This window comes from Grampus griseus (assembly GCF_964374135.1).
Source record: "Grampus griseus genome assembly, chromosome: 2".
Classification (NCBI taxonomy): Eukaryota; Metazoa; Chordata; class Mammalia; order Artiodactyla; family Delphinidae; genus Grampus; species Grampus griseus.
The window spans coordinates 83799595-83871683 of NC_139018.1; the positions used below are offsets into that span (position 1 = coordinate 83799595).

General features: G+C 40.0%; 1 protein-coding gene across 1 annotated transcript; it reads left to right on the forward strand.

Annotated features, from left to right (window-relative positions):
- Positions 1–444: 444 nt before the first annotated feature.
- Positions 445–57707, forward strand: BUB1B (BUB1 mitotic checkpoint serine/threonine kinase B; the record flags this gene model as incomplete). The annotated part of the gene is made up of 23 exons (XM_082649506.1): positions 445–479; positions 3016–3162; positions 10066–10125; positions 10486–10630; positions 14578–14774; positions 22003–22172; positions 23602–23816; positions 23989–24080; positions 25623–25852; positions 32252–32364; positions 32897–33012; positions 33585–33634; positions 34762–34822; positions 34957–35062; positions 38143–38417; positions 46635–46768; positions 47066–47206; positions 47562–47662; positions 49955–50104; positions 51728–51870; positions 54768–54939; positions 55948–56054; positions 57476–57707. 23 exons carry the CDS (start codon positions 445–447, stop codon positions 57705–57707), a joined length of 3192 nt encoding a protein of 1063 aa, XP_082505632.1.
- Between the last annotated feature and the right edge of the window lie 14382 nt (positions 57708–72089).

The following is a 72089-nucleotide window of genomic DNA, read 5'->3' on the forward strand; positions in this document are numbered from 1 at the left end:
AAAATGTCCCTCGCTAGGCTCAAAGATTAGCTCTAGAGCCTGGACGCAGAGAGCACCTAGAGAGAATTTACACCGCCTAACTCTGCAGCACCTGGACAGCCACAGTCCCCCGGAAACTACCACTCCCACTATGCACGGCGACAGCGTGGACTAAACCTGGGATAAACTACAACTCCCAGAATTCCTTGGGTGGGAGGCGCGAGCGCGGAGGAGCGGAGGGGCGTAGCACGTTGTCGGCGCGGGACCGTTAAATTTGAAACTTGGCGGCTGGACCTGAGGGCTTGAGGTGGCTGGTTCGCGAGGGAGTCAGGTGCGTCGTTTTTTCGGGAGCGCCCTCCGGTCGCTTCAGTACGTCGAAGGGCAGGTTGCAGAAGGACGCCCAGGTGGTCTGCGGCCCTGAAGAAAGGCCCTCGGCAGGACGAGGCCCTGAGCCGGGAATGCAGGATGGCGGCGATGCAGAAGGAAAGGGGTGCGCCGAGGTAGGTACCGGAGAAGGGCGGCCGGGAGCTGGGCCTGCGAGCTCCGAGGGTGCCTGGCAGGTGACAGAGGCTTCGCTCAGAGCAGCCCAGGAGAGCACCGGCACGGTCAGGAGAAGAGCAGGCTCGGCCGGATCCTCCTCCCTGCTGGAGTCGGACGCAAGCGGTGGAGGTGAAAGCGCAGAGCAGGGTTAGCACCGACCTCAGTGCGGTGAGGGCGCGTGAGAATCATGCTGCATCCAGCTTCAAAGCCAAGGAGGCTGTGGGACGCCAGGGGTCCAAAGAGCTTGGAATTTGTCGTGTGTTCTGTGTTGGTATCTCAGCCCAGACATTTGCTAGCTCTTTGACCTTGGACACGTCTTAATATGGAAAACGCTGCTGTTAACGCTACCACGCCGGGTTCTGGGAGAATTCAGAGTAGCTGTAAAGTAACTGCCTCCAAGTAAGTGCTCAGCACATGGTAGGTGCTAGCATTAAGCTAGTAGCACAGTTAGAAATCTAAAAAGCCCTTGTCTGCATGCTGGCTGCTCTTCCTTATTTATACATATATAAGCTCTTACTCCTATCCTCCTGAAGCTTAAGTTCTGGGGTGGGATGAGGGTAGGGGCAACAGACAATAAACAAGATAAATAAGCTAAAAGTTAGATGGTAGTCGGTACTAAAAAAATAAATAAATAAAACATTTGGGGGTGCAATTTTCGATAGTTTTGAACAGAGGGCCTCACTGAGAAGGTGTCATTTGGGTCAAGACTTGAAGGAAACTCAAGAGCTAGTCCTGCATAGATCTGGGGGCGGGGGCGGGGAAGTACAAAGGCTGGTGGGTGAGAGTTGCGGGAGGGAGGCGCACTGGGCCAGTATCTGGAGCAGAATGAACCAGAGTAAAAGGAAGCGAAGTAAAAAAGGTGAGGATGCAGGCATTGTAAGGACTTGGCTTTTACTCTGTAGTTGAAAGTTATTGGAAGGTTTTGAGCAGAGGAGAGACATGATCTGACATGTGTTTAAATGGGATCACTTTGGCTGCAGTATTGGAAAGACTAAAGGTAGAAAAGGGTGGAAGCAGGGAGACCGGTTTAGAGGTTATTGAAATATTCCAGGCAAGAGAAGATGGTGGCCTGAGCCAGGCTGGAGACAGTGGAGATGGTGAGAAGAGATTAATTTCTGGATATGTTTTGAAGGTAGAACCTACAGGACTCGCTGAGTGACTGGCGGGGTGGGTGATGGGTGAGTGGAGTGTCAAGGTTAGCATTAAGAATTTTGACTTGAGCAACTGGAAAAATGAAATTGCCGTTTATTTGAGATGAGGGAAGGACCAGGTCTTTGAGGAGGCAAGAGGAGGAGGAGGAGGGATGGAGGAAGCAATCCAGCTCAGTTTTGGATACTATTTAATAGAGATAATGGGCTTCCCTGGTGGTGCAGTGGTTGAGAGTCTGCCTGCCGATGCAGGGGACACGGGTTTGTGCCCCGGTCCGGGAAGATCCCACATGCTGTGGAGTGGCTGGGCCCGTGAGCCGTGGCCGCTGAGCCTGCACATCCGGAGCCTGTGCTCCGCAACGGGAGAAGCCACAGCAGTGAGAGGCCCGCATACCACAAAAAAAAAAAAAAAAAAAAAAAGAAATAGTTTAATTGCTATTTTAAAAGCAGGAGAAGAAATTTAGATGAACTTAGGAAATATTTATTCAGTGCTAACTAGTGTTAGATCCTATATTAGAGCATGAGAAAATAAAAATAAATGACATGGCCCTTACATTTACAGGATTCACACAAAATAGTTAAAAAGATATGAGTAGTTACAACCTAAATTATTATTAATCACTTACAGTTTACTTTCTTGAAGGAAGTTTTCAGCTCTCATCTAGACTGAGGTCTCACATAACTTTCACTTTGTTTTGAAGAATAGTGCCTATCTGTTTTAAACCCAGAAATAGTGTCTCTCAGCCAGAAGTAAGCTTCTCTTTGACCATTGCAGAGCTCTGAAGTTCAGAGTACATACCCTTTGTAGTGATTACCTCCAAAAACCTTTTGGGGATTCCCCCCATAGAATTGGTAGAATTGGGGTAGCCATTTGTGACCAGTAAACTGTATTTTTGTCTGCTTCTGCTCTTGGCTACCCGTATACATAAACTTCAGTTTTAAGTCATCAGTTGAAACATGGGGTGTTAGTCTGATAAACACGTTGCTAATTTTAAATTAAACTAGATGATGCATTCAGTTGTAGGCATCGAACTGCTTTTTGTCTACTTTGCCAAATTTATAATACTTTTTTCCCTTTTTTTTTCCTGCCATAAACTTTCTTCTTATAATATTGTTCACAATACCCTAGCCATGTTCTCTCTTCCATTAGGCAATAGTACAGCCGTAAACTTGGAAACCAGGTCACAGAAAGGCTCAGAAGCTTAGGAGTATAATAACACTACTAATGTGCCAACCCACTATATTCAACCCACAGATCATGATCACTTTTCTGAAAACATTTACAATAATCTAGTGTTATAATAACTCAGTGTTGGTATGAGATTTACTTTTGTTTCCCTCTTCGCAGTGAAGTCATGTCCTTGGAGGGAGATGAATGGGAGCTGAGTAAAGAAAATGTCCAACCTTTAAGGCAGGGGCGGATCATGTCCACACTTCAGGGAGCACTGGCACAGCAAGAATCTGCCTGTAACACTACTCTTCAGCAACAGAAACGGTATGTAGAATGGTTGGGGCTCAACCTGTCATCATTTATCCCCAGTTTGGTAGGTAATGTGGGTGTGGACCCGTGCAGTATGGCATGAGGAGTACTAAACTACTCTTCAAAAGCTGGTAGGATGAGACTCTGTTCCTCTCCTGCTTTCTCATCACACAACAGCTATCTAAAGATCTCCTCAAGTGCACTTAAGAACAAGAGCTATGGGATTTCATTTCATTGTGGAGCAGCCAAACTCTTGTATCAATAGAAATATTTCTCAAACAGGGGGAACTGATAAGTAAAGCAAGTATCATTTTACAGTATTTCACAAAAGTATTATGTCATTCTGGATCCCTAAACAGAATGAACTCTGAGAGTAATCAGTTAATGAAATTGCTTCTTTGGATTCTGAATACTGAGGGAGAGTGAATCTGCTATCTTTTATGTGTACTCAATTATTAACTTTCTAGGAAAGTATTTTCGAGAATGTGCCAGAAAGAAATAGTGGTCTCCAAAGAAAATGTAAACCTCAGAGAAACTGAATTTAACAAACTCAGGATAATGAAAAGCTGAAAAATACCACTACATTATTCAAATGGACCTATGGAACTTGCTCTCCTCTGACAAATGTTTTGATAAATATACTTTTTTCAAAAAAGTAAAGTATCAGTTTCTACCTTCAGTCTCGTGACAAAATTCTGATATTATAGGCAAATTATCATTTTTTATACATACTTTATTTATTTTATTAATTTTTTGGACGTGCCACATGGCATGCAGTATGTTAGTTCCCCGACCAGGGATCCACCCCACAACCCCTGCAGTATAAGCGCGGAGTCTTAACCACAGGATGGCCAGGGAAGTCCCCAAATTATCATAACTTTGATAGAATGTGATGAATATCCTTGTTCATCTCTTTGGATCTTTAAAAGCATTGAATTTTATGGCTTTGTTTCGCAGATGGTGTTCTATTCTTAAAGCTTCTTGGTTCTGTGACGTTGTGCTAGTTTTTCCACGTCACTAACTCTTCCTTTTTTCTTGTTGGCTTCCTACTGCATTTTATCTAAGTCTCTGTTCTTTGTCCTCCGTTCTCATTCCATATTCAAATTTTCCAGGATTGTTTAACTACTATTTACATCTCTTACTTGCCTTCTATCGATAAATGTCTTTTTATCTACCTATAACATATAATTAGATAAATGTTTCACTAATATATTAAATACTGAATCTTTTCTCTCATAAATGACCTATCTTTTTCTACTCCATTTTGATTAATGGTACCAAAACTCATCTGAATGATCTTACCTCACTGCCCTCTCACTCTAATTTTATTTAGTCAATTACTAAGGATTTGTGGTTTTAAATTTTTATTTATTTATTTATTTTTTGCGGTACGTGGGCCTCTCACTGTTGTGGCCTCTCCCGTTGTGGAGCACAGGCTCCGGACGCACAGGCTCAGCGGCTATGGCTCACGCGCGCAGCTGCTCCGCGGCATGTGAGATCTTCCTGGACCAGGGCACGAACCCGTGTCCCCTGCATCGGCAGGCGGACTCCCAACCACTGCGCCACCAGGGAAGCCCATGTGATTTTTATTTTTAAAGTATAATTTACATGCAGTGAAATGCTCAGATTTTTAGTTAGTTTTAAGACATTTCAAGACACAGAACATTTTTATTACCTCAGAAAGTTCTCTCATGCCCCTTCCCAATCAATCTTCCTCTCCCTCATGAAGCAACCAGTGATTAGATTTCTATCACCATAGGTTATTTTGTTTATTCTAGAATTTTATATAAATGGAATCCTACAGTTCTTTCAGTATGTTTTTTAGCCTTTTTCATGTTGCATGTATCAGTAGATTTTTCCTTTTTATTACTGAGTAGTATTCCATTTGTTTATCCATTCAGTTGATGGACAAGTAGATTCTTTCCAATTATGTGCTTTATGAATAAAGCTGCTATGGGCATTCTTGCATAAGGCTTTCTGTGGACATAGATTTTCATTTCTCTCAGAATAGAATTGCTAGGTCATAGAATAAATGTATGTTTAATTTTTTAAGACACTGCTGGTTTTCCAAGAAGGTTGTAACATTTTACACTCCTATCAGCCATGTATGAGAATTTATTTGCTCCAAATCCACTCCCATATTTGATGGGGTGATTTATTTTCATTTTAACCATTCTGGTGGGTGTATAATAGTATCTCATTATGGTTTTGCTTCCTATCTCCCAGGTGACTAATGATGGTGAGCACTTTTTCACTTGCTTGTTGGCCTTTTATATATCTTCTTTTGTGGTGCATTTGTTTAGATATTTGGCCTAGTTTTAAAATTGGATTGCAGGAGTTCTTTATATAGTCTGTATACAAATCCCTTATCTAATATATGTGTTACAAATATTTTCTCCCAGTCCATGGCTATCTTATTTTCTTGGTGGTATTTTTTGACAAGCAAAAGTTTTTTGTTTTTGTTTTATTTTTGAATTTTATTTATACAGCAGGTTCTTATTAGTTATCCATTTCATACATATTAGTGTATATATGTCCATCCCAATCTCATCCCACCATCCCCACCACCACTTTCCCCTTTGGTGTCCATACGTTTGTTCTCTACACCTGTGTCTCTATTTCTGCCTTGCAAACCGATTCATCTGTACCATTTTACTAGGTTCCACATATATGTGTTAATATACGATATTTGTTTTTCTCTTTCTGACTTACTTCACTCTGTATGACAGTGTCTAGATCCATCCACGCCTCTACAAATGACCCAATTTTGTTCCTTTTTCTGGCTGAGTAATATTCCATTGTATATATGTACCACATCTTCTTTATCCATTCGTCTGTTGATGGGCATTTAGGTTGCTATCATGACCTGACTATTGTAAATAGTGCTGCAATGAACATTGTGGTGCATGTGTCTTTTTGAATTATGGTTTTCTCTGGGTATATGCCCAGTAGTGGGATTGCTGGGTCATATGGTAGTTCTATTTTTAGTTTTTTAAGGAACCTTCATACTGTTCTCCATAGTGGCTGGATCAATTTACATTCCTACCAACAGTGCAGGAGGGTTCCCTTTTCTCCACACCCTCTCTAGCATTTACTGTTTGTAGATTTTCTGATGATGCCCATTCTGACTGGTGTGAGGTGATACCTCATTGTAGTTTTGATCTGCATTTCTCTAATAATTAGTGATGTTGAGCAGCTTTTCATGTGCTTCTTGGCCATCTGTATATCTTCTTTGGAGAAATGTCTATTTAGGTCTTCTGCCCAGTTTTGGATTGGGTTGTTTGTTTTTTTAATATTGAGCGGCATGAGCTGTTTATATATTTTGGGGATTAATCCTTTGTCCGTTGATTCGTTTGCAAATATTTTTTCCCATTCTGAGGGTTGTCTTTTCATCTTGTTTGTAGTTTCCTTTGCTTTGCAAAAGCTTTTAAGTTTCATTAGGTCCCATTTGTTTATTTTTGTTTTTATTTCCATTACTCTAGGAGGTGGATCAAAAAAGATCTTGCTGTGATTTATGTCAAAAGAGTGTTCTTCCTATGTTTTCCTCTAAGAGTTTTATAGTGTCCAGTCTTACATTTAGGTCTCTAATCCATTTTGAGTTTATTTTTGTGTATGGTGTTAGGGAGTATTGTAATTTCATTCTTTTACCTGTAGCTGTCCACTTTTCCCAGCACCACTTATTGAAGAGACTGTCTTTTCCCCATTGTATATTCTTTTCCCCATTGTGCTTCCTTTGTCATAGATTAGTTGAACATAGGTGCGTGGGTTTATCTCTGGGCTTTCTATCCTGTTCCATTGATCTATATTTCTGTTTTTGTGTCAGTAACATATGACAAGCAGAAGTTTTTAATTTTTTTTTTTTTTGGGCTGCATTTGGTCTTTGTTGCTGCACGCAGACTTTCTCTAGTTGCGGAGAGCGGGGACTACTCTTCGTTGAGATGCGTGGGCTTCTCATTGCAGTGGCCTCTCTTGTTGCGGAGCACGGGCTCTAGGCGCGCGGGCTCAGTAGTTGTGGCTCGCGAGCTCTAGAGCACAGGCTCAGTAGTTGTGGCGCAGGGGCTTTGTTGCTCCGCAGCAAGTGGAATCTTCCCAGAGCAGAGCTCGTACTCGTGTCCCCTGCATTGGCAGGTGGATTCTTAACCACTGTGCCACCAGGGAAGTCCAGAAGTTTTTAATTTTGATGAAGTTTAATTAATTAGTTCTTTCTTTTAGTGCGTTTTGTATCTTCTCTAGGAAATCTTTTCCTGCCCCAAAGGTGCAAAGATATTCTCCTGTGATTTCTTCTAACTTTATTGTTTTAGCTTTTATGTTTAAATTTATCCTTGAGTATGGTGTGAGGTTGGAATAAAAGGTCTTCTGCATCCACCCCCACCCACACCCCCACGTGAATATCTAGTTGTTCTGCCTCCATTTGTTGAAGAGATTATTTTTTTCTTTCCCCAATGAATTGCTTTGGGGCTCTTGTCAAAAATCATTTGACTGTATATGTGTGGATCATTTCTGAGCTCTCTATTCTGTTCCGTTGATCTAATTGTCTTTCTTTTCACCAATTATATATTGTCTTGATTAGCTTTATATAGTAAAGACTAGAATCAGGTAGCGTGAGTTCTCCAACTCTTGTTGTTCTTTTTCAAAATTGTTTTGGCTATTCTTGGTCCTTTGCCTTCCCAAATTTTAAAATCATCTTGTCAGTTTTTAGAAAAGAGACTGCTGGGATTTGGATTAGACTGCATTGAATCCATAGATAAATTTGGAAGATTGCTGATTTTTTTTTTTTTTTTTTTTGGTGGTACGCGGGCCTCTCACTGCTGTGGCGTCTCCTGCTGTGGAGCACAGGCTCCGGACCCGCAGGCTCAGCGGCCATGGCTCACGGGCCCAGCCGCTCCGCGGCATGTGGGATCTTCCCGGACTGGTGCACGAACCCGCGTCCCCTGCATTGGCAGGCGGACTCTCAACCTCTGCGCCACCAGGGAAGCCCAAGATTGCTGATTTTTATCAGTAGTGTACATAATTGTGTCACCTTAGCTACATAATTGTGTACACTTTTCTAATTTTTCCTTTTCTTATAGTGTTGTTACCACCCAGGGTTCTTGGACTCTTTAATCAATAGAAATTGATAAGGGGCCAGACCAGAAATTCAGGCAAGGCTTTATTGGGACTCGTGCTGCAGGGAGCAAATAACAGGTTCCCCTGAGCTGGGGCGAGCTGGTTTCTTAAATGGGGTGAGGATAGGAGTGGGTCCAAGGGTTGGGCCAGAGGGGTGACTTGGGTGATCTGCCCACCCCCTTGGTGGTGCTGTGTGCAGGGATCATTAGCAGTACTCTGCTTTTGTTCCTGAAACCTCAGAAGTGGTGGGTTTTGGGTCTTTTTGGATCTTATTGTTCATAATTTGCCCCAACTGCAAATGTACACAGTTATTTTTAGTCCCTTATAGTTTCTTTGTATTCTGTTGCACAAGGAGACTTTTGTCCAGGTGCCAGCACTGCGGCAAAGGGTCCCAGGTCCCAGCCTGTCTCAGTGTTACCTGATTAGTCTTTTTGAAATCTTTACTTACCATATTCAAGATACTCTCCAATTGAAGAACCACTAGTGGCTTGAACAGGTAGAATCCAAACTCTTTAAATTTACATTTAAAGCATTCCCTTCTTACCTCTCCAGATACCTCCATTTATTCCCAATACTGACTTTATGTTATAGCTTAATTCCCTCTGGGTTAACTGTCCCCTTTTGACAATTTTATTCAATACTGATTTCCCTCTCTCTTGGAAAATTCCCTTTTTCTTTCAAATCTTGTGGTTCCTTCAGAGTCCCACCTTCTAAGATTGCTTCTATGATACCTCCTTTTGACTTCATAAAGCCTTTACTATCCATTCTTGGCAATTGTAATATACTGCTCTGTATTATTAATTTTTCATTTATGTATTGTCTTTCTTATTAGGGCATAAATTCCTTTGTGTCAGGGACTATTCTTTATGTCAAACATAACCCGTTATACAGTTTTTTTTTTTCTTTTTTTTTTTTTTTTTGCCCCGGACGCGCAGGCTCAGCGGCCATCGCTTGCGGGCCCAACCGCTCCGCAGCATGTGGGATCCTCCCGGACCGGGGCACGAACCCGAGTCCCCTGCATCGGCAGGCAGACCCTCAACCACTGTGCCACCAGGGAAGCCCCTTATACAGTTTTTATTGATTAAGCATTTATCTAAATTGTGGTTTATTACCCAATACTTCCCCTCTATTCTAACTGGTCAGTCTTAACTTAGTCTTAGCCCTCTGCTTTCCCAGCTCTTTACAAAGTCATATTTCACACTTTCTCTGAAGCATTCCTCCAATTTATATGTGGTTTAATTCTTCTCTGACTAATGTTACCCATGGAATTTTTCTTTAAGATTCTTATTTCTATATATATCTGTATGTGTGTGTGTTTAGTTTTTTTTCAGTGCTATCAGATACATATAAAATAATAGCTGTCATTTATTGAGTACTTACTATGTCTAAACACTACACTTAAGACTAGTCAACCTAATAAGATAGATAGTATTATTATCCCCATTTTATAGATGAGGAAACTGAAAACAGTTTAAATAGCTTTTCTAATGTTACTCAGCTAGTGATTACTGGAGCTGCATTGGAACCTAGGGAGTCTTGTTCCAGAGATTTAAACTGCTGTGTAATACTTCTTTTCTATATGTTGTCTTGGAATTTCTCTAATTTCTGTATATTTTATTTCTTCTGTTATATTATCAGGCAGAATCCTGATTGTTTCTATTCTTTTTCTTTCTGTTTAATAAGCCCTCAAACTCCAGTGCAGTTATATAGGTTGATATTAAACACTTAATAATGAATAAAAATGAAGGTGATACTTGTTCATTTGGCTTTTATCACTATTGCTTATGCTCACATTTTCTGTTTAAATTTCAGGGAATTTGAATCTGAAATTCGATTTTATGCTGGAAATGACCCTCTGGATGTTTGGGATAGGTGAGTCTTTTTATTTAACAAGGACCATAGAAACTTAACAGGTGAGTCCTTATGGCCATGCATCTCAAACTGGATGTTTTGCAGACACAGATAAGCAAAATAATCATAGTGTATCTTCCTGAGGTGTGACTGTGAGCTATACCTGTCTATCACCATCCCCATTATTTCCCACAGGTATATGTTAGCAATATTTGGAAAAGTTTGAGGTATACAGGCTTAGGGCATGTCATTGAGGACCTCTAAATATACTGGTAAATATATCAGTATATTAGATATTTCTGCTTTAAAAAGTCCAGAATGGGTCTTGGAGCAAGATAATGTTAAACTTGAAAAATATTCTTTTCCTCTCTTCTCATTCAGGTATATTAACTGGACAGAGCAGAACTATCCTCAGGGCGGGAAGGAGAGTAATATGTCAACATTATTAGAAAGAGCTGTAGAAGCACTACAAGGAGAAAAACGATATTATAATGATCCTCGATTTCTTAGTCTCTGGCTTAAGCTGGTAAGTCTTTCTCAAGTGCCATCTGAGTTTAAAATATTAAACCAAGAGATTTTCTCTAGAGGTATCTTGTACACCAAAAAACTGAGCTGTTCAGTAGATACTAAACATTTAATAAATATTCAATATTTGTTAAATTGTTTCTACTTTAGAAGTGGATTTTACTATAAGGTTTTTTTATCCCTTTAAAAGTGATCATAAGGCCTGTCTTATTTCTCTGTAGGAGTGGGTTATTTATTGATTTTAAACATCATTGGGCCATGCAACTGTACTGGGGGAGGATGTGTAGGAGCCAACACATGGCAGTAGTACAATTGTTTGGGGAAAAGCTTTTGTAGGTGATTCTGGTATCCCTTTCTCCCAGCTTTTGAATCTTCACCATAAAAAAAAAGTGATGTTTATTTTTCATGTCTTTGGGTTTCTTTCACCTAGTATGTTGCTACAATTAAAAATATTGACCTGACCACTTTGTACTATCTTACTTGACATGTAGTTCTTTTAAGAACACTCTTGAGGATTTTTTTATGAAAATGTCTTTGTAAAAATTATGGCCAGGGTTTCTTAGACATTAATTTCATTGCTTTTATCCTAAAAGAGATTAGAAAAAAAGCAAGTGATAAATATTTAGAATAGAATTTTAGATGATAGAATTAGATATTGGATATCTAATAATTTTTACTAAAAATTTTAAGTAAAATATATTTAAAAATTAAAAATACATTTTTAAAAATTTATTAAAAATAAGTAATTAGATAATTCTAAATAACAGAATATTTACAACCATTGTAATATGATAAAATACTAACACTGGAAATTAATAAGATTTCTGGCTAAAATATATCTCTTGGGGAGGACTTAACTTAAACTTCAAATAGTTACTAATACAGGAAGTTAGGTGAATCCTGAAGATATCATTATCTTGATTTCTGCAGGACATTTGACATATCTTGGCATCCTTATACAAGTTGGTGAAATTACCTTAGGGATAGTAGTTGGAATTTATAACAAAGGATGGCACACAAAGAATTCTAAACAGATTTGTTAGTATGGAGACTGTGGTTTCTGGTGGTATACTAATGGATTTTGTTCTTCATTCTATTCTATATAATATTCTTATGTGTGATTTATTAGAAGGTTGAACTAAATAAACCTCTAAAGTGACTTTTAATCCCAGGTTTCTGTGACTATATTTAGTTGGAGCTATTAAAAGTAACAATTGGAATAATTTCTCTGTTCACTTGTGTTAACCTGGTGCTTGGACTGAAAAGCAGTGATTATCGTAGAGTAAAAGACATAGTCTAAACCAGTACTCCTGAAAGAATGGTCTGTAGACTGTTCAAGATAAGTACAAAAATTGAGAGTAAGCATTTAGAAATTTTGTTAACAGTTTAGCATTGGCACAACATCTAAGCACATCCTCATTTTTCTGGTAACTTCTCTTTTTATTGTATTTTTAAAAAATATCAGTCAGTACCTTGATTTCAATGTGGTGAAACCTTGAACGGGGAACCCAACTGATCCTGACTCAAAAAACTGTAAGACAGTAAACTTGAATTGTTTTATGCTACTAAATTTGTGGTAATTTATGATACACCAATAGATGAATGCAATGGAAAAAAAAATCAGCAATGGAATGGAAACTTTTAAACACACACACACACACACACACACACACCTGTCTCCTTCACCACAGGTAATCTGAGAAGGACTGGTCTAGATAACTGTCAAATTCAAATTATCAGCTCTAGAGTGATCAGCAGTAATTTAAACTTTGCACCTGGAAAATAAGGTCCATATGAAACTATTTTGCTGTCTTTCTTAGTCAAGAGGAGTAAAGGTGGGTTTCTCACACTACTCTTTTGATTTGCAGAAAGATTTCTGCAGTCAGAGGTTTTTTTTGTTTTTTTTTAAATTTATTTTATTTTATTTATTTTTATTTTTGGCTGTGTTGGGTCTTCGTTGCTGCACGCCGGCTTTCTCTACTTGCGGCCAGCGAGGGCTACTCTTCGTTGCAGCGCTCTGGCTTCTCATTGTGATGGCTTCTCTTGCTGTGGAGCACGGGCTCTAGGTGCGTGGGCTTCAGTAGTTGTGGCACGCAGGCTCAGTAGTTGTGGCACACGGGCTTAGTTGCTCTGCGGCATGTGGGATCTTCCCGGACCAGGACTCGAACCCGTGTCTCCTTCATTGGCCACCAGGAAAGCCCCAGTTATTTTTATAAAGGATAACTACAATCTAGCTAAGGAAATATTTGTTCTTAGAAAATATCCAGTATTTTTAGTTAAAAGTGTAAAATTGTTTTAATTTGGCTTTTTAAGGTTACCAAAAAGGTATGTTTAACTTTTGAATCTATTAATCTCACCATCTTATCCTTTTATTGATATTTATGTTATTTCTTAAGTGATCTCATTCAGCAGTCTGGAATAACCTGATATGTATTGGCTATCCCATGCTGTACCACAGCTATTCAGAAAGCCGTTAACGAAGTGCAGTCGATTTTAAGCTTTATTTATGTAGTAATAGATATCGAGGACTGGATCTTATACTGATAACGCATTGAGAATTATAACTTTGCTTGAAACACCATCACATATGGGAAAACATCTCTAATTCGGATAAGCAGAAAAACTGCATTTACTAAATTACTGCAAAATTAAAGTATAAAATACTAATTGTTTTTGTCAAAGATATAAATGGAGCATTTCATTTTTTCAGGCTTTTTCTACCAGACCCTGGGTAGGGACCTGAATATAGTAGATAGCAATGTTTTCTGCCTTCGTGGAGTTTACTTTTTTGAGGAAGACAGATGGTAAATGAACAGGAGAAAATGTTATCCTCCGCAGTAGTAAAAGAACTCCTAACTAGAACACTAAAATGCTACTTTCTATATGAAAGGAGAAACTTTTAAAAATAAGTATTATCTGTGAAATTACATTTGGGAATAACTGCTAACATTTTAAATTTGTAAAACCGTCTTAGAAAGCAATTTACTTTTTAACATAGTTCTACTTATAGGAATTTAAGGGAATAATGTAAATTGTGAAAGGCAGTATGCTTAAGGATATTTATTATACAATTATTTATATTAGGCAAAATTAGAAGTGGTTTATCAAAAAAATAGGAGAATAATTAAATGATGGGAGATCTACTACATGGAACATTTTTCACCCATTTAAAAATAATAATGAAGAGTAAATAGCCGCATGGAAAAATGAATGATGCACTATCAAATGGAATAAAAACATTTAATTATGATTAAAACTGTAAAATGACAAAAATCCTTTTATCCTGGGTAAAGTGATACATGTTCCTTTTTTTCCCTAAGGGAAAAACAAAGACTGAAGAAAATACATAAAACTGTTAGTGGTGTGGGATTTTTAGTGATGCCTCTCTCCTCCCCTTCTTGCTACTAGAATTATCTACATTGTAACTGGTCTTATAAGGTCCCTTCTAAAATACAGATTTGACCATGTCATTTCTTTGCTTATAGGTCTCCTACCCCAACACATATAACATTGACTATCAAGTATATTTAAAATTGATTAGCTTGACTTTCAAGACTGTTCAGACCTTTTTTTCCCAAACTCCTGTCTTGCCTACACCCCTACAAATTTCTAGTCTTCAGTGTCTTTGCTTATGCTATTTTCTCTGCCTAGAATGCCCTTCGTTTTCCATTGTCTACCTTATGTAAGTCTATTCTTCCTTAAGTGCCACACTCAAATGTCATACCTTCTTAAAGTCTTTCCTCCCTATCTCTTTTTCTTACAAATTAATCTCTTTTGTCTATGTTTTAGGTCCTCCCAATATATTCCTTATAACATTGTATTATAATAGATATATTTTTTTCAGTGCAGAAACTACATATAGTATCTCCAGTGATTGTTTGGCACATAATAGACACTCAGTAAGTGAAGAGAAATTGGTTAACTGCTAATGCTTTTCATTTGTTACAGGGGCATTTATGCAATGAACCTTTGGATATGTACAGTTATTTACATAACCAAGGAATTGGCATTTCACTTGCTCAATTCTATATCTCATGGGCTGAAGAATATGAAGCTAGAGAAAACTTTAAGAGAGCAGATGTGATATTTCAGGAAGGGATTCAACAGAAGGCTGAACCACTGGAAAGACTGCAGTCCCAGCACCGGTAAACTGCTTCTCTGGAGCTTGTCTTAACTGGTTAAAACTAATAACAGTCGTTTTGCATCTGAATAAAGTGCTCTCTATGGATTGGCAAGTTAACTTCATTACTATTCAGTTTTTTAAAAGACATATTTAAATATTTTCCATTTAACATTCTGTAAAATGTACTCTGGTGTACAGTTCTATACATTTTCACAAGTGAGTAGAGACATGTAACCATTACCATAATCAAGATATAGAATAATTTCATCACTCCATAGAATTCCCTCACGTTATCCCTTTGTTGTCAACACCTACTCACAATCCCAATCTCTAGCAACCACTGATGTGTTCTCCAGCCCCATAGTTTTGCCTTTTCCATAATGTCATATAAATGGAATCATACAGTATATAGTCTTGATTCTGGCTGCTTTCATTTAGCACAATGCATTTGAGTTGTAAGAGTTCTTTATATATGCTGAATACAAGCCTTTTGTCAGATGAGTGATTTGTAAGTCTTTTCTCCTAGCTTAAGTCTGGGAGTGTTTTTTATAGACCAAAGTTTTTAATTTTGAAGAAGTTTAACTTACAATTATTTCTTGTATGGATCGTGCTTTTGGTATATCTAAGAATTCCATCTAGCTGAAGGTCACAGAGGTCACGCCTATGTTTTTATCCTAAAGTTTTATAGTTTACTTTTTACATTTAAATCTGTGATCCATTTTGAGTTAATTTTTGTAGAAGGTATCAAGGCTGTTTTTTTTTTATTTTGCATATGAGCCTCCATTTATTCCTGTGCCACTTGTTGAAAAGACTTTCTCCATTGAATTACTTGCATCTTTGTCAAAAAGCAAGTGATCATATTTGTATAGGTTTATCTCTGTTACTCTGTTTTGTTCTGTTGATCTCTGTGTCTATCATTGGTATATATCACACTATCTAGATTGCTGAAGTTTTATAGTAAGTCTGGAAATCAGGTAATATGAGTCTTCTAACTGTTCTTTTTAAGTCTTCTAGTTCCTTTGACTCTGTGTATAAATTCTAGAATCAGCTTCCTGGGATTTTGATGAATATTGTGCATGAACAAGGTATATTTCTCCATTTATTTAGATCTTTGATTTCTCTTAGTGGGCTTTGGTAGTTTTTGTCTTTCAAGGAATTGGTCCATTTCATCCAAGTGATGAGTTTATGGACATAGAATTGTTCATAGTATTCCTTTATTATCCTTTTAATGTCTGTAGGTTATGTAGTAACCCTTCTTTTGTTTTTCATATTGATAGTCCTGATATTGGTCTTCTCTTTTTCCTGTCAGTCTGGGTAGAAGTTTATTGATTTCTCTTGATCTTTTTAGGGAATCAGCTTTTGGTTCCATTGATTTTTCTCTTAATTGATATTCTGCTCTTAATTTTATTAAATTCTGCTCTTTATTATTTCCTTCTCTGTGCTTGCTTTGGGTTTAACTTGCCCTTCTTTTTCTAATTTAAGGTGACACTTAGAGCACTGATTTCTAGAATTTTCTTTTCTAATATAAAAAATGTCTGTCTAAGCACTGCTTTAGCCGTATCCCACAAATTTTGATATAATATTATATTTTCATTTTCATTCAGTTCAAAATATTTTTTAATTTTCTTTATGTCTTCCTTTTGATCCATGGGTTATATAGAAGTGTATTGTTTAATTAGGACATGTTCGGAGATTTTTCAGATATCTCCCTGTTAACTGATTTCTAGTTTAATTCCATTATGATCAGAGAACATAATTTGTATGATTTCAATTCTTTTGAATTTATTAAGGTTCATTTTATGGCCCAGAATATGGTCTATCATGGTGAATGTTTTGTGTATACCTGAAAAATATGTCTTTTCTGCTGTTTTGGAGTAAAATGTTCTGTAAATGTCATTTAGGTTAAGTTGATTGGTAATCTGTTCTAGTCTTCTGTATCCTTGCTGATTTTCTGTCTACTTGCTCTATCAGTTACTGAGAGAGGAATTTCGAAGTTTCTTTTATTGTGTTTTGTTTGTTTGGTTGTTTGTTCGTTTTTCTTGCCGCGTGGCTTGTGAGATCTTAGTTCTCCGACCAGGGATTGAACCTGGGCCCTCACCAATGAGAGTGCAGAATCCTAACCACTGGACTACCAGGGAATTCCCTCTTTTATTGTGAATTTATGTTTCTTCTTTGAGCTCATATCAGTCTTGCTACATATATTTTGAAGTTCTGTTGTTAGGTTTATACACATTTAGAATTGATCCCTTTATCATTATATAATGTTCATCTTTATCCCTGATCATACTCGTTCTGAAGTCAGCTTAATCTGATATTGATATAGGCAGTCCAACTTTCTTTAGTTTGCACGGTACATGTTTTTCCTTTCTTTACTTTTTTTTTTTTTTAACAGTTTTAGAGTTGTGCAGCCATTGCCACAATCTAATTTTACAACATTTTTAACACCCCAAAATGAATTCCATACTTATTAGCAGTCACTCCCCATTCCCACTCACCCCAGTTCCAGGCAACCACTAATCTGCTTTCTCTCTCTGCATTTGCCTCTTCTGGACATTGCATGTAAATGGAATCCTACATTATGTGGTCTTTTGTGACTGGCTTCTTTCACTTAGCATGTTTTCAGGGTTCATCATAGATGAACATAGTGTGGCATATATCAGTATTTCATTCCTTTTTATTGTTGAATAATATGTCATTCTATGGACATACCACATTTTGTTGATCCATTCTTCAGTTATTGGGCATTTAGGTTTTTATTTTTTGGCAATTATGAAATAATGCTGCTGTAAACATTCACATTACAGGTTTTTGTGTGGATTCCCTTTTACTTTTTTCTTTTTAACAAAGGGAGTTCTTTTTTTTGTTGAAGTATAGTTGATGTACAGTATTGTAAAAGTTACAGGCGTACAATATAGTGATCCACAATTTTTAAAGGTTATACTCCATTTATAGTTATTATAAAATATTGGCTGTATTCCCTGTGTTGTATAATATGTCCTTGTAGGTTATTTTATACCTAATAGTTTGTACCTTCCAATTCCCTACCCCTATGTTGCCCCTCCCCCTTCCCTCTCCCCACTGGTAACCACTAGTTCTCTATATCTTTGAGTCTGTTTCTTTTTTATTTTATTCACTAGTTTGTTGTATTTCTTAGATGCCACATATAAGTGATATCATACAGTATTTGTCTCTGCCTCTGACTTATTTCACTTTGCATAATCCCCTCCAAGTTCATCCATGTTGTTGCAAATGACAAGATTTCATTCTTTTTTATGACTGAGTAGTATTCCACTGTATATGTATACCACATCTTGTTTATCCATTCATCTGTTGGTGGACACTTAGGTTGCTTCCGTATCTTGGCAATTGAAAATAACACTATTCTGAACGCTGGAGTGCATTTATCTTTGCAAATTAGTGTTTTTGGTTTTTTTTGGATATATACCCAGGATTGGAATTGCTGGGTCATATGGTAGTTCTGTTTTTAGTTTTTTGAGAAACCTCCATGGAGCTCTTTTCCATAATGGCCGCAGCAATTTACATTCCTACAACAGTGTACAAGGGTTCCCTTTTCTCCACATCCTTGCCAACATTTGTGATTTGTGTTCTTTTTGATGATAGCCATTCTGACAGGTGTGAGGTGATACCTCATTGTGGTTTTGATTTTCATTTCCCTGATGATTAGTGATGTTAAGCATCTTTTCATGTGCCTTCTGGCCATCTGCGTTTCCTCTTTGGAAAAAAGCCTTTTAAGGTCTTCTGCCCATTTTTTAATCAGGTTGCTCCTTTTGCTTTTAACCTGTCGATGTCTTTATATTTAAAGTGGTTCTTACACGCTAAAGAGTTGGGTGTTGTGTTTTTCTCAGTTCTTGCAGTATCTTTTATGTGGTATACTTAGAACATTTTAATGGAATTATCAATTTTGGGGGATTTAGATCTGTTATTATTTGTTTTCAGTTTGTTCTCTGTCTTTTGTTCGTCTGTTGCCCCTTTCCTCCTGTCTTCTTTTGGATTATTTGAATTTTTTTTTAATTTCATTTAAATTTATTTTATTGGCTTTTTGTCTGTTACTTTTTTAGTGGTTGCTCTAGGGTATATTATACATATATCTAACCTTTCACAGTCTCCTTAGAGTTAATATTTTACCACTTCAAGTAAAATATAAAAGCTTTATAACCATATGGGTTCTTTATCTTCCCGACTTTTTTGATGTACTGGTTGTATGTATTATATTTACATACATTAAAAACCCCATCTGGGACTTCCATGGTGGCGCAGTGGTTAAGAATCTGCCTGCCAATGCAGGGGACATGGGTTCGATCCCTGGTCCACGAAGGTCCCACATGCCCCGGAGCAGCTAAGCCTGTGAGCCACAGCTGCTGAGCCTGCTCTGTAGAGCCTGCACTCTAGAGCCCGTGAGCCGCAACTACTGAGCCCACGTGCCACAGCTGCTGAAGCCCGCGCACCTAGAGCCTGTGCTCCACCGCAAGAGAAGCCACCGCAATGAGAAGCCTGCACACCGCAAGGAAGAGTAGTCCCCGCTCACTGCAAGTAGAGAAAGCCCATGCGCAGCAACAAAGACCCAACACAGCCAAAAATAAATAAATAAAATAAATAAATTTTTTAAAAAAAGAAGAAAACCCCATCAGACAATGTTATAATTTTTGCTTTCATCAGCCATACATATTTTAAAGAACTTAGGAGAAAAATAATCTTTTATATTTACCATTTTTGTTCTTTCTTTATTCCTGAAATTCCAGGTTCTCCTCTGGTATCATTTCCTTTCAGCCCAGTGAGGGGTTTTTTTAGCCATTCATTTAGAATGAGTCTTTTGCCTAAAAATTATCTTAGTTTTGTTTTCATCTGAGAATGTCTTTATTCATCTTCATTCCTGAAGGATATTTTCACTGGATATAGAATTCTGGGTAACAGTTCTTTTAACATGTTTCTGTCTTCTGGACTCCATGACTTCTGATGGGAAACCTGTAGTCATTTGAATGGTTCTTCCCCATTTTTTGTAGTGTGTTGATTTTCTCTGGGTATATTTAAGGTTTCTTTCTTCAACATTGCTTTTCAGCAGTTTGATCATGATGTGTCTAGGTGTGATTACCTTTATGTTTAATCCATTTGGGGATTACTGCACTTTTTGAATTTGTAAATGCATGCCTTTCACAAAATTTGAAAAGTTTTCAGCCATTATTTTAAAAATATGTGTCTAGGGCTTCCCTGGTGGCGCAGTGGTTGAGAGTCCGCCTGCCGATGCAGGGGACACAGGTTTGTGCCCTGGTCCGGGAGGATCCCACATGCCGCGGAGCGGCTGGGCCCGTGAGCCATGGCCGCTGAGCCTGCGCGTCCATAGCCTGTGCTCCGCAATGGGAGAGGTCACAACAGTGAGAGGCGCGCGTACCACAAAAAAAAACAAAAGGAAAACGTGTCTATACCTTTTCTTCTGGGACTTCAGTTATGCATATGTTAGACTTTCTGATATTGTCCCACAGGTCCCTGAAGCTCTGTTCATTAAAAAAAAAATTTAACCTTTATTCTTTCTGTTCTTTAGGGTGGCCAATTTTTATTTATTTGTTTTCAGGTTCATTTACTCTTTTCTCAGTCTTCTCCATTCTGATAATGAGTATATACAGTAAATTTTTTATTTCGGATACTGTGTTTTTCAGGTCTAAAATTTCCATTTGATTCTTTTTCATACTTTCTGTGTGTCTGCTGAGAACTATCTTTCCACTCATTTCAAATGTTTTTACCTTTATCTTATGGAGCATCATTATAATAGCTGCTTTAAAATCTCTGTCTGAAAACTCTAACACCTGGGTCATTTGATGTTTGTATCTGTTGATTTTTTTTTTCCTTTGAGAATCGGTCACATTTTCCCAGTTCTTCGTGTGTGACTTAATTTTGGATGATATCCTGGACATTTATCCTGAATTATTCGACTCTAGGTCCTGTTGGTTGATGTTCTCTGGAGAATGTTGATGTTTTTGTCTTACTAGGTAACTAACCTTCAGATATCATAATTTCTTTTTCATCTTATGTGGGTATTGGTTCCAGTGTCAGTTCAATTTTCCAAAGACCTTTGGGTCTATCCCATGTGTCTGTTGCTCTGGGGTTAGTCTAGGACTTGGGCAGTGGTTTATACTATAGTTCAATTCTCAAAGCCTTTTCTCTGCTGCTTTGGGTCTGCCCTGTGTATGCATAGCTCAGGGGTGAGTCCAGAGCTTGTGCCAATTTATGTATAGAATTAGGAGATCCCTTTCTTCAGCTCATCCTCTCCAATGTTTCTCCCATACTCATTGGCCCTCAGAGTCCTGTTTTCCGAGTCCTCTGGCCAGAAAGATGAGGTTTCTCTAGGAGTTTTAGCTTCCCACACCACCAGTGTAACAATTCAAAGTGAGGAAAAGAGATGAAGGGGAAAAAAAAAAGAAACCAGGAAGCAGCCCTGTGTGGGTTGTTTCTTCAAGTTTGACTCCTCTCCACAGTCCACTTGCTTTTGTTTACATTTCAGAGATCTCAGTTGCTTTTTTGTATTTTGTCTAACGTTTTTAATTCTAATCAGTGAGAGAGAGAGAAGCTATCATGAGCTTGTTCCATCTTGGCCAGCGTTCGCAGTTTATTCAGTTTTTTCACCCTTTTGATAATGCTTGAAACTTGGGCAGCAGCACAGGAAGTTTAGACTTCAAACTTCTGCCAGCTTTACTAAAGTAAAATGTCCTGTTGGATGCAACTTCATTTCATCTGATGCAGGAAAAATGGTGGGGTAGGGGGTAGGGTGGGGATTCTATGTAGAGAGAGAAAGACATGCAGCGATAAAAATAGACGTGGCAAGATGTTAACAATTAGTGAATCTAGGTAAAGGGTATATCGGTGCTCATTTACTCTTTCAACTATTTCATGAGTTTAAAAAGTTGGTGGGAAAGTCTCATCTTAATAAATTCTATGATCTTAATCTTAGACATCCTGATCTGATCCTGAGATCAACTTACTCGTGCTCTTCAGAGTATTTTTAATTGGTCAAGTTTGGACATACAGAGGGGGAGCTAAATCATTCTAGCCAAAACCTTTTCTGATTTCAAGGTGGCTTTCTTTATTCCTGAGAGATTAAACACTTTCTTTTGGCTATTTGTATATATTTCTTCCCTTATCCCACTTTTCGCCCTTGTTTATTTAACAAATTAAGAAATTTGAATCTGGTGAGTAGTGTTCATCCCACCAAATGTTAATTGTCCATTCTCTTACTTCAGACAATTCCAAGCTCGAGTGTCTCGGCAAACTCTGTTGGCACTTGAGAAAGAAGAGGAGGAGGAAGTTTTTGGATCTTCTGAACCACAACGAAGCACATTGGCTGAACTAAAAAGCAAAGGGAAGAAGACAGCAAGAGCTCCTATCAGCCGTGTAGGAGGTGCTCTCAAGGGTAAGTTTGTTAAGTGTTGTTATGGGAAGCTCTTCGTCTCAGGTGGTAGGCAAATTATGTAAGGAGAACATGTATAAATATATATGTGGACATTGTCCTTCTGTTCTGAGTACTAGGTGGCAAAAAAGAAAAGTCTAAGGAGAACTGAGATCACAGTGTGCAGTAACACTAAAACATGTCAGCATTTTGTCTCTTAATTAAGAAAAACCCATTCTGAGGCCCTTATAATGCAAAAGAAAAAGAGAGAGAGAGAAAAAAACCTAACCTAATATACAGGGAGCATCTAGAGCTTCTCAGTTTTAGTTGTTAGTTGAAAGAATATATGCAATAATATAGCAAGTATTATCAAAGTAAAGCTTACATGTACCAAATCCTCAAAGAATGTTTTAACTTGGTCTTCAGCTTTTGAGGGGTCAGAAATTGGGCTGTCTTTGTATACCTAAAGATGATCAGTAATAGCTTTTTTAAAAATTCACTATTTTTTAGGGAAATTTAGGTTTACAGCAAAATTGAGTGGAAGGTACAAAGATAAATAATTATTAACCAAATTTATAGCAGTTAGACATGTAGACCAGATTTTTAAAAGATCTCTTATCCCTTTCCTGATATCAACTTTTAATACTCAGAATGGGGACTTCTCTGGTGGCACAGTGGTTAAGAATCTGCCTGCCAATGCAGGGGACATGGGTTTGAGCCCTGGTCTGGGAAGATCCCACATGCCGCAGAGTAGCTAAGCCCATGCACCACAACTACTGAGCCTGCGCTCTAGAGCCTGTGCGCCACAACCATTGAAGCCTGTGCGCCCTGGAGCCCGTGCTCCCCAATAAGAGAAGCCACTGCAATGAGAAGTCCGTGTGCAGCAACAAAGACCCAACGCTGCCAAAAATAAATAAAAATTAATACTCAGAATGTTCCTTGGAGATCTGAGAATTAGGGTATAAGGAATATAGTCTTAAAGAATATTTCATCCAGATCATGATGAAGCTTGATTCTAATAAGCAGCCCCACTAAAGAGAATACCACTAATAAGTGGGCTAATTTGTTTTTTCTAGATTCAGTACATTTCAGCTGATTTCCATTGAGGGAAAGTTTTAAACTGAAAAATGAAGATTAAGATTAGGTTAGTCTGATAAAATTAGGCAATGTTAGAATGATGACTGAAGGAAGATGTAGAATTTGTTTCTTGGATATCTATGCATAAAAGATTACAGGTGAGGGAAAAGAGGTAGGGTATAAGTAACATACAGAATGGACTTAAAAATTACTAATTTGATCCATTAAGGTTTTTAAAATTATTATTTAAAAAAATCTATGATTGTGTGGTAGTAGAAGTAATCTCCTTGATTTGGGAAAGAATTAGGTATACCTTCTTGGGCATCTAAATTGATAATTAAAGATTTTACATGGAGTTTTAATATTTTTCTCTTAGCTCCAAGGCACAACAGAGGACTCCAAAATCCAGTTCTTCAACAGATGCAAAGTAATTCTAGAATTACTGTTTTTGATGAAAATGCTGATGAACCTTCTAGAGCGGAGTCATCTAGGCCTACAGGGCAGCCATGGATAGCACCTCCTGTGTCCAGGGCCAAAGAGAATGAGCTGCAAGCTGGCCCTTGGAACACAGGCAGGCCTTTGGAATACAGGGTAAGGACTCTTAGATCCAGTTTATTTGCTGACATAACAAAGACTTCAGAGTTAGAGTAGATGAGTATTTTTAGCATCTCTCTTAATTCCTCTTGAATAATTAGGCATGGTCGGCATATGTTGTGTCAGAATGTAAAACCATGGTAATTTTAGTTTTCTTCTTCATCGCCAGCCTCGTGGCAATGCAGCTTCTATGACAGCTGTACCCTCTGTGCTTCCCAGTTTTACTCCATATGTGGAAGAGACTGCACAACAGCCAGTTATGTGAGTTTGGTTTCCAGATATTTTGAGGTGGGAATTATGAAGAGTGGGCAGGGGCACCTATCCTAGTTCCCAAAGGCATTTTCTTCTTTGTGGGGATGAAGGTAAACCAAAGTTTTATTTCCTTTACATCTATATTTTTTTGAGTATGTTAGGGCTAAAAGACTATTTGTTGGTATTATTAAGGAATAAACTCAATAGGTTTATATTTACATTGCTGTAGTCAAAGACAGTCACTGTGATTTAAATGAGGTGTTCTACCTTTGTTATTGACAGTAATGAGAAATTATGGCAGTTTTTCCTCGTAACCTGCTTTTTCTTTCTGGATGTCTTTTTCTTCCTAACCCTTGGCATTTCTGTTTAAAAGAAAAAATATGATAGATGATGATTAAATAAACAGGCAGTCTGAGATTCAGTCTAATATGTAACATTGTGGAGTTCTAATATTAGGTCGTATTTTGCACCCCATGGCAAGAGTTTCCTCATAACTAAGCTATAACCCTTCGTATATGCTAGGTATGATGTTTGTGTGGGATTTTCATAGAGTCTTTTATCAGTTGAGGAAGGCTTTTAAGCATGTAGATGCTTGGGCCATTCAAGGTTGTGATCCAGTGTATCTGAGGTGAAGACCAGGTATCTTTAGTTGTAAAAAGGTACATAAGAAAATAAAAGATACATAAGTGATTCTGATCCATTGTCCAGATTGAGAACATCTGCCCTATCCCAATTGAGGTACTTTATGCTTCATTCTTTTCAAACCTATATTACCACTCTCATTCTTCCCCCTCAGCTGAGAACATTGAATTTCACATCATCAGTTCCCTAAATGCTATATTCCTAACTCTAATTCTTTGGGGTGCTAAACAATGGAAAATGGGCTGTATTGCATAAGTTAACTTCATTTCATACACTGGCTTTGATTTAGATATTTCCACAGACATAGAAAATAAACTTATGGTTACCAAAGGGGAAAGATGAGGGGAGAGATAAGTTAGGAGGTTGGGATTAACATATACACACTACTATATGTAAAATAGATAACCAACAAGGACCTACTGTATAGCACAGGGGACTATACTCAATATTTTGTAATAACCTATAAGGGAAAAGAATCTGAAAAAGAATATATCTATAAGTATATATATATATATATATATATATGTATAAGTGAATCACTTTGCTGTACATCTGAAACGAACACAAATCAACTATACTTCAATAAAAACAATTTTTTTAATAAAAATATTACCTCCTTTAAAAAAAAGATATGGTATTCAGATTTATTTTTACCTATAACTAATAAAAGCTATATGATGAACCTAACTTACACCTAATTTCTTTCTTCATCATAGTAGTACTCAGAACATAATTGTTGATGGACCATGTAAATTATTTTTAGCCTGTTTTCTCAGTCTTTTTTGTTTTTGTTTTTTGGAATCGCTCACATATAGCCTCACTACTGACATTGTCCCTGTGTTCTGTCAAAACGTAAGAAATAACTCATTTGATCTGTATGGTGAATAATAATTATCTTGCTTCTTTTAGGACACCATGTAAAATTGAACCCAGTATAAACCACATTCTAAGCACAAGAAAGCCTGGAAAGGAAGAAGGAGATCTCCTGCAAAGAGTTCAGAGCCTTCAGCAAGAGTCTGAGGAGAAGAAAGAGAAAATGATGTATTGTAAGGAGAAGATTTATGCAGGAGTGGGGGAGTTCTCCTTTGAGGAGATCCGGGCTGAGGTTTTCCGGAAGAAATTAAAAGAGCGAAGAGAAGGTATGTGTATTGATCTAGTTCAAGTTTGTAAAAATAACTTAGTTGTAGGAAGATTGAGTTGATATGTTAAGTCTGAGGAAAATTACCCCATTGTGTGTACCTTTATGTGATGCTTCTGTGGTTTCTATGTTTCTCCATTTAGGCTGAATTTCCATTGTTGCTTTCCATGAAACCCCTGAGGAAAAATATTAAGCAACTAAGTTTGTGTTCAAAAGTAAAGGAACTGCATGACCAATTCATAATTTCCCTGCAATCGGCAGACAGAGTGCTTTTCCTAACATTTCCTAAATATTTCACTTTACTTTTGATACTTCAGCCGAAATTTCTCCCAGGGCTTATTTAGGTTAACATACTCACTCATTTAGATGATAGTGATGTGTACTGATTAGTAAAGACATTATGTTCTTTCTAAGTTAAGGGAAGCTTCACTATAAATTGAAAAACTGGGAATTTGGGGGAAGTGGGAAGTGGTTCTGATTCTGAAGCCTAGAAGTACTTGGGGGCAAGAGGTGTGCAGAATAGGCTGAAAGTAGGGAAGTATAGCATTTGGAGCTTAAGGCATTAGAAGATGCGCGAGAGTACAGAAAGGGAGGTAAGGGAGAGTCCAGAAATAAATTTCATTCATTTAGACATTTTGACTAGGATCTATACCAAGAAAGAAGAAATTTTTTTTTTTTTTTAAACACAGGCATCCAGAGTAACCTACTATTGCAGCTCAGCTCACTTAAGGAGACGTGGCATTCATAAGGCTAGCTGGGAAACTTAACCATCACTTGTAATTTGTTTGAGAAAAATATATTTCAGAGTTCCAGGTGACAAGTTAGAAGCAAACGTCTGTAAAGCAGACTGTACGTTTGGAATTGCCCTATTTGTTACATCAACTGGTGCCTTCCAAGGTTGACAGAAGTGCTCTGGGCTCAAATAATACATTGAAAAATGGAATCTACGTGTCTAGGTAGGAGACAGGGAATGGTTAAAAAGCAAGGAGCTGGTTGTGTAAAGCTTTTCAAAGTGGGAACCACCACAACAAAGAAGTAGGCTAGCAAAGTAGCCAAATATGAGCTGGGAAAGGAACTAGGTACTTAGATTAAAACTACTGCTTCCTAAAGGGAAGGCTCTAGCTATGCCAAGTATATACCGGTAAAATAGTACATTTTATTCTCAACTAGCCAAAGAAGGACCTGAGCTAGGGTTAGTTGGGATTTGAGTAGTTAAAAAAAGTATTGACCTTTGAGGATATTTTAATACTCATTTCCTAAACTTGTCTCTGAATCTAGTTTGTACTCTTATAAATCCTTATGCCTATAAGAAAGAGGTTTCTTCTTATACTGAAAATTAGCTTCAAAGATTGTTGCAGACTTTCACTCTCAGGTAGGGATATGAGAAATGAGGAAGCCACAGGTTGGGCCTAAAGACAAGGCTGTTATCCTTTCTTACCATTGCTACTTCCAAACCATATTCCCCATCCTCCTTCAAAAAGCTTCTTTCGGATTCATGTCTTCCAATTTTTTTTCTTCTGCCTCTTCAACCTCCTTAGTGTTCTCACCTCAGACTTTTTAGTCACTCCCTGTCACTCATTAACTGACTAAGCACCTGGCTCATATCTTACTTTCTACTCCCTACATGATCCACTATACTGTATTCACCTGGCAGAACCTCAACCCTGCTTAAATCCAGCTCTCTGCTCACACTCTGTACCTGCATCCAAGTATTGATAGTTTAAATGTAGCTGGAGAAAAATGCAACTGTGTGCATCGGTCTCATTTTAAATTCTTTTTTTTGTGGGGGGGGGTATAGTTGTTTTACAATGTTGTATTGGTTTCTACTGTACAGCGAAGTGGAGTTCCCTGTGCTATACAGCAGGTTCTTGTTAGTTATCTATTTTATACATATTAGTGTATATATGTCAATCCCAATCTCCCAGTTCATCCCACCCCACACTTTCCGCCCTTGATAGCCATACGTTTGTTCCCTGCATCTGTGTCTCTATTTCTGCCTTGCAAACCAGTTCATCTGTACCATTTTCCCAGATTCCACATATATGTGGAAATATATGCACATATATTCCACATATATGCAAATATATACCATATTTGTTTTCCTCTTTCTGACTTACTTCACTCTGTATGACAGTCTCTAGTTCCATCCATATCTCTACAAATGACCCAATTTCGTTCCTTTTTATGGCTGAGTAATATTCCATTGTATATATATACCACATCTTTTTTTTTAATATATAAATTTATTTATTTTTGGCTGCATTGGGTCTTCGTTGCTGTGCGCGGGCTTTCTCTAGTTGCAGTGAGCAGGGGCTACTCTTTGTTGTGGTGCCCGGGCTTCTCGTTGTGGTGCGCGGGCTTCTCTTGTTGCGGAGCACAGGCTCTAGGCACACGGGCTTCAATAGTTGTGGCTCGCAGGCTCTAGAGCACAGGCTCAGTAGCTGTGGCACATGGGCTTAGCTGCTCCACGGCATGTGCGATCTTCCTGGACCAGGACTTGAACCTGTGTCCCCTGCATTGGCAGGCGGATTCTTAACCACTATGCCACCAGGGAAGCCTGTACCACATCTTCTTTATCCATTCATCTGTTGATGGACATTTAGGTTGCTTCCATCACCTGACTATTGTAAATAGTGCTGCAATGAACATTGGGGTGCGTGTGTCTTTTTGAATTACGGTTTTTTCTGGGTATATGCCCAGTAGTGGGATTGCTGGGTCATATGGTAGTTCTATTTTTAGTTTTTTAAGGAACCTCCGTACTGTTCCCCATAGTGGCTGTATCAGTTTACATTCCCACCAACAGTGCAGGAGGGTTCCCTTTTCTCCACACCCTCTCCAGCATTTATTGTTTGTAGATTTTCTGATGATGCCCATTCTAACCGGTGTGAAGTGATACTTCATTGTAGTTTTGATCTGCATTTCTCTAATAATTAGTGATGTTGAGCATCTTTTCATGTGCCTCTTGGCCATCTGTATGTCTTCTTTGGAGAAATGTCTATGTAGGTCTTCCACCCATTTTTTGATTGGGTTGTTTGTTTTTTTGATATTGAGCTGCATGAGCTGTTTATATATTTTGGACATTAATCCTTTGTCAATTGCTTCGTTTGCAAATATTTTTTCCCATTCTGAGGGTTGTCTTTTCGTCTTGCTTATGATTTCTTTTGCTGTGCAAAAGCTTTTAAGTTTCCTTAGGTCCCATTTGTTTATTTTTGTTTTTATTTCCATTTCTCTAGGAAGTGGGTCAAAAAGGATCTTGCTGTGATTTATGTCAAAGAGTGTTCTTCCTATGTTTTCCTCTAAGAGTTTTATAGTGTCCAGTCTTACATTTAGGTCTTTAATCCATTTTGAGTTTATTTTTGTGTATAGTGTTAGGGAGTGTTCTAATTTCATTCTTTTACATGTAGCTGTCCAGTCATTTTAAATTCTTGACCACAAATCTCAAATGAGCATTTACCAGTGCCTAACAATCATTCTAGTTTCCTGGTAGGTGAATTTCTTCTTTCTGCTAAACAACTAATTTAATTTTCTTTCATATTTTCAAATCTGCATCCCTGTCCCTCCTCACCTATAATCTCGTTTCTAATTTCATTGAGAAAATAGAAGGAATGTAATGGTAACACCATTTTCTTCCACCAAATCTACCATATCTGCAGTCTGTACCTATACACTCATTCTTTCTGTTAAAATTAACGTTTCCCTGGGGCTTCCCTGGTGGTGCAGTGGTTAAGAATCTGCCTGCCAATGCAGGGGACACGGGTTCGAGCCCCGGTCTGGGAAGATCCCACATGCCACGGAGCAGCTGAGCCCGTGTGCCACAACTACTGAGCCTGCGCCCCTAGAGCCCATGCTTCGCAACAAGAGAAGCCACCGCAATGAGAAGTCTGTGCACCCCAACGAAGAGTAGCCCCACTCACAACTAAAGAAAGCCCGTGGGCAGCAATGAAGACCCAACATGGCCAGTAAATAAATAAATAAATAAATTTTTTAAAAAATTAATGTTTCTCTGTTCTTATCAAAGGAGTGGCCCTTTTTTCTTCCCCTTCCAGTATTTTCCCTTTTTACTAAACCATTCTCACTAATTTATACATATATACTCTAATGTCCCCATTCTTTAAAAAAAAAGGAAAAGAAAAAATCTCCATTATCCTCATATTCTTCTCTAGCTACTACCCCGTTTTTATACTCTCTTTCACAGCAAAATTTGGGGGGAATTGTAATCATCTTTTGCTGCCTATTATTTCCTCAAGCATCCCTTCTATTCCAGTGATCACGGTGACCAGAAACCTCCTTTTTGCCAAATCTTATGGCTCTTTCTCAGTCCTGATCTTTATTGACCTCTTGGCTTCATTTGGCACAGTTGATGAAATACTATATGAAATGCTTCTCTTGGCTTCTTCCTTGATGTGTATTCCCATTCAGTTTCCTTTACTCCTGTTCTTCTCATTCAGGACCTCTTCTTGAGGCCCAGGGGAGAGTTCTGAAGTATCCCAATTATCTTTTCTTTCAACAGCTATCTTTAGGTAATAGATTAAATACTGTTTTCAAGCCATGGACTCTCAAATTCATATCCCCATCCCTGACATTTCACCTGAACCGCAGACTCACATTTAGTTGCCTGCATCTATTGGCTATCCTAATAGACATTTTAAAGTCAACCTAACCAAAAATAGTTATTGGGACTTCCCTGGGGGTCCAGTGACTAACACTTTGCACTCCCAATGCAGCGGGCCCTGGTCCGATCTCTGGTCAGGGAACTAGATCCCACGTGCTGCAACTAAGAGTTTGCATGCCGCAACTAAATATCCTACATACCTCAACTAAAAGATCCCGCATGCCGCAAGGAAGATCCTGCATGCTGCAACTAAGACCTGGTGCAGCCAAATAAATACTTTAAAGAAAAACAAAGTTAGTGATTTCTGTCACAAACCACACCCCAATATGCAAATGTACCACAGGCTTCCCTATCTCAATAAAAGGCATCCCCATGCACGCAGTTAGTTCAAGCCAAAAAAAGTCCAGAAGTCATCTCTGATCCCTCTTTCTTTACCATTCCCCCACATCTAATGAATAAGCCTATCAACTTTACCACCAAGAAATTTCATAAATCTTTTATTTATCACCATTCCCATTATTACCTCTATCGAAACCACAGTCTTTTAGCTGGACTACTGCGATTAGACTTTCTGCCCTCATTCTGGCCTTAACACAGTCCATTTTATTCACAGCAAATTATCTTTTTTAAAAAGTGAGATCATGGGCTTCCCTGGTGGCACAGTGGTTGAGAGTCCGCCTGCCGATGCAGGGGACACGGGTTCGTGCCCCGGTCCGGGAAGATCCCACATGCCGCGGAGCGGCTGGGCCCGTGAGCCATGGCCGTTGAGCCTGCGCGTCCGGAGCCTGTGCTCCGCAACAGGAGAGGCCACAACAGTGAGAGGCCCGCGTACCACACACACAAAAAAAGAAGTCAGATCATGTCACTCCTTTATTTAAAATTCTCCAGTGTTTTTTCATTGTCTTAGAATGCAGTACAGTGTCTTTACCCCTACGTGATTTGGCCGTTGCCTACCTCTCCAACCTCATCTTTTACTTTGCTCCCTCTATCTGTGCTACAACAATGTTGGCCTTCTTTTGGATCCTTGAACACAATAATCTTGTTCCTGCATTAGGGCCTTTGTGCCAGCTAGTCCTTTGGCCTAAAATCTTTCCCCAGATCTTTATATGACTGGCCCCTTGTCATCCAGATTACAGCTTTCTAATGTAACTTTCTTAGATGATCTTCCCTGATCTCTGGTCTTAAGTAGCCCTTGACCTCCATCCCCCTACCCAGTGACACATTCTCACATCACCTATTTAGTTTTATTTTTAAAACTGATTTTTCTTGTTAATTTCTGTGTTTGTCCCAAATTGAACGTTAGCATCACATGACCAAGGACTTTGTATTATGTACCACTAAAACGTAAATTCTTAAAGTTGTGCTTGGCACATAATAGATATTCTATTTTTTATTGACTGAATAAATAATAGAGACCTTGGGGCTTCCCTGGTGGCGCAGTGGTTGAGAGTCCGCCTGCCGATGCAGGGGACACGGGTTCGTGCCCTGGTGCAGGAAGATCCCACATGCCGCGGAGCGGCTGGGCCCGTGAGCCATGGCCGCTGAGACTGCGCGTTCGGAGCCTGTGCTCCACAACGGGAGAGGCCACAACAGTGAGAGGCCCGTGTACTGCAAAAAAATAATAATAATAATAATAGAGACCTAGACCTCAAGTTGAGGGCTTTGCTCCATTTGTATCATTCTCATCTGTAATATTAACATACGTTGAGGACATGAGCCCCAAAGACAGTTTTTGACAGGATAAATTGCTATGAGGAGTAATGCCTCAGCCAACTTCACTGTTTCTAGCTGAGCTACTGACCAGTGCAGAGAAGAGAGCAGAAATGCAGAAGCAGATTGAAGAGATGGAGAAGAAGCTAAAAGAAATCCAAACTACTCAGCAAGAAAGAGCAAGTGATCAGGTCATTCTCTTTTTCAATACATACAACTAATGCTTATTGAAACAAATTTAAACAATATAAAAATATAGAAAGTAAAAAGTCCTGTCAGACCCACTCAGTTTCTGATAGTTTCTTTGCTATTAGTATCAGTAAAGTTGAGCAGGAAAGTAATTTTAACAGGTGACTTCAAATGGAATTTGTGGCATATAAGTGATGCAATTTATTGACTATTGACTTCTTAGTTATACTCTAAATCACTATTCTGTTACTTCTTACTTTAGATTTTTATTCTAGTTATGTTCCATTAAAATGAGATTAGCTAAAGAAATTTAGTGTGTATTTCCGTGCCACTACTCAGTTGAGTACAACAGTACCAGTTTATACTGGGAACATAAATTATTGGGAAGAACTTTTGTGGTACAGACATTTTATATGGTTAATATATGTCTAGGGGAAGAGTATAGTAAAGTTAATTTTGGCACTAAAACTTGAGAATAGGTAGCATTTTCTATATAGTAGGGACACATTGATTTTGTTTATTTAATGCAAATAGCAAGAAGAGAAGATGTCTACAAAGGAGACAGCTGAACTGCGAATTGTTTCAGAGTCTCAGGAAATACCAGGAATGGCTCTATGCAATTCTGTTTGCCCAGTAAACTCTTGTGCCAGGTAGGACCGCATTGGTGGGAGGGATGGTACTTATAGGAGGGCATCTAGAACTGACCTTTGACTCTCTAGTGACTTGAAGTCTCCTTAACTTTTATAGTATTGAGACATGATTTTTCCAAGTCTTTGTCACAACATAAGCTTTGATGCTGATGAGGGAGGTCTGGGTGCTGGCTTTTTTCCATTAAAAAAAATACATGTTTCTTATAAAAACAACCAACTAATTTTTTAAATGATAATACCACCCATTTCTACTACCAAGAGATGACTAGTATTAACATTGGTATATTCTTATTTGTTGTTTTGGTTTTGTTTTATAAAAATGAAAGCTTACCATTTTGTAATCTGCTTATACTGTTAATGTAACTTAACATCTGTTATCAAATATAATTCTATGACAATTTTAATGACTGAAGGTTCTATCTTAAAGAATTTGGTTTAATGGTACTAGAATATTTTCTTTATCTTAGAGTGAAGAAGATTATATTTAATAAAAAGACCTCTTGGACTTTTAAGGATTAAATAATTCTTTCTGTGGGTACTAAGCACATGTTTTAAAACAAATTTCTTCACAGGGAAACTTCACTTGCAGAAAACATTTGGCAAGAACAGCCTCATTCTAAAAGTGAGTTTTATTTGACAATCTCATGAAGAACTTACTGATACAAAGGCATTATGTAATAAGTGTAAATACTTTTCTTGATTGTGGTAAAAGGATTTGAAAGAAAGCAGAGAGAGGGACTAAGGTACTGTTATATTTGAATCATGGAATTCAGTTATAAGCATATGATTCAAGATATGTTAGACATTTGAAAGAATATTTTTATAAAATAACTCATTGCTTTAAAATATTTGGTTTAAATGTAATTTAAATTTATACTAACTACAAAATAATCTTCCACTTTAGTTAGTGTACTCTAGCTAAGCATATCAGTAGTACCCAGCAGCCAAGAGTGGAAAGTGGTTTTTTGGAAGAATGAGGGGGAAAGCTTAAAACTAAAGCTATTTTATATTCAAATTTGTTGTCTTTTCAGAAACATGTTAAAAGTGGTAGAAACATGAATATCCATCTATAAGTAGTTAAAAAAATTCAGTAGAATCTGATTAAACCTCTAATTCTAACCATTAATTTATAGGAAATGCAAAGCATAGAAGAACATGTGAAACAATATAATTGGCAAAAAATCCAGCATTATGGGGCAAACAACCCAGTTTCTAAAATAAAAAATTAATAGCAAAAACAAAAACCCTATAAAATAAGAGCAATTTAAGAGGCATTTCAACTAGTCACAGTGTATGAATCTACTTTGCATTCCTAATTCAAACTTTCTAGAAAGTTTTGGTAAAATGTGAAACCTCTGACTGGATATTTGAATACAGAAATTGTTAATTCTATAGGTATGATCATGTTTTGAGATTATGCTTTTTAAAAAGAGACTATCTCTTTAAGAAATATGTACTAAAATATTTACATATGCAATGATACGGTGTTTTGTATTTGCTTCAAAATAATCCAGAATTGGGTTAGGTTTGGGGGAGTAGTAGTGGGAAATAAAGATGACACAAGATCATCCATGTTTAGGTAATTGTTATTAAATGACGTCTACTTTTATATATTTGGAATTATTTATTATAAAAGATAAACAAAATTGTCTTTATGCTTTCAAACAGCAAAAATGTTAATTGACCTAGTTGTCTTGAAGAGTAGGGCATTTACTCTTAAGAGTGTAAATTTAGTCTCTCTTTCTATAGGTTCCAGTGTACCTTTCTCCATTTTTGATGAATTTCTTCTTTCAGAAAAAAAGACTATCAGGTTTGAGGGGTTTTTTGGTTTTGTTTTGTTTCGACAATTAAAAGTTTTCTATTATTATAAATGAGGATGAAACAGGGGGTTACTGTTATCTATGTTAAGAGAAAAATTGCTGAATGAAATATGTCTTTTTCCAGTCCTTCTGCAGATCCCCCACGGGTTTTAGCCCAACGAAGGCCCCTTGCAGTTCTCAAAACTTCAGAAAGCATCACCTCAAATGAGGATGTATCTCCAGATGTTTGTGTAAGGAGCAATATCCCTAAGTTTATATAAATGGACTAGTGGATAGTTTCATTCAATTCTCACAAAAGTTTAGGGTTAAAATGAAAATTATTGGCTTGAAATAAGCACATGAAAAGACGCTCAAAACCATCTGTTATCAGAGAATGAAAATCAAAACCACAGTGAAATGTTGCACACATGCTCTAGGATGGCTATAATCAAAAAGACAACAAGTGTTGGTGAGGATGGGAAGTAACTAGAACCCTCATACTTTGCTGGTGAGAATGTGAAATGATGCATCCTCTTTGGAAAACAGTTTGACAGTTCTTCAAAATGTTGAACATAGAGTTACCATATGATCCAGCAATTCCCTCCTAGGTATATATCCAAAAGAATTTAAAACATATCTTCACACAAAAAGCTTTACATGAATGTTCATAGCAGCATTTTTCATAATAGCCAAAAACTGGAAACAGCCCAGTGTTCGTCAACTGATGCATGGATAAACAAAACGTTGTGTATCCATACAATGGAATATTATTCAGCCATAAGAAGGAATGAAGTACTGATATATCTTACAACATGAATGAACCTTGAAAACACTGCTAAAATGAAGCCACACACAAAAGAACACATATTGTATGATTCCATTTATGTGAAATGTCCAGAATAGGCAAATCCATAAAGACAGAAAGTAGATTAGGGATTTCCAGGGGATTAGGGAGAGAGTGAGAGTGGGTTGGAAAGTGACTACAAATGGATATGGTGTTTCTTTTTGAGGTGATGAAGATGTTCTGGAGTTAGATGGTGATGGTTGCAAAGCCCTATGAATATACTAAAAACCACTGAAATGCACACTTTTAAAGGGTGAAGTTTTGGGTATGTTAATTATATCTCAGTTTTTTAAAGTGGGGGAAAAATCACTGCCTTGAAAGCCAAGGATCTTATAAAATGTTTATGAAACATTGGCAATGAAAGAGTTATGTGAACGAACCTTTTTTTTTTGTAGTAATGTTTTATTTTAATCACTGTGGACTAGTGACATGATAATACTTAGGATAAAAAAAGACCCTGTGTAGATATTCAAGACAAAGTAAATAAACTTTATCAGTGACATTTCATTGAAGTCTTAAACCAGCATCTGGAAACTTGTCTTGAGATTGAAGGGAACTGAGTATGTTTAATCTGAAGACTTTTAAGGGGAGACATGATCAGTAGCTACAGTGATTTAAAACACTGATTTAAAACAGTATATTCTCCACATCCTAGGGAATGACTCAAACATGTTTTTGTTTACTTATTTATTGAGGTATATTTTATATTCATAAACTGCACAAATATTAATTTTTATATATGTGAATATCTGTGCGGTCTTCACCCATGTCAAGATACAGAAAATTTCCAGCAACCCAGAGGAACCTCGGGAGCCATTTATGACTAAAGGTGGTCAGGCCCCATTCCAACTATACTGAATTGGAATTTCCAGGGATAAAACCCAAGCATGTATTTTTATTTGTTTTAAATAGTTTCCCAGGTAATTCTAATATAGGTAGTCCACTGACTGCTATGAAAAGATAATGATGTAGAAGAGTAAGTTTTACATACTGTGTTCTGGAGAATACCACCAGAGAATAGATGGATAGGCTAGATTTGGAGGTAGTGGTTCTAGGTTCAGCTGTTCAAGGATGGACTAAATTATTAAAGGGGTAAGTCTCAATCTAGTTTTTTTGTCTTAAACCTCTTACTTGAATTTTGTTAATAGGTACCTACCAGGATTCTTTCCCCTACCAAAAAAAAAAATTTAAAGTATCTAAACTAATAGGGCCATAAGTAGAATTTCATAAAATGTATTCTTAGACTGCAGACATCTATTTTACTCTAATCTTACAATTTTTTAGTTTCACTTATTGTTTCTTCTAGATGTGTCTCACCTCTACTAAATAATGTTGAGTCAGAAATTCAGAGTATATATCATATTGGTAATGATTTAGAAAATTAATATCTAGTATCTATAAGGGTTAAATGAAATAGGCACTTTTGTGTACTTCGGGTAAATGTATAAAATGGTACAATCCCTCTAAGGGCGGTATGTATAAAGACACTTAGTGTTCAATTACCTTTTTGACCTGATAGTTCTACTTTTATGAATTATTCCTAAGAAAGTTAACATATTCTTAAAGATTTAAATCTACAAGAATATTTAAAATAGTTTTATGACAGTGAAAAACGGGATAACCTAAAACATTAGGTCAACTTCTGATAAACCCACAATGTTACCATCATGTTTCTAAAGAATTTTTAATAGCACAGAAAATATACTAAAAAATATAATGAGAAGGAATAATATAGACTAGCATAGATGCTATAATTTCACTTGTTTTAAAACCTCTTTTTTAAATGCATAGAATATGCTTGTGCATGTATCCTACCAGATGTATATGGTCATAGCAGTTGCCTCTGGGGAGTAGTAACTGGAGTGGAGACGTCAGGGGGAATCAAGTGTGGAAAGGAGACTTTTTCACTATATATCCTTTTAAACTAGTTGACTTTTTAAAACTATATACCTGTATTACTTTTAAAGACAAAGGTGTATTTTTTTTATGGCGACAAAGGCGTATTTTAAATGTTTTCCATTATTTTATACTTTTTTTCCCATATTTTCTACCATGATCATGAATTACCTTTAAGAAATAAAATAGAAATTAAACATTTGTCAAAGAAAAAGACTTAAAAGCTAGGAGGATAGCAGATTATTGGAACATATTCTAGGCCAAAGCCAGAAGAAAAATAGCATTAGTCCTCTAGTTCCTAGGTGAAATTGGTTGGGAAAAAAACATTGTCCAGTATTTTTCCTTTGTATGGAGAATCCTCACAGTGTATTTTTTGATGATATATAATTTGCTGTTTTCATAATACAAAACCTTTTTCCTCAAATGTAATGATGTGCTTTTTAAATTTGTCTTTCTCTAGAGATTCTGATATGATGCTTTTGCACCCTGTGTTAAAAATCACTTATGTAATATGTATCTCTTTCACTAAAAAAGATAGGCCATTCATATGCTCACTGAAATGTTTGAGCTAAGTTTTTTGTGGTTTTTCAGGATGAATTTACAGGAATTGAGCCCTTGAGTGAGGATGCTATTATCACAGGTTTCAGGAATGTAACTATTTGTCCTAACCCAGAAGACACTTGTGACTTCGCTAGAGCAGCTCGTTTTGCATCCACTCCTTTTCATGAGATAATATCCTTGAAGGATCTCCCTTCTGATCCTGAGAGACTGTTGCAGGAAGAGGACCTAGATGTGAAGACTTCTGAGGACCAGCAAACTGCTTGTGGCACTATCTACAATCCAACTCTCAGCATCAAGAAGCTGAGGTGACTGGTGATTATAGGTTGTACAAATCAGGTTGTTTGAGGGCTTTCTTATTCTGTGTGTGCTTGTCAGTTATAGCAATCAATTATGAAGCTTTTACGACCTGCTGGGTACTGTGCTAAGTGCTTTACCTGACAGCTGGGCTCCTCCAGATAAAGTGTTAATGGGATTTAGTATCTGATTTGATTCTAAGGGTTAAAAGTAAATTTTGCCGGATATGGTATCTTTGAGAAAACTCAGCAAAGTGTACCTGATTGGTAGAGACGAGGCATTTATTTTTCCTTTAATATTGAGGTTAAAATAATGGTAGAGTAGGTTGATGCTAATTTCAAATAGGCAATTAGAGACATGTTTTTGGTTTTCTTTAACATCTTTATTGGAGTATAATTGCTTTACAGTGTTGTGTTAGTTTCTGCTGTACAACAAAGTGACTCAGCTACATGCACACATATATCCCCATATCCCCTCCCTCCTGCGTCTCCCTCCCACCCTCCCCATCCCACCACTCCAGGTGGTCGCAAAGCACTGAGCTGATCTCCCTGTGCCATGAAGCTGCTTCCCACTAGCTATCTATTTTACATTTGGTAGTGTATTCGTGTCAGTGCTACTCTCCCACCTCGTCCCAGCCCACCCTTCCCCTTCTCCATGTCCCCAAGTCCACTCTCCACATCTGTGACTTTGTTCGTGTCCTGCCCCTAGGTTCATCAGAACCTTTTTTTTTTCTTTTAGATTCCATATATATATGTTAGCATACAGCATCTATTTTTCTCTTTCTGACTTGTATCACTTTGTATGACAGACTCTAGGTCCATCCACCTCACTACAAATAACTCAGTTTCATTTCTTTTTATGGCTGAGTAATATTCCATTGTATATATGTGCCACATCTTCTTTATCCATTCATCTGTCAGTGGACACTTAGGTTGCTTCCATGTCCTGGCTATTGTAAATAGTGCTTCATTGAACATTGTGGTACATGACTCTTTTTGAATTATGGTTTTCTCAGGGTATATGCCCAGTAGTGGGATTGCTGGGTCATATAGGAATTCTAGTTTTAGCTTTTAAAGGAAGCTCCATACTGTTCTCCATAGTGGCTGTATCAATTTACATTGACACCAACAGTGCAAGAGGGTTTCCTTTTCTCCACACCCTCTCCAGCATTTATTGTTTGTAGGTATTTTGATGATAGCCATTCTGACTGGTGTGAGGTGATACCTCACTGTAGTTTTGATTTGCATTTCTCTAATGATTAGTGATGTTGAGCATTCTTTCATGTGTTTTTTGGCAATCTGTATATCTTCTTTGGAGAAATGTCTGTTTAGGTCTTCTGCCCATCTTTGGATTGGGTTGTTTGTGTTTTTGATATTGAGCTACATGAGCTGCTCGTATATTTTGGAGATTAATCTTTTGTCAGGTGTTTCATTTACAATTATTTTCTCCCATTCTGAGGGTTGTCTTTTCATCTTGTTTATGGTTTCCTTTGCTGTACAAAAGCTTTTAAGTTTCATTAGGTCCCATTTGTTTATTTTTGTTTTTATTTCCATTTCTCTAGGAGGTGGGTCAAAAAGGATCTTGCTGTGATTTATGTCATAGAGTGTTCTGCCTATGTTTTCCTCTGTGAGTTTTATAGTATCTGGCCTTACATTTAGGTCTTTAATCCATTTTGAGTTTATTTTTCTGTATAGTGTTAGGGAGTGTTCTAATTTCATTCTTTTAAATGTAGCTGTCCAGTTTTCCCAGCACCACTTATTAAAGAGGCTGTCTTTTCTCCATTCTACATTCCTGCCTCCTATGTTCTTGGATTGGAAGAATCAACTTTGTGAAAATGACTATACTACCCAAAGCAAAGATAAGGTGACCATGTGTGCGTGGGTTTATCTCTGGGCTTTTTGTCCTGTTCCATTGATCTATATTTCTGTTTTTGTGCCAGTACCATACTGTCTTGATTACTGTAGCTTTGTAGTATAGTCTGAAGTCAGGGAGCCTGATTCCTCCAGCTCTGTTTTTCTTTTGCAAGATTGTTTTGGCTATTTGGGGTCTTTTGTGTTTCTGTACAAATTGTGAAATTTTTTGTTCTAGTTCTGTGAAAAATTCCATTGGTAGTTTGATAGGGATTACATTGAATCTGTAGATTGCTTTGGGTAGTATAGTCATTTTCACAAAGTTGATTCTTCCAATCCAAGAACATAGTATATCTCTCCATCTGTTTGTATCATCTTTAATTTCTTTCATCAGTGTCTTATAGTTTTCTGCATACAGGTCTTTGTCTCCTTAGGTAGGTTTATTCCTAGGTATTTTATTCTTTTTGTTGCAGTAGTAAATAGGAGTGTTTCCTTAATTTCTCTTTCAGAGTTTTCATCATTAGTGTATAGGAATGCAAGAGATTTCGGTGCATTAATTTTGTATCATGCTACTCTACCAAATTCATTGATTAGCTCTAGTCATTTTCTGGTAGCATCTTTAGGATTCTCTATGTATAGTATCATGTCATCTGCAAACAGTGACAATTTTACTTCTTTTCCCATTTGGATTCCTGTTATTTCTTGGTCTTCTCTGATTGCTGTGGCTAAAACTTCCAAAACTATGTTGAATAATACTGGTGAGAGTGGGCAGCCTTGTCTTGTTCCTGATCTTAGTGGAAATGGTTTCAGTTTTTCATCATTGAGGACGATGTTGGCTGTGGGTTTGTCATATATGGCCTTTTGTGTAGAGGTAGGTTCCCTCTGTGCCTACTTTCTGGAGAGTTTTTATCATAAGTGGGTGTGGAATTTTGTCAAAAGCTTTTTCTGCATCTGTTGAGATTATCATATGGTTTTTCTCCTTCAATTTGTTAATATGGTGTATCACATTGATTGATTTGCATATATTGAAGAATCCTTGCATTCCTGGGATAAACCCCACTTGATCATGGTGTATGATCCTTCTAATGTGCTATTGGATTCTGTTTGCTAGTATTTTGTTGAGGATGTTGCATCTATGTTCATCAGAGATATTGGCCTGTAATTTTCATTTTTTGTGACATCTTTGTCTGATTTTGGTATCAGGGTGCTGGTGGCCTCATAGAATGAGTTTGGGAGTGTTCCTCCCTCTGCTATATTTTGGAAGAGTTTGAGAAGGATAGGTGTTAGCTCTTCTCTAAATGTTTGATAGAATTCGCCTGTGAAGCCATCTGGTCCTGGGCTTTTGTTTGTTGGAAGATTTTAAATCACAGTTTCAGTTTCAGTGCTTGTGATTGGTCTGTTTATATTTCCTATTTCTTCCTGGTTCAGTCTCAGGAGGTTGTGCTTTTCTAAGAATTTGTCCATTTCTTCCAGGTTGTCCATTTTATTGGCATATAGTTGCTTGTAGTAATCTCTCATGATCCTTTGTATTTCTGCAGTGTCAGTTGTTACTTCTTTTTCATTTCTAATTCTATTGATTTGAGTCTTCTCCCTTTTTTTCTTGATGAGTCTGGCTAATGGTTTATCGATTTTGTTTATCTTCTCAAAGAACCAGCTTTTAGTTTTATTAATCTTTCCTATTGTTTCTTTCATTTCTTTTTTGTTTATTTCTGATCTGGCCTTTATGATTTCTTTCCTTCTGCTAACTTTGGGGTCTTTTGGCTCTTCTTTCTCTAATTGCTTTAGGTGTAAGGTTAGGTTGTTTATTTGAGATTTTTCTTGTTTCTTGAGGTAGGATTGTATTGCTATAAACTTCCCTCTTAGAACTGCTTTTGCTGCATCCCATAGGTTTTGGGTCATCTTGTTTTCATTGTCTTGTGTTTCTAGGTATTTTTTGATTTCCTCTTTGATTTCTTCAGTGATCTCTTGGTTATTTAGTAGCATATTGTTTAGCCTCCATGTGTTTGTATTTTTTACAGTTTTTTTCCTGTAATTGATATCTAGTCTCATAGCGTTGTGGTCGGAAAAGATACCTGATAATGATTTCAGTTTTCTTAAATTTACCAAGGCTTGATTTGTGACCCAGGATATAGCCTATCCTGGAGAATGTTCCATGAGCACTTGAGAAGAAAGTGTATTCTGTTGTTTTTGGATGGCATGTCCTATAAATATCAATTAAGTCCATCTTGTTTAATGTGTCATTTAAAGCTTGTGTTTCCTTATTTATTTTCATTTTGGATGATCTGTCCATGGGTGAAAGTGGGGTGTTAATGTCCCCTACTGTTGTGTTACTGTCGATTTCCCCTTTTATGGCTGTTAGCATTTGCCTTCTGTATTGAGGTGCTCCTATGTTGGGTGCATAAATATTTACAATTGTTATAGCTTCTTCTTAGATTGATCCCTTGATCATTATGTAGTGTCCTTCTTTGTCTCTTGTAATAGTCTTTATTTTAAAGTCTATTTTGTCTGATATGAAAATTGCTACTCCAGCTTTCTTTTGATTTCCATTTGCATGGAATATCTTTTTCCATCCCCTCACTTTCAGTCTGTATGAGTCCCTAGGTCTGAAGTGGGTCTCTTGTAGGCAGCATATGTACGGGTCTTGTTTTTGTATCCATTCAGCCAGTCTGTGTCTTTTGGTTGGAGCATTTAAACCATTTACATTTAAGGTAATTATCGATATGTATCTTCCTATTACCATTTTCTTAATTGTTGGGTTTGTTATTGTAGGTCTTTTCCTTCTCTTGCATTTCCTGCCTAGAGAAGTTCCTTTAGCATTTGTTGTAAAGCTGGTTTGGTGGTGCTGAATTCTCTTAACTTTTGCTTGTTTGTAAATGTTTTAAATTCTCTGTCAAATCTGAATGAGGTCCTTGCTGGGTAGAGTAACCTTGGTTATAGGTTTTTCCCTTTTATCACTTTAAATATATCCTGCCACTCGCTTCTGGCTTGCAGAGTTTCTGCTGAAAAATCAGCTGTTAACCTATGGGGATTCCTTTATATGTTATTTGTTGCTTTTCCCTTGCTGCTTTCAGTATTTTTTCTTTTTATTTAATTTTTGATAGTTTGATTAATATATGTCTCGGCGTGTTTCTCTTTGGGTTTATCCTGTATGGTACTCTCTGTGCTTCCTGGACTTGATTGACTATTTCCTTTCCCATGATAGGGAAGTTTTCAACTATAATCTCTTCAAATATTTTCTCAGAGCCTATCTTTTCCTCTTCTTCTTCTGGGACCCCTATAATTCGAATGTTGGTGTGTTTAATGTTGTCCCAGAGTCTCTGAGAATGTCCTCAATTCTTTCATTCTTTTTTTTTTTTTTTTTTTGGTACGAGGGCCTCTCACTGTTATGGCCTCTCCCGTTGCGGAGCACAGGCTCCAGACGCGCAGGCTCAGCGGCCATGGCTCACGGGCCCAGCCACCCCGCGGCATGTGGGATCTTCCCGGACCAGGGCATGAACCCGCATCCCCTGCATCGGCAGGCGGACTCTCAACCACTGCGCCACCAGGGAAGCTCCATTCTTTTTTCTTTATTCTGCTCCCTGGCAGTTATTTCCACCATTTTATCTTCCAGCTCACTTACCCATTCTTCTGTCTCAGTTATTCTGTTATTGATTCCTTCTAGAGTATTTTTAATTTCAGTAATTGTGTTGTTCATCACTGTTTGCTCTTTAGTTCTTCTAGATCCTTGTTAAATGTTTCTTGTATTTTCTCCATGCTGTTGCCGAGGTTTTGGATCATCTTTACTATCATTATTCTGAATTCGTTTTCCAGTAGGTTGCCTATTTCGTCTTCATTAATTTGGTCTTGTAGGTTTTTACCTTGCTCCTTCGTCTGTAACAAGTTTTTTTGTCCTTTTTCTTTTTCTTTTTTTTTTTTTTGATGGGTGGTGTTGTATTCCTGTCTTACTGGTCGTTTGGCCTGAGGCGTCCAGCACTGGAGTTTGCAGGCAGTTGGATATATCCAGGTGTTGGTGCTGAGATGAGGACCTCCAGGAGGCCTCACTCCGATTGATATTCCCTGGAGTCTGAGGTTCTCTGTTAGTCCAGTGGTTTGGACTCGGAGCTCCCATCACAGGAGCTCAGGCCCGACCTCCAGCCTGGGAACCAAGATCCCGCAAGCTTTGTGGCAGGATAAAAAAAAAAGGAAGAAAGAAAGAGAAAACTGGGCAGTACAATATCAAAGAATAAAAAACAAAATAAAATTAGAAAGATAAAAAATATATTAGGAAAAATAAACTAATTGAAGTAACTGCAACAAGGTAAAATAAAACCGCAGCAGAAAAAAAAGGAAAAAAGGGGGGGTGGGGTGGGAAAGAAGCCAAAAGGAGAGATCACTAATAAAGTGTAAAAAATAAAATAAAATTAGAATAATAAAAGGTTTATTAAGAAAAATAAAAATACAAAAGAATCAACAGCAGTGAATCAACAAGGTAAAACAGAACCCAATCTAAAAGAGAAGAAAAGAAAAGAAAAAAAGCCTTGACTCTGGGGGAGGAGTTTAGGCGGGGATGGGGTTTAGGGTGGGGCGGGACCTAGGGCATGGGGGTGACGTTTGAGCATGGGGTGGGGCCAAGGCGGGACAACGTTCAAGCATGGGGCAGGGCCTCTGCTTAGGACCTGCACAGAAGGGGGTAGGCAGGACGTGGAAAGAAAGACCTCTAGAGTGTGGCATTCGGGAGTTTGGAGGTAGAGCCCTGAGTGAGGGTGTAGGGGCAGGGCTTGGGCTCTCCGGGGCAGGAGGGAGGCTCTGAGGGCAGAGGATTAGGCCCTGGACCCCAACAGGCTTCCCAGTGCCTAAGTGGACAGGGAAGGCACTGGCCGTGTTACCTTCCGTTTCTTCATGCCCCTCCCCCATGGTCTCTGCCAGGGTCTCCCGCACCCGCCCCCCACTGGGCCACTGGACCCCTAACCATGGGTGGGTCCTGCTGGGTGTAGGAACTCCTCCTCCCCCAGACACCCCTCAGGGGTGTTGGTCCCTGAAGTCCAACCTTTACTTTTGCTCCCCCTTCCCTCCCTCCCACTCCCTCAGGACCCGTGCGTCTGGAGAGGGCCTCAGTGGGGAGAGGATCAGGCCCAGGATCTCAGCAGGTTCCTGGGGGTCCAAGTGGGCAGTGGAAACATGGCCATGCTCCCTTTTGATCCTCTGCCCTCCTAATGATTCCCCAGTTTCCCCCTTTCGGGGTGGATCCCTTACCCTCCCCCAGCTGCCCCTCAGGGGTGCCAGTCCGGTCCCCCTCCACTTCTCTTCCTCCTTCACTCCCCCCACACCTCACATCCTACCTGGTGGCTGGGGGTTTCTCCCGTCCCCTGAGATGTCTGTGGTCCCCCACCAGTGCCTGGTAGGTGCCCTAGTTTTGAGGAGACACGAATTTCTCGTCCTCCTGGTAGCCATGTTGGCTCCACTGGAGACATGTTATTTAAAATATCTTTTGATAGAGAGGTGGAAATGAATAAAGAAGAGGGGGGGAATGGCATAGAGAGCCAGGGACTAAGCCTTGTGATCTCTCTATATTTAAAAGCCACCTGATTTAAACAAACTTATTCCAGTTTTAGGAATAGTTTTTTGTGTTTTTTTTAAGGAGCAAGCTGCTTTTTTATAAATTTTATTTTATTTATTTATTTTTGGCTGCCTTGGGTCTTCATTGCTGTGTGCGGGCTTTCTCTAGTTGTGGCGAGTGGGGGTACTCTTCATTGTGGTACGTGGCTTCTTATTGCAGTGGCTTCTCTTGTTGTGGAGCATGGGCTCCAGGACGGGCTTCAGTAGTTGTGGCTTGCAGGCTCAGTAGTTGTGGCGCACGGACTTAGTTGCTCCGCGGCATGTGGGATCTTCCCGGACCAGGGTTCAAACCCGTGTCCCCTGCATTGGCAGGCGGATTCTTAACCACTGCGCCACCAGGGAAGCCCAGGAATATTCTTTAATTTGCCATTTTGTACTTTTAAAACTGTATTTTCAAACTTTTTTCACATTTTCTAGCATGTATTCACCTTGAATAATTTCTCTTTTTCTTTCTTGACCTTTGCTTATTGAAGAGTTAAAAAGTCCAAAGAAAGGATAAAGAGGAAGGAAGTTAGTGTCTTAGTTTTTCTCAGTCAGTTTAGAATAGACGTAGAAGAAGGCATTTCCTATAGATTAGGTTAATAAAACATAAATTTAATGCTTGGCGTTGATTTTCAACCAGAGTAGATAAAGTTACCTAGATTCTGATTATGAATCTTTTTTTTTTTTCAGGAAAATAATGGACTTCAAAATTGAGGCTATTGAATAGCAAATAAAAGTATAATAAAGATAAGTTGATATAAATTACCCCCTTGAGGATTGACTGATCTGTGGTTCTTTCAGCCCAATTATTGAAGACAGCGGTGAAGCCACACACTCCTCTGGGTTCTCTGGATCTTCTGCCTCAGTTACAAGCACCTCCTCCATCAAATGTCTTCAAATTCCTGAGAAACTGGAGCTCACTAGTGAGACTGCAGGTAGGTTCATATATACCATTTGTAAACAAATATCTATATCCATGTCCAGTGAACACTTATTTATCAGAGCAAACTGAGGTATAAGTATTTCTTCTCTAGAAAAGTTGCCATAAATTGTGAAATCTCTAGAATAGGTGAGTACTAACTGAATTCGGTATCATAAAGACCTGAGATAGATGAGTCTTGTTAGGTTAGCAGTATTGATCATGCAATCATGGTTTTTTTTTCCCCCTCCTCTGTTATAATACCCATTTTAAGTTTTGGAATAATTTTTTTTGAACATTTTTTTTCCCGCAGACAGCCCTACTCAGTCACCCTGGTGTTCACAGTATCGCAGACAGCTGCTAAAATCCCTACCAGAGCTGAGTACCTCTACAGAGTTTTTTGTAGAAGATAAACCAATGCCTAATTTAGAAATAGAGAAGGAAATTGAATTAGGTAAGTATCGTTGAATGCATGTCCTTTTGTGTATGACAGTATACAAATAAGTGATTATTTGTACTTGAATTTGATGCTTAAGTACAATCAATATTTCTAGAATGTAAGAAACAACATTATAGGAGTTGACACATTGATAAGTTCATGTCCCAGTAACAATGGAATTCTGTCTTCCCCTCTTTCAATTTTTTTATCCCCTCTTTCAGTTTTTAACAAATGATTTTGAAAAGTATTCTAGCTGCTACTAACTGGCAAATATAAAGTGAGTGCCTTTAGCCCTTAAGCCAGGAAGTAAAAGCTAGGGGGCTATATATATTCACAGTGATTTTGAAATGGAATCAAACCTTCTCAACAGATAATGAGGATTATTGCATTAAACAACAATACCTGATATGTGAAGACTACAAATTATTCTGGGTGACGCCAAGAAACTCTGCAGAGTTAACCATAATAAAGGTGGGACTGATTCTCTGTCATTTCAATTTCTTTGTAAATAATGTTGGTTGAAGCAGTAACTGTGACCCCATGGTACCATAAGATCCTTCTCATAGTCTATAAGCTTCCTTATAGGAAAGTCAGTGATGCATAAAGAAATCACTCACCATTATATGCCAAGATGAGATATCAAAAATGAGAGGGTACGGCTTCCCTGGTGGCGCATTTGTTGAGAGTCCGCCTGCCAATGCAGGGAACGCGGGTTCGTGCCCCAGTCCGGGAGGATCCCACATGCCGCGGAGCAGCTGGGCCTGTGAGCCATGGCCTCTGAGCCTGCGCATCCAGAGCCTGTGCTCCGCGACGGGAGAGGCCACAGCAGTGAGAGGCCCGCGTACCACAAAAAAAAAAAACAATGAGAGGGTATTGTATAAATCTCTCAATGTGTCCAAACATGTCAGGTGTTACATCAATTTTATCTTTTTGAGGACATCTGAAATTTTTTGGCTCACTCCAATCTGGACAAGTTACATTCTAGGCTTGACACGTACACACACACACACACACGTACACACACACACACACACACTACATTACCTTGAAATTTCCATTCACCATCATTCCAGGGATTCACATGACCTCTTTTTTATATTGAATGCCTAGTTACGTTGGATCCCATTTTCTTTTTCTTTCTTGGTTTAAGTCCTCATATTTTAGTAGCTTCCTGAGAAAGGATGCATAGGATGTAAATTTTTTGAAACCTTGCATGTCAAAAAATTTCTTATTCCACATCTTTATTTGATTGGTAGGTTGGCTGGATATTAGAATTCTAGGTTCAAAACTTTTTTTCTTTAGAATTTTGAAGATAAGCTCCATTAGCTTTTGGCTTCTAACCTTGCTTTTAAAATCTTTTGCCATTCTCTGTGTGATTTTTTTTTTTCCCCCTCTCTCTGGATCCTTGTAGGATCTTACGTTTGTCCCCAGCATTCTGAAATTTCACAATTACATGCTTTGGTGAAAGTGTATTTTCACCCATATGCTAGGCACTTGATGGCCATTTCAATCTGGAGACTCCTTCAGTTCTGAGAAATTATCTTCAAAGAAAAAATTATTTCTTCCCCCCAGTCTTTTCTGTTCACTTATTCTAGAATTCCTTTTATTAGGATTTGGGGTCTCCTGGACAGATTCTTTAAAAACCTTATCTTTTTTTCTCCTATTTTCTCTTTGTCTTTTTGCTTTACTTTCTGAATGTTTTGTCAACTTTATTTTCAGTCTTTTTACTGGGTTTTTCATTTCTTTTATCATGTATTTAATGTTCTTTCTTTGTAGCATTCTGTTCTTCGTTTCAAAGATAAAATATTCCTTATCTCTCTGAGTATATTAATGATACTTTAATTTTTTTTTTCTCCCTGCATCATCTGTTTCCTTTTGTCTGTTTTGATCTCTGTCTTTCATATTAGAGGCTTTCTTCAAGTCTTTGGCTGTCTCTTCATATTTAAGTGTGGGATGCTAGAAAGCCAGTTGAAATCTCTGTTATATGGTGGGACCTTGACAGCTGTAGACTTCACTGTACAGTGATCTCACTTGGCCATTTTGTTGGAAAATCCTCAATCTTTGGGTCTTTTGAGCTTATCAGATTCCTTAGAGAAAACTTCTGGTTTCCTGCCTAGAGCATGTAATCCTGGCTGCTAGCCTCCTGAAAGCTGCATGGGGAAGTTAGTCTGGAGAGTAGAGGGGCAGGAAGATGCATCCTAACATTTGACATATAATAAACTTTTTCCTCTTCTCCATATGGTATTCCCACCCTCAACAATGCACGGTGTCCTCTAGTCCAGAGCCCTTCTGTTTTATATTCTCTAGGAATAAACTTCTGGTCTTCAAGAATGAGAGAGAGGCAGGGCTAGGCTGGGCTACAGGAGCAGGAGGGGAGTCTGGGGACTGATGTTCTCTTTACAGAGTTCAACCACCCCTGGTTTAGCTCCACCTTCACCCTTACTTCCATAGGTAATTAGTGCCACCAGTTTTATATTATAGGGAGATGGTCTTGTAGTATAAATATGGTTGCTTTCAGCTTTCTCCACTGCTAGAATCAGCTTTCTTGGGTCTGTTAAGTGGATTGTTACCTCTTATTATTCTCTTTCCAGCTTTCAGAATTTCCTGCTGCTCCATCCTTTATTATAGATTTCTACCTTTTAAAATATCCCATTACTATTATTTCTGTTGGGATATAGGAAGGGCTGGAGGGAATGTTTTCATTCTGCCAACTATAACCATAGATTCTAATGACTCTTATTTTTAAAATATATTTTCTTACAGGTATCTTCCCAACCTGTCCCATGGGACTTTTATATCAACTTCAAGTTAAAGGAACGTTTAAATGAGGAGTGTGATAATTTGTGTATCTGTTATCAATACCAAGATGGCTGTATTGTTTGGCACCAATATATAAACTGCTTCACCCTTCAGGTTTGCAATAATATGAAAACATATCATTTAAAGTCCTCAAGTAGAGAGATTTGTGCTCCATTTAGCAAAGGAATTTAGTACAGAATTCCTGTTAATCTTCTAGAAATAGACCAATTAAATTATGAGTTTAAAGCATTGTTTTCTTTTTCCAAGTTATTTTGACCAAGAACCTCCTTTAACTTTTTATTATGTCAATTTTCAAACATATAAAAATAGACAGAATTGTGTAATGACCTGGTCATCTAACTGTGACCATCACCAGCTCATGTCCACTTTTGTTTTAAATTCCTGGTCTGGTAATTCCAACATCCCTGCCATGTCTGGTTTTGATCCTTGTTCAAATTGCATTTTTTGCTTTTTGGTATGCCTTGTAATTTTTTCTTGATAGCCAGGCATGATGTATTGGGTAAAAGGAGCTACTGTAAATAGGCCTTTAGTAATATGATGATGAGGTGTAAGGGGAGGGAAGGTGTTGTACAGTGCTATGATTATCGTCTTTTGCAGCGAGCCTATGCCTTTGGACTGTGAACTTCACAAGTTTCTCAGTTTCCTACCCCCATACCCGCCACCACCCGGCTTAGGTAGGACAAGATGGCTGGAGTGGGCTGGAATTGTGTATTTCCCTTCCCCAGGTCAGGTAGGCTCTGAAAATGCCCCAGCAGGTTAGGCTCTGGTTAACTAGTTTCCCCTGAAGGCAGGCCTTGTTAAAAAGAACAGAGTGCTGTGGCCTATTTCAAATGGTTCTTTTTCCCCCTCCCGCTGCTGGAAGCACTAGGGGAATTTTTCTGTGATATTTACTGTGAGAACCTGGTCTGGCTCCTGGAGGTAAAGTTCACAAAAATGTGGGGCCCCCCTATGCTTACAGATCCTAAAGGAGTTGTTGATTTTTCAGTTGGCTCAGCTTTTTACATGTTAGGACAGTAGTAACTTCCAAGCTCCTTATGTGAGGAATGGAAACCAGAGGTCTATTTTTGCCACTCTTGTTCTATCTATATTTTCCCCCTGGATCATTTTTGGAACCCAAACACAATATATCTTTTTTGGCCACACCACACAGCTTGCGGGATCTCAGTACCCCAACCAGGGATTGAACCCAGGCCCTTGGCAGTGAAAGCCCAGAATCCTAACCACTAGGCCACCAGGGAACTCCCCACAATATATCATTTTATTCTTTGGAATGTTCTTAAGAAAGTTTTACTGCCTTTTTTTAGTTTAGTGTTTCCGAGTTTTTTATTTCTCATCTCTTTTTAAATTGAAGTATAGTTGATAGACAATGTTATATTAGTTTCAGGTGTACAACATAGTGATGGTTTTGCTGCAATTTTGATGGTAATACAAATTCTCCAAAATGGTTGGAATGATGGTATTTTAAAACTACCATTTATAGAGTACCTATTATGGGCCAGGCTCACCCCTGATGCTCTTCATCCATTATTTCATTAAATCCTTATAAACAATCTAATTGGAGAGCAGCATTATTAAAAATGGGACAAAAACCCAACCTACAAAGGAGCCGACATTCTAATAGAGAACAACAAGGAAGAGTACAGGGCAGTGGTAAGCAAGGTATTGAGTATAAGTCACCCCAAATTAAGAAATAGTTTTCTGTCCTTCTATTTCCAGGATCTTCTTCAATACAGTCAATTTATTACCCATGAAATGATAGTGTTGATTATTTGTAACCTCTTGACAATGATGGAGAAACTACACAAAGCAGAAATAGTCCATGGTGACTTGAGTCCAAGGAGTCTGATTCTTAGAAACAGGTTGGTCCTTTTCATTCTCTCATAATTCTGTCAGCTTTGTCGTAAAACATGGATAGTTGCCATTCTCTTTTGCCTTTTGATAAATGCCATATTAATGAACACAGTACGTTAAGAGAATATTTGCTACCTAAAAGTCAATAGTCACTGGGAATAGTTTAAAAGAATTCAACCAAAAAAAACACGTTGATGAAAAAATCCAGAAAAAAAGAATGAACGACTCCATCGTGATGATTCCTGTCAAGAAGAGATGTAAAATGTGAATATTTGGGGAAATGTGAAGTAGATTGTCTAGTCTTTCTTTGTGTGGGACCAGTGCGGAGCTAGCAAGGATGCTAGCAACACTGAGGCACTGCTCAGTTTCAAAGGCCAAAGCTTAAGTCACACCAAATTGAGGTAATTGCCAAGAGAAGTAGGTAAAACCAGAGTGCAAATGCAAACCATGCCAAGAAAAGGGGCTTAGTGTTCAAATTACATCCAGTTTAGCCATCAGGTTCAAGGGGTGAGCACAGAGCAGGAAATAAGAAATGAAGCCCAAATACTAAGAACTGAGAAAATACAGACAACATTGAGGCATAAACAAGGCAAAGATTCTCAACAATTTTTGTTTTATGGAAAGGACTAGAGGACCAACACACCTGTCTAATAATGGGCATTGATCTCTTGGTATTTGAGTGAAGCAGTCTGGTTTAAAGATGCTTTGTCTGCCCCAAGCCTGTGACTTGGGTAAGCAGTTAACTTTCTCTCTGAGGTCATTCGTGTACACTAAAAGCTGGAATCATTCTTTACATTTCTCCTGACTACTTATTCTGTAAGAAGAAACTGAATTAGACTCTAAATCATAGTTGGCATGGAAATTAAAAGAACCTTCAATGTATTTCTGCAGTTATAACCAAAAAAACTAGAGCATCCTACCTTCTTTCCTGAGATGGCAGAGTCCTAAAGGCTTCCCCAGGCATAATACAGCAGCATTTCTCATCCAGGGCACCATAGGTACTTTGGATGAGATAATTCTTTGTGCAGGTCTGGTCCAAGCATGTCAGGATGTTTTATATCTATTTCCCCATAACTACCTCTCACCCAAACACAAGTTACAATCCCCCAGCCATTGTGATCACCAAATATCTCCCCATATGTTTCCAAATGTGAGAACCCCTGGTATAGTTTTTATTTTCATTCTATTTCACAGCACTGAAATTTCAGAGGATAGTGCTAGAGTTCTCAGGACTTTTCATGGAAATTGTAAGCAAAGAGATTTTCTAAGCCTTTTTGGGATTAGGCATTTGTATGCTGTGTATTCAAATATCCTTCTCTCAGTCACTAGAGGACTCCAGGAAACCACATAGTGTTGAAGGGACATTGCCTTTTACTTTGTCACAACTTTTCAAATTTGATAGGAAATTTCATATAGATGCACAAGGAATTGAAAGAGCCTTTTTTTTTTAACATCTCTATTGGAGTATAATTGCTTTACAATGTTGTGTTAGTTTCTGCTGTATAACAAAGTGAATCAGCTACATGTATACATATATCCCCATATCCCCTCCCTCTTGCATCTCCCTCCCACCTTCCCTATCCCACCCCTCTAGGTGGTCACAAAGCTGTGAGCTGATCTCCCTGTGCTATGCGGCTGCTTCCCACTAGCTATCTATTTTACATTTGGTAGTGTATATATGTCAATGTTACTCTCTCACTTCATCCCAGCTTACCCTTCCCCCTCCCCATATCCTCAAGTCTATTCTCTATGTCTGTGTGAAAGAGCCTTTTGAAATCATTTAATGCAGTTTCTACATTGTGTGTGTGTGTGTGTGTAAAATGAGATCCAAAAAAGTGGAATGTCTTGCCCAGGGTAACAGTGAATGGATGATTAGAGAGCTAGGAGACCTTCCTGCTTCTTTTTATTATTCTCAGAAACATTTTTCCTACCTCTCCCAAGTTTTGAAAACATTTGGGAATTATAGTTTTATGATGGCCAAAAACAAGTTGTAGTAAGGAATCATAAATTTTAAAGTAAAATAGATCATTCTGTGCTGTGGAGGTATATGTGATAGGATTAATCAAAGCCTATATTTAGGAATATAAGACCTGCCACTGATATCCATCAGGGATTTGAAAACACCAACTGAGAAAGCAGAGAAACAGAAGGAACACAAAAATAATCCATTTTTTCCTCACATAAATAGTTCCTATATCTCTTTGGAGAATAGCTTTATTACACGGAATAGATAAGCCTGAGGAAAATCAATAGTGAATTAGTGCTATAAAGTTCTTTTCTCTCTTTTTTTTTTTTTTGTAAGGAAACAGGATTGGAATCACATATAAGAGGAAGACAGTATGGTATTAATTTAATATAAACAGGATGGTTTACAGTATTTTGTAAAGGTATCACTTTACCAAAAAACAGCCTTATGTTGTTTTCAGTTAAACTCTGGGAAGGAGGGATCTGAATGACACTCGGAAAACCTAATCTAATAGTAAACAAGAAAGACTGTGACATCTATCAAAGCTTAATTTCCTCCATCATAATTCTTGTCAGTGTATAAATCATTGCTGTTATATATGTCAATATGTTCAGTGCAAGACAGAGGCCTGCAGTCTACTTCCAGTATTTAGTTTATATAATATGGAAACTTGATAAATGTTCTGTGGTGGCCATGCACAATGGCTTAGATATAGCTTGGGTCACTAAACTCATCTTAACGTTCCCCAGTTGGGTGGATACTGCCACTGCTCTTACAGGTGCATTTTCATAACTAACCACTGGAGGGAGCTATTGGCATAGCTAAGGCACACCTGCAGTACCTCCTTTTTTTTCTTTCTTCTTTTTTTTTTAAAGACCAGCTATGCAGTTTCTTTCATGGCCTATTTTTATTATCTCCTTCTCTTACATCTGGGCTTAGAATCCACGATCCCTATGATTGTAATAAGAACGATCAAGCTTTGAAGATAGTGGACTTTTCCTACAGTGTTGACCTTAGGGCACAGCTAGATGTTTTTAACCTCAGCGGCTTTCGGACTGTACAGATCCTGGAAGGACAAAAGATCCTGGCTAACTGTTCTTCTCCCTACCAGGTAAGTGTAAAACAAACTTGAGCAAATGTGGAGAGGGCTTCTTAATTTCTTTCTTACCTAGATAAGCCAGGAAAGCTAGTGTTTACTGATATTGTCTCTCCTGGAACAGATGACCTAGTTTTCAGATATCACCAAGTCAAGCAAAATGTACCATTTTTCTGTCACAATACTGAAGAATTTACACATACACGTGCAGACACATGACTAACTCAGTAACCTAAGTGTCAGGGCCATTTCTACCAGTTATCTGTCTTGTCTTTTGTAAATCATTTTCTGTGATCTTCTCTGTAAAATAAAGATAATAATCAGCTCTGTTTACATCAGAATTCTTGTGAGGATTAAATGCAATAATGTATATAAAAAGACATTAGGAGAAATATAAAGTGTTTTATATGGTGGCATTATATGCAGAAATCCCTTCTGACTCAGCTCTGGATATATGGCATTTTGCTGACTGAATATGTAGCATAGCCCTGAACTAGTCATGTAGAACACATTTAGATCACAGCTAGAGTCCATGCAAATTTAGTAGGTGTACAAATTTGAATTTGGCAGTCCAGATATATTTGTCTTCTTTTTTTTTTTTTTTTTGTGGTACGTGGGCCTCTCACTGTTGTGGCCTCTCCCGTTGCGGAGCACAGGCTCTGGACGCGCAGGCTCAGCAGCCATGGCTCACGGGCCCAGCCGTTCCGCGGCCTGTGGGATCTTCCCGGACCGGGGCACGAACCCACGTCCCCTGCATCAGCAGGCGGACTCTCAACCACTGTGCCACCAGGGAAGCCCTATTTGTCATCTTTTGTTCTAGGATAATTCCTAGAGTTGGCTCTACTGATCACTTCTTTGGGGAGTTTCTCTCTTTACTGTAAGGATAAGGAACAGTCTACTAAAATGTATGTCATAAAATAAACTTAGCTAAGCACTATGATACCTGTCAACTTCCTACATGAATAAATTGCCATGACAATGGCAGAGAATGATTGTAGCTGATGGTGCTTTTTGTGATTTCAGGTAGATCTGTTTGGTATAGCAGATTTAGCACATTTACTATTGTTCAAGGAACACCTGCAGGTCTTCTGGGATGGGTCCCTCTGGAGACTTAGCCAAAATATTTCTGAGTAAGTATTGGTGGTTTCAGGGTCTTTGCCTGTCCAAATAATGTTCTCTTTATCTTGGGTGCTCTCTGCTTTGACAGCCTTGGTTTCATAGTCCAAATGCCATGATTTCATTAATTTTAACCAGTTTTCATTAGAGTATCAGTGGAGCACCTTGTGCAGGACAAAGGAATTGTTCATTAAAAATGGGAATCTAGCTATTCGGACTTCAGGACATCATTCTGGACCCAGATGTATCATAGACATATAAACCGTGACTAGAGTATGGAAGCCTCTCAATTTAGAAGGCTTAATAGAAACATTTTATGAGAATAATTTTCTAATCAATTGGTGTTAGTCTTATGGCCGTTTTTAATAGCTTTTGTCAAAAGTTAATAAGCATCTCTTGAAGAAAGCTAAATTTCTAAATTACATACTAATTTTAGGCTATTATTTATTTAATGAATGGGTGAAACCAAAGCAGAGAACTGAATCTCCTTGGTGAGGAAGTAAATGCTCTCTTAATAACAGCTGCTTGGTCTCAGAACCTTAGTACTCCCTCAGGCCTGCTCATAATACTTATTAAATATCCCATGTTCTCCCTTACCTTATCATAGCTATTAACTTCGCAGAATAAGCTTACCAATCTATCACTTAAAGAAAAGAAAAATCAGTGTTGAAAATTTAACACCCCTTCACCTCCATTTTCCCCTGCCAACAATTGAATTGTATTTTTTTCTTTATTTAATTCAGAATTTGGCCAATCTTATTTGTCTCTAACATGTACTTTCAAAATAGGTTTGAAATATAATGTAAGGCATATAGGATAGATTCAGGTTATCTCCAGTTGGTTGTGGTCCTAGGTGGGTCTTACACAAACAGAAGCAAGTGGGGTCAGGTGGGGTTTCCTAACAGCCTTGCCTTTTACAATAATAGAAGCTTCTCTGATCTTTAAAAAAAAAAAGGTGCAAACATCATAGACTTAAGCAGTAGTTACTTCACTTGAGCTTAGGTTTCTGAGAAGGTTGTGAAGGTAATAAACCCCTGGGCGGGGGGAGAGAGGAAGCTGTAGTCTTTCTAATGACCTAGACTTTAGAAAAGTTAGAAGAGAGGAGACAAATTTCGTCTTTCTTCTATTTGTAGAAGAGAAATGCTGCATCTTAGTACGTGAAGGAAATTTATAGATTCAGATGAAAGATTTTCTTTCCCTTTATGTGCATTATATTATGGCTCTTCCCACTATGGTAGTCTTTTTTCTTTTTTCTTTTTTTTTTTGTAGTTTGACCTTGGGTTTTCAAAGGACACTACTTGAATGATCTCTAACCCTAGAGTTAGGTATTACCTTAAATCATGTTGGTGCATAAATGTACCACTGAGTTAAACACAGAAAGAATTCTAACTCCTATATGCCTAATCTTGATGAAAATGGTTTTATATACTTTTAGGCTAAAAGGTGGTGAACTGTGGAATAAATTCTTTGTGCGGATTCTGAATGCCAGTGATGAGTCCACAGTGTCTGTTCTGAGGGAACTTGCAGCAGAAATGAATGGGGTGTTTGACGCCACATTCCAAAGTCACCTGAACAAAGCTTTATGGAAGGTAGGGAAGTTAATCAGTCCTGGGGCTTTCCTCTTCCAGCAAGATGGGCAGTCAAGTCTCTCGCAGATTCCTGCCTAAAACCGATGGTGGTACTGTGGAACACTGGACCTGTATATGCTATGACTTAATTTAGGTACACTACTAACACTTTTCTGCTTTTTGGTAGAAGTATATTTCTAGGTAACTGGCATTTTCTACTCAACAAGGTACCGCCTCTTGGCCTTGTCTAACTTTAACAAAGAACTGTTTTATTCTAAATGGATTCCACGTTAATGGGTACCTTGTTGTCATTTAATGCATTTGTCTCAACTTTTCTCTGTACTTTTCCCGTTTGTAATTTGTGACCTGTGCCCTTATAATCACTATGTATTTTGTAAATAATAAAATAGTATTTGTTAAATTTGTGCTTCCAACATCTCATCTACTTTTTGCTAACTAAGGTAATAAATGGCCTGATTTTGCAGACAGGCGCTACTTTACCATGGAAATGTATATATTCTAGACTTGGAACTGTTATGATAGGATCGTAACGAGACAGAATAGCCAACCATTCCTTTAGGTGTTCCTGACCTTCCACTAAATGGTCTAGATTGAAAAGCAGATAAAATGGTTTACACAAGGCCAAATTTTCTTAAATTTCAAGGGGCAAAATTGTTTGTTTCTATTATATTTTAATGTTTTCATTTTTTATCCACCAAGCCCCTTGGTCTACTTATATAATCTAGCAGTGCTGCTGCTCGGTCTCTTGATTAGGGCTGTGCGAGTTAGAAAAGAAAAGGTTTTGAATGGGCTTTAGCAACCTTTCAGAAATGGAATAATTACCATTCTGTTACATGCAAAATGACTTGGTGGGGGCACGGTTAATGAAGGAATAGAAGGAGATTTTGTTGTTTGGAAGATTTGAAGAGGCAGAATTTTAGAATAAAAAGATGACTTTGAAGCATGGAATCATTTGGGAGAGAATAGGTCTAAATGAAGTATTAGACTGCTAAACAGAAGCATGAATTACACCAGGTCTTGGGTATAGGGAAGGAAATTGGTAGAAAAGGGCAATGAAAATTAACTATTTCATATCTAAATATCAAAATTATCAAATGTGCCTCTATGCTGGTGCCTGATTTTTTTTCTTTTCACTCTAGTTGTCACTGTTACTGCTCTAAGATTGCTGGAAAGCAGAAGATTCTAAGTATATCTCAGCTAAAAATATTTAAGCATATATAGTTGAAGCACTGAAACATGACTTGGCTCTGAAGGATAATCAACTTAGAAATTTTTTGCTCTTAACCAAAATATGATTTTTCAAACATTTTCATGTTTGCTTCTTATACAACTAAGGATATGAAATTATATATCTGTATCTTTTATGTAATCGAACCCATCTACCCCTCTGCTCTGCTCTCCTCTCCTCATTTCTCAATCCACCTCTTTGACACATAAAGTCATTTGAGGCTGGATGGTAAATTTAGATTCTTTCTCAACATAGGCTTAGCTACCATCTAGTGAATTTTTCAGCAACCTTGACAGCAAGACTGACAAACCAGTGCTTTATGGATAAAGCTTTGATTCTGAAAGTCCAGTCTGAGGAGAGGGAGGAAAATCTGAGGAAGCTAATTTATTAGAGAACTTGCAACTATTTTGCTACCTCTTCCTCCTTTCCCCATCCCCTCCAATCCTGACCTTTCTTCGTAGAGGGGAGAAAATAATACCTGACCAGTTAGGACCTATGATGTCTTTGTTTTCTCTTTGCCTGAGCATAAAACCACAAAGCAGGCACATTTCCGTTTTCCTTATATTTTATGTTGTTTGTCTTGGGAGAAGGAAGCGGAAGCCTCTATTTGTTGGCTGAAGCTTCAAATGGTTCTTATTTCTTGTCTCACTAAGGCAAAAATAGCCTAACGATAGACCTGAGAAAAAGAACATAGCTGAAAAGACAGGATCTTCACTTTTGTTTGAAAAGAGACCATGGAATATATAGCGCCTCACCATTCACAAAGTGTACATCCACTAATCTTCTACCACTGTTAGAACCCTCATCCCCCTGTGGCAGCTGTACAAGAAACCTTCCACCCAAGTCAGAGTGCTCTAACTGATGCCAAACCTGAATCTGGAAATAAAAAGATTTCCTTTAGCATTAGGACTTTAGACTGTTAGTTGGGCTATTATCTCAAGGTAGATAAGAAAGCCTTTCAGAGGGTTAGCACAAAGCACTTTGAAATGACTCGTGTTCAGGCTAAAATCTTTAAGCAAAGACAGCAAAGAAATGCTTCTTGTCTGTTGCATTTGGAAAAGAGGAATTCTTCCTCCAGCTGCACCAACTCTTATACCAAATTCACTTCCAGTCTGGCTCATAAAAGTAAGATTTCCCTAGTGAGGAAGATGCGTTTTTAAAAAAATTTTTAATATGGCAAACTTCCGACCTTAATGAGGTTCTTGTTTCCACCAAAGACACAAGAAGCTATGAATATTTAATAGGATAAAGGTGGCATTTCAGAAAACTGGTGTTGAAATAATAGATTAGAGTTTGAACTCTATCACCAGCGCCACCACTAGTTCATACAGCACCTTTGTGCAAATTAGAAGTCCCCTTCCTCTAGTGGATTTAGTACCTCCCTGTGCACCATAGCTTGACTGGATTTCAGTCCGCACTTACCCTCTCAACCTGGTACCCTTGTAAATAAATTGCACAGCCATATGCAGTGGTCTTTCCTGTTTCACAGCTTGCCTGCAAAAAAAAATTTAGATCAAAAATGTTAATGTAAAAAACTGAAAATATAAAATAGTAGATGACTTTGTAATTTTTTGTCTGTGACATAACACCAAGATTTATCCAGGAAGATTGCTATTTATTACTATAATAGATAAAAAAAATAAAACCTAACATAGTCACCTGTCTCTCCCCTCCCCCCCCCCAAAAAAAACCCCTAAACACAAACTAGGAAAAATTACTTGCCACACGTTTGCATCATTTTTCACTTGCATTATCTCAAGGTCTCATAACTAGTCTCTCTGCTTCCCCTGCCCACCTCCAGTCAAATCAGAACCCTCCAATGGCTTCCCATCTCACACAGCACAAAATCGGAAGACTTCTCACAGCCTGCAAAACCCTACCAGGTCTAACCCTGCTATTCCCTCACCTCTTCCCTGACTCCTCTTTTCCTTGCTCACTCCACTGTAGCCTGCCTACCTCCTTTCTGTTCCTTAAACATGCCAACTAGTTTCCCTCTTTATGAACTTTTTGCTTTGTTTCTTCTGCCTGGAATGTTCTTTCCCATAACTTCACATGGATTACTCCCTACTCCCCTTCAGATGTCTTCTCAGATCTCCACCTTATCAGAGGCCTTCCCTGGCTATTCTGTACAAAATAGCATCCCATACACACACTGATGTTCTGCTGTTACTCTCTATCCCTCTTTACCCTGCTTTATTTTTTCCATAGCACCTATCACCTGTTTTTTCCATAGCATATATATATATTTTTTTTGTTCTTCTCCCCTGTATCCCACTACTAGAATTTAAGCTCCTTAAGGGCAGGGATTTACTTTGTTTCTTGTTTTAACCCCAGTGCCTAGAGCACTGTCAAAGCACTATTTTACCTAAGGTACAAAGAACTCGCTTAAAAAATTGAAAACCAGTAGAAATAGACAAAGGGCATGAACAGTCCACTAAAAACATTTTGATGGCCAGCATGTGAGTTGTTCACTCTCATTCCTAATTAAATAAAATGCAAAATAAGCCTGAAATTTTCATCATTCAGATAGTAAATGGTTGAAAATTGTGTTTGTGAGGGTGAGGGGAAATAAGTACTCATGTTATTAGTGGGAGTGCAAATTGGCACACTATTAGGAGGTGATTTGGCAATGTCTATTTAATTTAAATATTCATTCCCTTCAGCTGAGAAATTTTTCCTAAGAGTTTATCTTAAAGAAGCATTGGCACAGATGCTCAAAGATAAAGCACTGTTTGTAACAGTTGTCCTCCCTGCTTCCAAGGCTCATTAGTCCCAGAGGGATAATCCATGTGACAGACCCTGCGGAAAGAGGAGTCCTGGAACTAATGCAGAGGTGAAGTCAGACGATTTCTGTAGATGGCAGGGATGCCTTGGCATTGGTGCCAAGAAGATTGGTGCCCAATCTTCCAATCTGGCATGAGCCTGTAGAGTTAGGCTTTGAAAGTTGATTCCAGACATTTCAGCTTATGTTTAAAAAAAAAAAAAAAAGCTGAGGGGAAAAAGTGGTTGCCTTTGAGGAGAGTAGAGTAGAGAGGGGAACGAATAAAGGCTTTTACTTTTCAATTTGTGCATTTCTGAGCATTTTGAACATTCTGATCACTTTTTTTTATGTCTATGGGATAATCTAGGCTAAGAAATTATGGGCTATGGTTTTGTCATCTTTTCCCTTCTCTACATTAAAAAAACAAAACGCCTAATATGTGTTAGGTGTTTTTATAGTGGGAAATTTGGGAGACTTTATCATCCAAATATAAAAGCAAGATTAATTTGGAATTAAAATGAGAGCATGAAAACAGTTTTAAATTATTGAAGATAATATATCTAAACTTCTATTTTTAGTATGCTAAAAATTCATACATGTTCAAATGTTTTATAATGTTTCTATTCAAGGTGCGCTTTCTAAAATTATCTTCCTACTGTTACAACTTCCTGTGTCTGTGAATAAGGGATTGAATTACATAAAACTTGACTTTTTTCAAAACAAAATACATTTTATGGCTCTCGTATAAAAACTTGAGTTTCCACAAACTGACATTGTATGATTAAGAAAGGAACAAACAATGATGAACTCAGGCTAAATGTCTATAAACATACGTTTTTCCCGTCAAAGCGTACTACTTCCAGTAGTCTTGCTCTTTAGAGGCTCCTGCAGCAGATATTCAGCTGCCTAGCAGTGTTGTCCACTAAATTCAAATTGGCTTCTCCATGGGGAGCAGTGGTTGCCCAGTCACACTGCTAGTTCTCAAACCCCTTGTGAGCAAAGGACTGTGTGTCTATTAATTTTATATAGTCCTAGAAATTAGTAGTGAATTAAATACGTAGTGAGTTAAAAAAATAAGTAGTGAATTAAAATGTTGGAAAATAGTGGCCACAAGTTCAAAAACTAGCTGTATTAGAGTCTTGGTGAGGGGGGAAAGGCTGTAGATATGCCTGGAATCATAATCTCACTTTCATTTCTAGTGTGTCACTTTGTGTATGTTTCTTTAACCTTCTCTTGTAATCGACTGCTGACCTTACATCAGGATACACTTAATTGTACTGTTTACTCTTTTCAAAATTAAATGTTATTTTCACAGGTATGTTTATTCCATCAAAGTGTGTACTTTATTTTCCGTGTGTGTATAATTCAGCCTCACATTCACTCGAAACAGTTACGTGAGTCAGTGTATGCTGCAGTTTCAAAGTAGTCTAATCTTACTGGCCTGGTCATGTGATGCGTTTTATTTAATTGCTTCAGTCCTGCAAGTAACAAAGTGAGGGTGGCATTTCATAAAAACAAATACCCATTAAAATCTGTGAACAAAAAGACGAACATACATTTGCGTTTGCATTTTAAAACAAAATTGAAAAATAAACTGGTAATGCTAGAATAAAGTGATAAAGATATTGACAAGGATGACACATGAAGGTTCAGTGAGACTGGCTCCTTCCAGGAAATGAGACAGCTAAGGGTGCGTACATGTGTGGTACAGCAAGTCAAGGAGTCCCAGTGAATCTAGGGGATCAGGCAGACAGAAATAGGAGCTAGGCAGAGCAGACAGACGTTAACTAGCATTGCTGGGAGAGACCTTCCTGATCAACTACTCTGTCACTGAACAGATAAGGAAGCCACTTGCTCAGGACTCACCCAAGCAGGCACATCCAGAACCCTACCTAGCTTGTGGACCAGTTGTGTAGGCCACTAGGGCAGCCCCATAGCACCTGCCTGCGTTGTATCATCAGTTGCCTTGGACAGGTACATGTACATGCCTTACCTCTCTAATTCAGTTGAGCTCTGTGAGACAGGAACTGTGTCTTCTTACACTCTAGTTACGTCTTGCATGTGGTGCTCACATTATAGGGGGTCAACTTCACAAGCCCAGGGCCTGCTAGAACCTCCTCAGTATTGAGATGGCCCCTTGCCTGTGGTGCCAAACCGAATGCTAATAACATGGTTAGAGATGCTGCCTCTACAGCCAGAATGCCTGGGTTTGAATCCTGGCTGTGTGACAATGAACAAGTTACTTATCCTCTCTAAGCCAGTATTGTCCTCTATGAAATGAGGATAACCCGAGTGCCTACTTTACAAAGTTTTGAGAACTAAATAAAGCTTTTAGTACAGGTGCTTGTAGATGTTTGTATTGATTTAGTTCTAATGTGGTCTAAAGTTCTCTAGAAACCTCTCGAGTAGATTAGAATCCCAGCTAGATTGGAGCCTTACTGTCTTTTGAATTAATTTAAGTACAGAGTACAGCTAAATCTATAATATAATAAAGGTAGGTGAAAGAAACATGGTGTTATCTAATCTAAAGGGGAAATGAGTTTCTACTGGGAGTGACCTTCAGGGAACCAAGTGTTTGTACTTTAAGAAGACAGACTCAAGATAAGCCAGGTACCAAGCTATCAGGAAGATCCGTCTAGTCCCGTCATCAGCCCACAAGGCTGTTTCGGTCCGAAGGTGGTCTCTGGCTCACAGCTCTCTGCTGCTTCTGTGCCATTTTCAGAGCACAGGAATCTTAAATGCTGCCTCTGGTCCTGTTTGCTCTGACAGTATGTAACAGGCAGGTCTTGCTGCCCACATTAGTGGGAAGCAAGATGCAGATCCCTTCCCTCTAGCCACCTGCAGATGTATCTCACTCCTCTCCCCCACCAGGGGAAGCACTTTCTGACTTAGGGAGCAGGGTCTACTCACCCCATTTAAGGCCAAGACATTTAGTCTCTTCCTGAGACTCTTGCTGCTAGAGCTTAGGCTTTCAGAACTATTTCTGTATTACCCTCTGCTACATCCCTCTCCTGAGCCAATGGATAAAAAGTGACCACTTGCTTAGTAGGAAAAAGGAAAGGCAGAAAATAGGAAGCCCTATAAATCCGATTCATGAACTGGAAAACCTGGGCTCCAACCCCAGTTCTGCTCCATGCTGGCTTTTTTTTTTTTTTTTTTTTTTTTTTTTTGTGATACACGGGCCTCTCACTGTTGTGGCCTCTCCCGTTGGCAGAGCACAGGCTCCGGACGCGCAGGCTCAGCGGCCATGGCTCACGGGCCCAGCCACTCCGCGGCATGTGGGATCTTGCCGGACCAGGGCACGAACCCATGTCCCCTGCATCAGCAGGCGGACTCAACCACTGTGCCACCAGGGAAGCCCCATACTGGCTTCTTGATCAGGGCAGGTCAATCTGCCATCTATAAATTAGTGCTGAGGCTTCTACCCCAAAGGGCTGTTGTGAGAATTAATAACACAGTATAGTTGCTAAACATGAAAATTTCATGGCTCCTGGCAAGCAGTGGATTTGGCTCTGTCTGCCCAACAGCCAACCCAGAGCTGGGCACAGGAGGCAGCTGAGCTGGTGTAATCCATCGTCGTGGAATCTAAGCTACAATGGAGATGCCTGACATTCTTATTCACTCAGGCCTTCAGCTGCAACCTGTCGACTCCTGTTTTACTCTGTTGATAAATGTTCATTTACCCCCTTCAGGACAGCAAGTAATCTCTTGGAATGTGGCAAAGATGTTTAGCCAATGAATGTTTTTAAACTCTACTGACGCTCCACATTTAATGACAGGCACCATGAAGGATATAAAGAAATGTAAGACATGCTCTCTCCCTTCAGCGAGTTTATAATTTAGTTAGCAGAACAGGATATTACAGGTTAAAAGCCAAGAGAATATCGAGACAAGTAAGTCAAAGGAATCTCAAGGTAAGGCAGATGGAGCAGATATGTTAGGACACTGAAGAAGTGAGGGTCAGCATGGGTTAGGGTGTCCTGGGAGCCATCAGGGCATGGCAGGGATTGGAGCTGGTCTGTATCGGGTAGTTTTCAGCTGCAAAAATCAGAAAATCGAAACTAGCGTAAAAGGTAAGAATATCTGTTATCTCGCATAACAGCCTGAACCCAGCAATTCATGGAAGACCCATGTTGTTTCCACCTATTCTGCCATCCTCAGCATGTTGGCTTTTGTCCTCAGGCTGGGTCCCCTTCTAGAACCCAGTTGGCTACCACAGCAAGCTCTACAACTTGGAGCAGCACAAGGAAATTTTTCCCAAAAACTCCCAGCAAACTTGCACTCCTGTCTCAGTTGTCACATGCCTAGGGCCTAAACCAATCCCTGGCAAAAGGAAGGGAATTAGCAAGACTGGTTTAAACTAATCAAGATTCACCCCTAGGGCTGGTGCTGGGGAGGGGCCCTTCCCTGAGCACACAGGAAGGAGAAGAGTATACACCCAAATAAGTTGGGTTTCTTCCAGCAAGTAAGAAGGGACAAGCAAGAAGGGAAGACCATACGAAGTGGTGCCCACCTTCTGCTTCCCAGGCCATCTGCTAACACTGCCATCTTCTCTGGGTCTATCTCCCCGTTGGCCACGACCCTATTACCCTTTCTTCTTGCTTCCCCCAGTTGCCCCAGAAGCCGGGGCACTGTGGGGTGGAAGCATGGGGGACGCTAGACCAGCTTCTCAGGGAACAATCCCTGACTTCCCTCAGTCTATGCCGCGGCCCCTTGGCTTCCTCCCCACCTCCCCTGCCCATCAGCGTACAGGCAGGTTCCGCAGCCCAGCCTGGGCTACCGGAAGGCCTCGTCATTCCCTCTTTGCTTCTAGGCAGAGGGCCAGCGTTGGGCCTTGTGATCAAAGCCAGAGGGACAGTGGCAGGGCAGCAAGGCCGTTGGCCGGCAGCAGTAGTAACTCCTGGGCTTTTCCAATTTGCTTTTGTTGAAGAAGAGTTCCTGGAGAAATTCCCTAATACGCAGCCCGGCAGGCTCTCCTACTCCATGGAGTGTGGTGGAGAGAATTCTGCCAGTCACACTCTCGGCCCTCTGCCAGGAGTCTTCCACACACCTTGCCCCGCTACCAGAATACCCGATTACCCTGGCCTCCCTGCCCCCTCCACACCCACAGGAGGGAGAAGGAGCAGGGCAGGAGGAGAGGCACAGAAGGGGCCCAAGCATCTGACAAGGCCCCGATGCTTCCTTCCCACTGAGGACCACCCCCAGGACTCGATTGGTCACTCTCCCTTTTGCTACCACCACCTTGGAGGGTGGGCGGGTTCTCTGGAGGCATCTGCTCCCTGGGAACCCCACCTGCCCTGTGGGAAGCCATTTGGGAAAACCTCTTGAAGGTGGGGCCCCTGCCTCTTACCTGGAGGCCCAGGGCTGAGGGGCACCTCTGAGGTAATACCAGCCCTGGAACGCGGGACACAGGCCCCAGTGACGATACCTGCCCCTTAATACCAGCCCTTCCCTTCTGGAGCCTGCCCCAGCTGGGATGGTAGGGGGTGAAGGCAGGTAGACCTGTTCCTCCCTCTCTGGCCCTGCGGCAAGAGATGCTGACGAGTGTGGGCAGGCGGTGACAGGCCCACACAGCCGTCAGAAAGGCCCATGTGAAGCACCCTCTATACACACAGCACAAGGCGGGGCGGGAAGTGTGGGGAAGAATCTAAAGATCGAGAAAAAGTTGGCAGTAAAAAGGCATTTTTCCCACACGCTGGAACCCTAGACTTTGTTTCTGAAACTTGTCATTCTTAAGGAAAGCTGGGGAAGCATGCATCTACGAAAATGTGAGGACGTCGCTGTTAGAGGGCCTTTCCAAACCCATCCCCAGACGATTTGCTTAAAGCCATGCGGTGGGACATTTCGGTGTAAGCAGTCAGTCCAACGGAACCTGACTCACCAAAATGGTACAGAGGAGGCAAGTTGCTTTTGAGGCTTTAGGTATATCTCTATTTTCAAAAGCAAAATGGAGAGTAAAGTGAAAGACTTTATTGTAAAAACACCATTTTGGCTGATTCACATGCTGCCACTTCCTGGGAGCCAAGAGTAAAAGGCAGAAATGCCCACAGTGACAGCACCGCTGCTGCCTTGGACTAAATTACAGATACGTCACACTCGGGGCTTGACCTAGAACGGGCTGCATGGGCCGCAAAGGGAACAACGGGCCTGTGAGGAGGAAAGCAGAGTTGCAGTCCCGACTCTGCCTCTAATTTCCTCTGTGGCTTTGCTGAGTCACTTAATCTCTGGGGGCTGCAGTTTTCTCACCTGCAGAAGGTGGGGCAGGGCTGATGATTCTAGAATTCCTTTCAGCCATGATTCACTGTATTCCAAGTAAGGGTGACCAGAGCACAGAACCGCTTCATGCATTCACTCATTCAACAAAGTTTGCAAAGGCATCTACTATGTACCGGGCACCATGCTGGGTTTCCTGCCCTCGAGAATGCAGCCTGCTGGGATTAGCAGAGGTGACTCTGCTGGGATAAGGAAGGGCACAGGGCATACCACTGGCCCAAGAACACAGGCATCTGGCCAACTGCCTTCTACAACAGGCAGCCAAGCCTTTGCAGGATTTCTTCCATTGGCTGGCAGATCCCCCTTTTCTACAACCTGTGAGGAAAGGGATCTAGGTTGGCAGGTGTCCTCACCAAATCAGGAAGCCATGCAACATGATGGTAGAGGAACAAGTTCCAGCCTGTGCAGGCATCAGCTTTCAGAAGTCCCTGAAGACAAGACTAACAGAATCGACAATGATAGATTATCATGCTCAGGAATTTTCGAGGATGAGAAAATGTAGCCAAGACCCATGGCGACCCTTGGCTGGTTTTTGGCCTCCAGCACCCTAATCTTCTTCCCCACCTCATGTGGGTAATGGGAACATTTGACCAGGCTACCCTCCCCTCTGCCAGGCCAGAGGTGGACACGTGACCTGAGCCTCCAACCAGACTCCCCCTGCTCTTGGACCAGGTGCCAAGGGGCATCAGGTGGAGCGCGTGGTGGGAGCACCTTCCGTCCAGGTGGGGGAAGCGTGGAGACTCTGGAGTTAGTTCCGATGGCCAGAGACCTCAGGGCTGCCCGGCTTCTGTCCTGGACTTGATTCTCCAGACTTATCAGTGCTGGGAGTTAGTTACCTGATGGCTGTCAAAAAATCCCTTTCCTGCTCAAGATGGCTGGTCATTAGAAAACCTAACTGAGTTTTTATGATTAATGCCACATGGTCCAATGCTGTGCAGCTCAATCAAAATGTCTGTGTGTGCAGCCTGAGACTGTTACATGGGAGGTGACTGGAGTCATGGTTTGGAAGATGGACCTGCTGCTGTTTGGTGCGTGGATAAGAATGAGTGACAAAACGAGCACAGCCATGAAGCTGAAAGCTGAGAACATTGATGTTTTCTGAGCTCTCAGGATGAGCAGTTCCTATGCCAGGAGATTCGTTCATTTATTTCCCACAACCCTGTAGGCAGGTGAAATCATCCCCATTTTATGGATGAGGAAATTGAGGTCCAGGTGATTAAATAACACGCTAAAGGTCACTCAGCTGATGAACGGTAAAGCTGGGATGTGAACTCAGGAGGAAAAACTCAGAACCTGGGCTTTTAACCAAATACCACGTTGTTTCCCTATGGAAGAAAATCCATGAAAGAGTTTTCAAAATTAACGTGAAGAGCTTAGTGCCGCCTTGGGCTGGGGGGTGAGAAGCGTCAAGGGGAACGGTGGGTTTCCATCTTCAGCAGCAGTGGGCACTGGGGCGGGAACTGGCGGGTCAGGGTGGTGCCTCCACTGGGGCAGCTGTGACTTGGGCTCTGGAGTGAGCATTTCCAGGTTGACGGTCAAAGCCATGGAGAGGATGGTGTTCCAGCGGGAGTGTGGGCAAGTGTAGGGGAGAGGAGCAGGGGCCGAGACTGGGCTTGGGCACTGGGAGAAGAAAAGGAGCCAGTGAGGGGACAGGTGGGTCCAGGGACCGGGAGGGCACTGTAGAAGGCTGAGCTCTGCCTGGCCCCTGGGGAGCTCAAGTTCTCACCTGCAAAGGCCCCTGTTTCTGATCAGGGTCTGGGAAACAAAGGGTCCCTGCCGACCCCGGAAGCCGGTGCCCATGATGCCCGCCACCCCCTGCGTGCCGCTGTCTCACCCTTCACAGCAAAACCAGCCGAGACCCCTAAAGGCAAGCTCAGCCAGCTGTGGCTGGGCAGCCAGGTCCCAACCCCGAATTCTGAATCCTACATCTCTGGGAGTGGGGAGCCTGGGAGGTCTGGCTTCCCAGGGGCTGAGGGAGGCTTGCACTGAGCTGGGCAGGCAGCCCTTCCCCCCACCTCCCTCTCAGTAAAGGAAGGCAGGAAAAAAACGTGTTTTTATAAATAGCTCCAGCCCCAGCTGATTTGTAAATTCAGTGGGCTTTTTGTGTCAATGACATCACCCTCCTCCCCATGGCAACCTCCGACGATATCAAAATTGCCAAGCAACGTTGAAGCAGCTCGGCGCCCCAAACGAGAGCGGGTTGATGCCTGAGGATTTAATGGAGAAATCCCAAAGTGAGCCGAGGTGTTCCGTGGAGGAGGCGTGCGTGGCTGGGGTGGAGGCCAGAGCCCGCCAGTGCCGCTTGCCAGGAGCCCTGGGCCAGCTGGGGCTCCTTGGCCATGCTCCCTTTGACAGCCTGCTGCCGGCAGCAGGGGGAAGGACATCGCTCCCTGCCTGATGTGCCAGGAGCCAGGAGCAGCCATCCAGGTGACTAAGCCGGCCCACGGGCACTGAGTCACCGCTGGCCTGGAGGTTTCTTCCTTCCCTTTTGCATCTGATTATTTTGGGAACTGGAAACTTGGAGCTGCACCTGAGTCCCGCCCCTTCTAGCTCTCCCCTCCCTACCTGGGGCTCCAAGGAAGATGGGACCTGCCACGAGTCTGCCGCCACCCGCTAAGGATATGGAAGACGCTGTGGGGGCCTGAGGGGCCGGGGAGAGATGTCAGCTGGCAAAGTGCAACGGCAGATATGGTGATGAGGCTGCCTGTCCTCTGGAGGTGTCGGGAGAAGGGGAGTCTGGTCCATGCTGACTGGCGTCCTCCGGGCTGGCTTTGAACTCACCTCCTAAGGGATATTTCTGTAAATGAGCAGCTCCTAGGGTCCGAGTGGCATTTGGAGAACGAGGCTGGATTGGCTTAGGCTGGCCTGGGCAGGTAGGTGGCTGTGCGCCGGGTGCGGCCCCATGTGTGTGTGAGAGGAGCAGGTGTGTGTGTGAGAGCGGGCCGCAGGGGAGCTGGCAGAGACTGGGGATGAGGGATTTAGCAGCAGTTCATCCTGACTGATGCTGGGCCCGCCCAGGCCCCAAGATGGGTGCTGTGGAAAAGGACACCAGGTGCCTGGCCTGAGCAGGTGCGGAGCAGCTCCAGCTCCGACAGACCCAGGCCCCACTGAGTCCACGGGACAGAGATATGGCAGGGTGCCAGGGTAGGGGGTGGTCCAAGGATGGAAGCCAACCCGCCGGGGGCACCGGATGGTGCTTGGGCTGCCTCCTCTTCTGACAGCCCTAATCACTAAGGCACTAAGGAAACAGCTTCCTACCAGCAATTCTGTCCCTCTCGGTGCAGTGCCCATCAGCAGCTACGTGTGTCCTCCGCCGAGCTCTCACGGGTGCATCCCTGGGAAGGATGCTGCCCAGGGCTCTGCTCCCCCATACTCAGGACACAGCAGGGCCACTGATCAGGCTGGTGCTCAAGCCAGCGCCCCGGACCCCTGACCCCACAGGACGTGCTCTGGTGTGGGTTCCCCGCCTCCACACCAGTGAGTAAGCTGCTAGAGGGAGAAGGCTATGTGCCCACAGAGGCAAGACGACACCAACCAGGAGCCTTCGGGAGAAGCGGCTGGGCGAGAAAAGCACTGAGGTTTTCTTTTTCTGTTCCTTTTTTTTCTTTTTTGCCCGAAGGGAGTGCCGCTTCCTGGGCTAGAGGCAAGCACCGGCCTGCAGCAGGGAGAGGACGGCCAAGGTAAGGTCCCTGCTGCCACGGCGGCGCGGGCCTCCCTGGCGGGGTGGGGTGCCAAGGTGTCCAGGTTGCCCACCATCTGGGACAGGGCGGGCAGCTGTGGGTTCCTGGGCTAAGGAGCCCCACACCCCGCCCAAACTGCCACTCCCTTCCCAGATGGATTTTGAAGCACCCCCTTCCAAGCTGGCCTCTGGCTCCCTGGCCAGGGAGAGATATGCTTACTTCTGCTATTCCTGCCTTTAACTCCCCTTCCTGCTGGGCCGTGCCAGTGCCACCAGGACGCCCCTCCAGGAGGCCCCACCGCCTCTGGGACACTCCCCCCATGCGTGCATCCCACAGATATTTATGGAGCATCCGCTGGGTCCCGGGATCCAAGTCGCGCCCCTGTGCTGAGCTTGACTTGGCACAGACTCTGACTCTGAAACTCAGCCTCAGGCCGGATTCAGGGGGCTGCCTGGCTGAGAGCACCGTGTTTCCTCACAGACCTCAGACTCCCCTGCAGTGTTAAGGACCTGGTTGGC